At 42.3% G+C, this 72,089-nt stretch overlaps 1 protein-coding gene across 1 annotated transcript; it reads left to right on the top strand.

Moving 5' to 3' along the window:
• Window positions 1–23,024: 23,024 nt before the first annotated feature.
• Window positions 23,025–66,471, top strand: SLC25A24 (solute carrier family 25 member 24). The gene is made up of 10 exons (XM_060774602.2): window positions 23,025–23,313; window positions 39,603–39,729; window positions 40,331–40,418; window positions 43,464–43,575; window positions 46,277–46,435; window positions 53,330–53,479; window positions 54,598–54,705; window positions 57,446–57,613; window positions 57,861–58,011; window positions 60,539–66,471. Exons 1-10 carry the CDS (start codon window positions 23,128–23,130, stop codon window positions 60,715–60,717), a joined length of 1,428 nt encoding a protein of 475 aa, XP_060630585.2. The 5' UTR covers window positions 23,025–23,127; the 3' UTR covers window positions 60,718–66,471.
• Window positions 66,472–72,089: the final 5,618 nt, after the last annotated feature.

Here is a 72,089-nt window from a genome sequence, read left to right as displayed (position 1 = left end):
AAAACGGAAATCATCAGAAATATTGGTGGTCTCAGAGAAAGCAGAGGGAACTAGGAGCAGCGTTGATGTTTAATTAATTGAAAAAAAACACAATTCAATCAAATTCAACATAAAACCAAAATTGCTTTGACATGGGTCATATTCCTATCGGTAATCTAAAAAACATACTTTCCGGCCATTATGCGGCATCATAAAAAAGAAACAACAGACCAGAGTATAAGGAATCATCATTATTTTTATTATCCAATAAAAAACACAAATTAAAAGGAAACCGTCCAGTGACCGCGTCGTCCTGAGCCGGATTCGAACTCCTACCATTGAGGGCTCAATCCAGACGCTCAGCGCATGTCGCCACCTAGGCACTCCTCGAGATTCCGCCTGGAAAACAGCCTCAAGAAGCGGACAGTTAGAATGTGAAAGAGGGAGGGGGGAACTGCTCGTAATGTCATCACGCCACTCACTCGCCTGGGAGAGGAGGCGGGACTAGCTGCAGGAATGGCCGTGGCCAAGATCAATAGGTCAGCAAGCTGGAAGGCAGGACTCGCCCAGGGAGGGAAGGAGGGGGCTTAGGGGCCTAGGGGCTTAGGGACAACAGCACAGGACATCCAAGTGCGAACCTGGGCCGTCCCCCCTTAGCGCCAGCGGCGGTCTCCCATCCAAGTCCGAGCCTGGGCCGGTCCTGCTTAGCGTCCATTCGCATACTCCCATTCGAATCTGAACCTGGGATGGCCCCGCTTAGTGCCCGTGGGCTTACGGCCCTCGTTCGGAACGGATGGGAGACCGCTCAAGACCGATAAGCAGGGACGGCCACGCTTCGAACTTGTACGGGAGAACGCCCGTGGGTCCCAGGCTGTGTTTCCGAGAGCAAAAGCAATCCCAATGAATTGGACCCTCCGGCTCTGTTTCACGTATTGTTATTGCTCTTCATGGACGGGAAGCTCCTGTCCAGATCGATTCCCAAAATATTATTTCTGTATTTAGTTGTTTATTTACCGTATATACTCGAGCATCAGCCCACCCGAATCTAAGCCTAGGCTCCTAATTTTTCACAAAAATCTGGGAAAACTTCTTGACTCGAGTCAAGAAGCCAACGGTGGGAAACGCAGCAGCTACTGTTCAATTTGAAAAATGAAAACAGATACATTCTTATTAAAATTACATTAATAGAGGGATCGATAGGTTAAATGAATATTCATGTGAATAATATTAGTACTGATTATATTAACAACAACAACAACAACAACAACAACAACAACAACAACAATGAGAGTTGGAAGGGAGTTCTAAAGGCTCTCTAGTCCAAGGCTCTTCCTTCTGCCTTCATGCAGGGAAAGCAAAGTGAAGGGCCGCCTGACATATGGCCAACCAGCCTTAAATTTAATAGTAATAATAATAATAATAATAATAATAATAATAATAATATGAAGAAGAAGAAGAAGAAGAAGCAGAAGAAGAAGAAGCAGCAGCAGCAGCAGCAGCTTTGGAAGGGAGCTGTAAAACTCTCTAGTCCAACGCTCTTCATTCTGCCTTCATGCAGGGAAAGCAAAGTGAAAGGCCGGCTGACATATGGCCAACCAGCCTTAAATTTAATAGTAATAATAATAATAATAATAATAATAATAATAATATGAAGAAGAAGAAGAAGAAGAAGAAGAAGAAGCAGCAGCAGCTTTGGAAGGGAGCTGTAAAACTCTCTAGTCCAACTCTCTTCCTTCTGCCTTCATGCAGGGAAAGCACAGTCAAAGCACCCCCGATAGATGGCCATTTAGCCTTGTTATTAATATTATTATTAATAATGATAGATTTGGAAGGCAGCTCATGTAGTCCAACCCCCTGCTCTCTTCATTCAGCACAAGCCGATTCAAAGTACAGCACCTCCCGGTCCCGGAAGTCAGGCGGGCAGGCCGTTGCAAGAAGAGGTCAGCGCAGGCCTCCGTAGCATACCACAATATTCACTGGATGTATCACTGTATTGTACTCTTCCGCTATACCAGAACGTAATATAATATACAACCAATACTCTGATTATTAAATATGTTTCAGAATTGTTCCTTAATTGAAGGGCCAGATTGCTGGCAATATTTTTTAATAAATCAAAAGTACAGCACAACTGCAAGTCTTTGATTCAGGAAAGGTTTCTTGACCATATTTGAGGTGGATCTATCCTCATGTTTAGACGATATTCCCATTTTGGGAAAAATCCAGAAGATGGTCCTTCTGGGGTCATTCTTTCTCAGCCTTGGTTCACCTCCTCCATAGAAAAACCATCCAAAAGGTCTACCCACGTCGGAGAACGGTGCTTTCCATCCATATTTCCAATCCAGTTCTTATTCCTAAAGGACGGGCAGCTCCTGTGAAGATCAACTCCCAAGGCGCCACGATTTTGGAACATGATTCCGAATGTGACACGAATTGGAGCACCTTTGTTCAAGGCGACGGAGAATGAACGTTGTGAGCATTGCAAGCACATGATGAATTGAGAAGGTGGTCAAAAGGGAAATCATCAGAAATATTGGTGGTCTCAGAGAAAGCAGAGGGAACTAGGAGCAGCGTTGATGTTTAATTAATTGAAAAAGAACACAATTCAATCAAATTCAACATAAAACCAAAATTGCTTTGACATGGGTCATATTCCTATCGGTAATCTAAAAAACCTACTTTCCAGCCATTATGCGGCATCATAAAAAAGAAACAACAGACCAGAGTATAAGGAATCATCATTATTTTTATTATCCAATAAAAAACACAAATTAAAAGGAAACCGTCCAGTGACCGCGTCGTCCTGAGCCGGATTCGAACTCCTACCATTGAGGGCTCAATCCAGACGCTCAGCGCATGTCGCCACCTAGGCACTCCTCGAGATTCCGCCTGGAAAACAGCCTCAAGAAGCGGACAGTTAGAATGTGAAAGTGGGAGGGGGGAACTGCTCGTGATGTCATCACGCCACTCACTCGCCTGGGAGAGGAGGCGGGACTAGCTGCAGGAATGGCCGTGGCCAAGATCAATAGGTCAGCAAGCTGGAAGGCAGGACTCGCCCAGGGAGGGAAGGAGGGGGCTTAGGGGCCTAGGGGCTTAGGGACAACAGCACAGGACATCCAAGTGCGAACCTGGGCCGTCCCCCCTTAGCGCCAGCGGCGGTCTCCCATCCAAGTCCGAGCCTGGGCCGGTCCTGCTTAGCGTCCATTCGCATACTCCCATTCGAATCTGAACCTGGGATGGCCCCGCTTAGTGCCCGTGGGCTTACGGCCCTCGTTCGGAACGGATGGGAGACCGCTCAAGACCGATAAGCAGGGACGGCCACGCTTCGAACTTGTACGGGAGAACGCCCGTGGGTCCCAGGCTGTGTTTCCGAGAGCAAAAGCAATCCCAATGAATCGGACCCTCCGGCTCTGTTTCACGTATTGTTATTGCTCTTCATGGACGGGAAGCTCCTGTCCAGATCGATTCCCAAAATATTATTTCTGTATTTAGTTGTTTATTTACCGTATATACTCGAGCATCAGCCCACCCGAATCTAAGCCTAGGCTCCTAATTTTTCACAAAAATCTGGGAAAACTTCTTGACTCGAGTCAAGAAGCCAACGGTGGGAAACGCAGCAGCTACTGTTCAATTTGAAAAATGAAAACAGATACATTCTTATTAAAATTACATTAATAGAGGGATCGATAGGTTAAATGAATATTCATGTGAATAATATTAGTACTGATTATATTAACAACAACAACAACAACAACAATGAGAGTTGGAAGGGAGTTCTAAAGGCTCTCTAGTCCAAGGCTCTTCCTTCTGCCTTCATGCAGGGAAAGCAAAGTGAAGGGCCGCCTGACATATGGCCAACCAGCATTAAATTTAATAATAATAATAATAATAATAATAATAATAAGATGATGATGATGATGATGATGAAGAAGAAGAAGAAGCAGCAGCAGCTTTAGAAGGGAGCTGTAAATGCTCTCTAGTCCAACGCTCTTCATTCTGCCTTCATGCAGGGAAAGCAAAGTGAAAGGCCGGCTGACATATGGCCAACCAGCCTTAAATTTAATAGTAATAATAATAATAATAATAATAATAATATGAAGAAGAAGAAGAAGAAGAAGAAGAAGAAGAAGAAGCAGCAGCAGCAGCTTTGGAAGGGAGCTGTAAAACTCTCTAGTCCAACTCTCTTCCTTCTGCCTTCATGCAGGGAAAGCACAGTCAAAGCACCCCCGATAGATGGCCATTTAGCCTTGTTATTAATATTATTATTAATAATGATAGATTTGGAAGGCAGCTCATGTAGTCCAACCCCCTGCTCTCTTCATTCAGCACAAGCCGATTCAAAGTACAGCACCTCCCGGTCCCGGAAGTCAGGCGGGCAGGCCGTTGCAAGAAGAGGTCAGCGCAGGCCTCCGTAGCATACCACAATATTCACTGGATGTATCACTGTATTGTACTCTTCCGCTATACCAGAACGTAATATAATATACAACCAATACTCTGATTATTAAATATGTTTCAGAATTGTTCCTTAATTGAAGGGCCAGATTGCTGGCAATATTTTTTAATAAATCAAAAGTACAGCACAACTGCAAGTCTTTGATTCAGGAAAGGTTTCTTGACCATATTTGAGGTGGATCTATCCTCATGTTTAGACGATATTCCCATTTTGGGAAAAATCCAGAAGATGGTCCTTCTGGGGTCATTCTTTCTCAGCCTTGGTTCACCTCCTCCATAGAAAAACCATCCAAAAGGTCTACCCACGTCGGAGAACGGTGCTTTCCATCCATATTTCCAATCCAGTTCTTATTCCTAAAGGACGGGCAGCTCCTGTGAAGATCAACTCCCAAGGCGCCACAATTTTGGAACATGATTCCGAATGTGACACGAATTGGAGCACCTTTGTTCAAGGCGACGGAGAATGAACGTTGTGAGCATTGCAAGCACATGATGAATTGAGAAGGTGGTCAAAACGGAAATCATCAGAAATATTGGTGGTCTCAGAGAAAGCAGAGGGAACTAGGAGCAGCGTTGATGTTTAATTAATTGAAAAAGAACACAATTCAATCAAATTCAACATAAAACCAAAATTGCTTTGACATGGGTCATATTCCTATCGGTAATCTAAAAAACATACTTTCCAGCCATTATGCGGCATCATAAAAAAGAAACAACAGACCAGAGTATAAGGAATCATCATTATTTTTATTATCCAATAAAAAACACAAATTAAAAGGAAACCGTCCAGTGACCGCGTCGTCCTGAGCCGGATTCGAACTCCTACCATTGAGGGCTCAATCCAGACGCTCAGCGCATGTCGCCACCTAGGCACTCCTCGAGATTCCGCCTGGAAAACAGCCTCAAGAAGCGGACAGTTAGAATGTGAAAGAGGGAGGGGGGAACTGCTCGTGATGTCATCACGCCACTCACTCGCCTGGGAGAGGAGGCGGGACTAGCGTGGCCAAGATCAATAGGTCAGCAAGCTGGAAGGCAGGACTCGCCCAGGGAGGGAAGGAGGGGGCTTAGGGGCCTAGGGGCTTAGGGACAACAGCACAGGACATCCAAGTGCGAACCTGGGCCGTCCCCCCTTAGCGCCAGCGGCGGTCTCCCATCCAAGTCCGAGCCTGGGCCGGTCCTGCTTAGCGTCCATTCGCATACTCCCATTCGAATCTGAACCTGGGATGGCCCCGCTTAGTGCCCGTGGGCTTACGGCCCTCGTTCGGAACGGATGGGAGACCGCTCAAGACCGATAAGCAGGGACGGCCACGCTTCGAACTTGTACGGGAGAACGCCCGTGGGTCCCAGGCTGTGTTTCCGAGAGCAAAAGCAATCCCAATGAATCGGACCCTCCGGCTCTGTTTCACGTATTGTTATTGCTCTTCATGGACGGGAAGCTCCTGTCCAGATCGATTCCCAAAATATTATTTCTGTATTTAGTTGTTTATTTACCGTATATACTCGAGCATCAGCCCACCCGAATCTAAGCCTAGGCTCCTAATTTTTCACAAAAATCTGGGAAAACTTCTTGACTCGAGTCAAGAAGCCAACGGTGGGAAACGCAGCAGCTACTGTTCAATTTGAAAAATGAAAACAGATACATTCTTATTAAAATTACATTAATAGAGGGATCAATAGGTTAAATGAATATTCATGTGAATAATATTAGTACTGATTATATTAACAACAACAACAACAACAACAACAACAACAACAACAACAACAATGAGAGTTGGAAGGGAGTTCTAAAGGCTCTCTAGTCCAAGGCTCTTCCTTCTGCCTTCATGCAGGGAAAGCAAAGTGAAGGGCCGCCTGACATATGGCCAACCAGCATTAAATTTAATAATAATAATAATAATAATAATAATAAGATGATGATGATGATGAAGAAGAAGAAGAAGAAGAAGCAGCAGCAGCTTTAGAAGGGAGTTCTAAAGGCTCTCTAGTCCAACGCTCTTCATTCTGCCTTCATGCAGGGAAAGCAAAGTGAAAGGCCGGCTGACATATGGCCAACCAGCCTTAAATTTAATAGTAATAATAATAATAATAATAATAATAATATGAAGAAGAAGAAGAAGAAGAAGCAGAAGAAGAAGAAGAAGCAGCAGCAGCAGCAGCTTTGGAAGGGAGCTGTAAAACTCTCTAGTCCAACGCTCTTCATTCTGCCTTCATGCAGGGAAAGCAAAGTGAAAGGCCGGCTGACATATGGCCAACCAGCCTTAAATTTAATAGTAATAATAATAATAATAATAATAATTATAATATGATGAAGAAGAAGAAGAAGAAGAAGAAGAAGAAGAAGAAGAAGAAGCAGCAGCAGCAGCTTTGGAAGGGAGCTGTAAAACTCTCTAGTCCAACTCTCTTCCTTCTGCCTTCATGCAGGGAAAGCACAGTCAAAGCACCCCCGATAGATGGCCATTTAGCCTTGTTATTAATATTATTATTAATAATGATAGATTTGGAAGGCAGCTCATGTAGTCCAACCCCCTGCTCTCTTCATTCAGCACAAGCCGATTCAAAGTACAGCACCTCCCGGTCCCGGAAGTCAGGCGGGCAGGCCGTTGCAAGAAGAGGTCAGCGCAGGCCTCCGTAGCATACCACAATATTCACTGGATGTATCACTGTATTGTACTCTTCCGCTATACCAGAACGTAATATAATATACAACCAATACTCTGATTATTAAATATGTTTCAGAATTGTTCCTTAATTGAAGGGCCAGATTGCTGGCAATATTTTTTAATAAATCAAAAGTACAGCACAACTGCAAGTCTTTGATTCAGGAAAGGTTTCTTGACCATATTTGAGGTGGATCTATCCTCATGTTTAGACGATATTCCCATTTTGGGAAAAATCCAGAAGATGGTCCTTCTGGGGTCATTCTTTCTCAGCCTTGGTTCACCTCCTCCATAGAAAAACCATCCAAAAGGTCTACCCACGTCGGAGAACGGTGCTTTCCATCCATATTTCCAATCCAGTTCTTATTCCTAAAGGACGGGCAGCTCCTGTGAAGATCAACTCCCAAGGCGCCACAATTTTGGAACATGATTCCGAATGTGACACGAATTGGAGCACCTTTGTTCAAGGCGACGGAGAATGAACGTTGTGAGCATTGCAAGCACATGATGAATTGAGAAGGTGGTCAAAACGGAAATCATCAGAAATATTGGTGGTCTCAGAGAAAGCAGAGGGAACTAGGAGCAGCGTTGATGTTTAATTAATTGAAAAAGAACACAATTCAATCAAATTCAACATAAAACCAAAATTGCTTTGACATGGGTCATATTCCTATCGGTAATCTAAAAAACCTACTTTCCAGCCATTATGCGGCATCATAAAAAAGAAACAACAGACCAGAGTATAAGGAATCATCATTATTTTTATTATCCAATAAAAAACACAAATTAAAAGGAAACCGTCCAGTGACCGCGTCGTCCTGAGCCGGATTCGAACTCCTACCATTGAGGGCTCAATCCAGACGCTCAGCGCATGTCGCCACCTAGGCACTCCTCGAGATTCCGCCTGGAAAACAGCCTCAAGAAGCGGACAGTTAGAATGTGAAAGTGGGAGGGGGGAACTGCTCGTGATGTCATCACGCCACTCACTCGCCTGGGAGAGGAGGCGGGACTAGCTGCAGGAATGGCCGTGGCCAAGATCAATAGGTCAGCAAGCTGGAAGGCAGGACTCGCCCAGGGAGGGAAGGAGGGGGCTTAGGGGCCTAGGGGCTTAGGGACAACAGCACAGGACATCCAAGTCCGAACCTGGGCCGTCCCCCCTTAGCGCCAGCGGCGGTCTCCCATCCAAGTCCGAGCCTGGGCCGGTCCTGCTTAGCGTCCATTCGCATACTCCCATTCGAATCTGAACCTGGGATGGCCCCGCTTAGTGCCCGTGGGCTTACGGCCCTCGTTCGGAACGGATGGGAGACCGCTCAAGACCGATAAGCAGGGACGGCCACGCTTCGAACTTGTACGGGAGAACGCCCGTGGGTCCCAGGCTGTGTTTCCGAGAGCAAAAGCAATCCCAATGAATCGGACCCTCCGGCTCTGTTTCACGTATTGTTATTGCTCTTCATGGACGGGAAGCTCCTGTCCAGATCGATTCCCAAAATATTATTTCTGTATTTAGTTGTTTATTTACCGTATATACTCGAGCATCAGCCCACCCGAATCTAAGCCTAGGCTCCTAATTTTTCACAAAAATCTGGGAAAACTTCTTGACTCGAGTCAAGAAGCCAACGGTGGGAAACGCAGCAGCTACTGTTCAATTTGAAAAATGAAAACAGATACATTCTTATTAAAATTACATTAATAGAGGGATCGATAGGTTAAATGAATATTCATGTGAATAATATTAGTACTGATTATATTAACAACAACAACAACAACAACAACAACAACAACAACAATGAGAGTTGGAAGGGAGTTCTAAAGGCTCTCTAGTCCAAGGCTCTTCCTTCTGCCTTCATGCAGGGAAAGCAAAGTGAAGGGCCGCCTGACATATGGCCAACCAGCATTAAATTTAATAATAATAATAATAATAATAATAATAAGATGATGATGATGATGAAGAAGAAGAAGAAGAAGAAGCAGCAGCAGCTTTAGAAGGGAGCTGTAAATGCTCTCTAGTCCAACGCTCTTCATTCTGCCTTCATGCAGGGAAAGCAAAGTGAAAGGCCGGCTGACATATGGCCAACCAGCCTTAAATTTAATAGTAATAATAATAATAATAATAATAATAATAATAATAATATGAAGAAGAAGAAGAAGAAGAAGAAGCAGAAGAAGAAGAAGCAGCAGCAGCTTTGGAAGGGAGCTGTAAAACACTCTAGTCCAACTCTCTTCCTTCTGCCTTCATGCAGGGAAAGCACAGTCAAAGCACCCCTGATAGATGGCCATTTAGCCTTGTTATTAATATTATTATTAATAATGATAGATTTGGAAGGCAGCTCATGTAGTCCAACCCCCTGCTCTCTTCATTCAGCACAAGCCGATTCAAAGTACAGCACCTCCCGGTCCCGGAAGTCAGGCGGGCAGGCCGTTGCAAGAAGAGGTCAGCGCAGGCCTCCGTAGCATACCACAATATTCACTGGATGTATCACTGTATTGTACTCTTCCACTATACCAGAACGTTATTAGTAATTTGACATGAAATATATAATATACAACCAATACTCTGATTATTAAATATGTTTCAGAATTGTTCCTTAATTGAAGGGCCAGATTGCTGGCAATATTTTTTAATAAATCAAAAGTACAGCACAACTGCAAGTCTTTGATTCAGGAAAGGTTTCTTGACCATATTTGAGGTGGATCTATCCTCATGTTTAGACGATATTCCCATTTTGGGGAAAATCCAGAAGATGGTCCTTCTGGGGTCATTCTTTCTCAGCCTTGGTCCACCTCCTCCATAGAAAAACCATCCAAAAGGTCTACCCACGTCGGAGAACGGTGCTTTCCATCCATACTTCCAATCCAGTTCTTATTCCTAAAGGACGGGCAGCTCCTGTGAAGATCAACTCCCAAGGCGACACAATTTTGGAACATGATTCCGAATGTGACACGAATTAGAGCACCTTTGTACAAGGCGACGGAGAATGAACGTTGTGAGTATTGCAAGCACATGATGAATTGAGAAGGTGGTCAAAACGGAAATCATCAGAAATATTGGTGGTCTCAGAGAAAGCAGAGGGAACTAGGAGCAGCATTGATGTTTAATTAATTGAAAAAGAACACAATTCAATCAAATTCAACATAAAACCAAAATTGCTTTGACATGGGTCATATTCCTATCGGTAATCTAAAAAACGTACTTTCCAGCCATTATGCGGCATCCTAAAAAAGAAACAACAGACCAGAGTATAAGGAATCATCATTATTTTTATTATCCAATAAAAAACACAAATTAAAAGGAAACCGTCCAGTGACCGCGTCGTCCTGAGCCGGATTCGAACTCCTACCATTGAGGGCTCAATCCAGACGCTCAGCGCATGTCGCCACCTAGGCACTCCTCGAGATTCCGCCTGGAAAACAGCCTCAAGAAGCGGACAGTTAGAATGTGAAAGAGGGAGGGGGGAACTGCTCGTGATGTCATCATGCCACTCACTCGCCTGGGAGAGGAGGCGGGATTAGCTGCAGGAATGGCCGTGGCCAAGATCAATAGGTCAGCAAGCTGGAAGGCAGGACTCGCCCAGGGAGGGAAGGAGGGGGCTTAGGGGCCTAGGGGCTTAGGGACAACAGCAGAGGACATCCAAGTCCGAACCTGGGCCGTCCCCCCTTAGCGCCAGCGGCGGTCTCCCATCCAAGTCCGAGCCTGGGCCGGTCCTGCTTAGCGGCCATTTGCATACTCCCATTCAAATCTGAACCTGGGATGGCCCCGCTTAGTGCCCGTGGGCTTACGGCCCTCGTTCAGAACGGATGGGAGACCGCTCAAGACCGATAAGCAGGGACGGCCACGCTTCGAACTTGTACGGGAGAACGCCCGTGGGTCCCAGGCTGTGTTTCCGAGAGCAAAAGCAATCCCAATGAATCGGACCCTCCGGCTCTGTTTCACATATTGTTATTGCTCTTCATGGACGGGAAGCTCCTGTCCAGATCGATTCCCAAAATATTATTTCTGTATTTAGTTGTTTATTTACCGTATATACTCGAGCATCAGCCGACCCGAATCTAAGTCTAGGCTCCTAATTTTTCAGAAAAATCTGGGAAAACTTCTTGACTCGAGTCAAGAAGCCAACGGTGGGAAACGCAGCAGCTACTGGTCAATTTGAAAAATGAAAACAGATACATTCTTATTAAAATTACATTAATAGAGGGATCGATAGGTTAAATGAATATTCATATGAATAATATTAGTACTGATTATATTAACAACAACAACAACAACAATGAGAGTTGGAAGGGAGTTCTAAAGGCTCTCTAGTCCAAGGCTCTTCATTCTGCCTTCATGCAGGGAAAGCAAAGTGAAAGGCCGGCTGACATATGGCCAACCAGCCTTAAATTTAATAGTAGTAATAATAATAATAATAATAATAATAATAATAATAATAATATGAAGAAGAAGAAGAAGAAGAAGCAGCAGCAGCTTTGGAAGGGAGCTGTAAATGCTCTCTAGTCCAAGGCTCTTCATTCTGCCTTCATGCAGGGAAAGCAAAGTGAAAGGCCGGCTGACAAATGGCCAACCAGCCTTAAATTTAATAGTAGTAATAATAATAATAATAATAATAATAATAATAATAATAATATGAAGAAGAAGAAGAAGAAGAAGCAGCTTTGGAAGGGAGCTGTAAATGCTCTCTAGTCCAAGGCTCTTCATTCTGCCTTCATGCAGGGAAAGCAAAGTGAAAGGCCGGCTGACAAATGGCCAACCAGCCTTAAATTTAATAGTAGTAATAATAATAATAATAATAATAATAATAATAATAATATGAAGAAGAAGAAGAAGAAGAAGAAGAAGCAGCTTTGGAAGGGAGTTCTAAAGGCTCTGTAGTCCAACTCTCTTCCTTCTGCCTTCATGCAGGGAAAGCACAGTCAAAGCACCCCCGATAGATGGCCATTTAGCCTTGTTATTAATATTATTATTAATAATGATAGATTTGGAAGGCAGCTCATGTAGTCCAACCCCTGCTCTCTTCATTCAGCGCAAGCCAATTCAAAGTACAGCACCTCCCGGTCCCGGAAGTCAGGCGGGCAGGCCGTTGCAAGAAGAGGTCAGCGCAGGCCTCCGTAGCATACCACAGTATTCACATTATGTATCGCCATATTGTACTATGCTACTATACCAGAACGTTATTAGTCATTTGACATGAAATATATAATATATAACTAATACTCTGATTATTAAATATTTTTCAGAATTGTTCCTTAATTAAAGGGCCAGATTGCTGGCAATATATTTTAATAAATCAAAAGTACAGCACAACTGCAAGTCTTTGATTCAGGAAATGTTTCTTGACTATATTTGAGGTGGATCTATCCTCATGTTTAGACGATATTCCCATTTTGGGAAAAATCCAGAAAATGGTCAATCTGGGGTCATTCTTTCTCAGCCTTGGTCCACCTCCATAGAAAAAGCATCCAAAAGGTCTACCCACGTCGGAGAACGGTGCTTTCCATCCATATTTCCAATCCAGTTCTTATTCCTAAACGACGGGCAGCTCTTGTGAAGATCAACTCCCAAGGCGCCACAATTTTGGAGCGTGATTCCGAATGTGACACGAATTGGAGCACCTTTGTTCAAGGCGACGGAGAATGAACGTTGTGAGTATTGCAAGCACATGATGAATTGAGAAGGTGGTCGAAACGGAAATCATCAGAAATATTGGTGGTCTCAGAGAAAGCAGAGGGAACTAGGAGCAGCATTGACGTTTAAGTAATTGAAAAAGAACACAATTCAATCAAATTCAACATAAAACCAAAATTGCTTTGACATGGGTCATATTCCTATCGGTAATCTAAAAAACATACTTTCCAGCCATTATGCGGCATCATAAAAAAGAAACAACAGACCAGAGTATAAGGAATCATCATTATTTTTATTATCCAATAAAAAACACAAATTAAAAGGAAACCGTCCAGTGACCGCGTCGTCCTGAGCCGGATTCGAACTCCTACCGTTGAGGGCTCAATCCAGACGCTCAGCGCATGTCGCCACCTAGGCACTCCTCGAGATTCCACCTGGAAAACAGCCTCAAGAAGCGGACAGTTAGAATGTGAAAGAGGGAGGGGGGAACTGCTCATGATGTCATCACGCCACTCACTCGCCTGGGAGAGGAGGCGGGACTAGCTGCAGGAATGGCCGTGGCCAAGATCAATAGGTCAGCAAGCTGGAAGGCAGGACTCGCCCAGGGAGGGAAGGAGGGGGCTTAGGGGCCTAGGGGCTTGGGGACAACAGCACAGGACATCCAAGTCCGAACCTGGGCCGTCCCCCTTAGCGCCAGCGGCGGTCTCCCATCCAAGTCCGAGCCTGGGCCGGTCCTGCTTAGCGTCCATTTCCATACTCCCATTCAAATCTGAACCTGGGATGGCCCCGCTTAGTGCCCGTGGGCTTACGGACCTTGTTCAGAACGGACGGGAGACCGCTCAAGACCGATAAGCAGGGACGGCCACGCTTCGAACTTGTACGGGAGAACGCCCGTGGGTCCCAGGCTGTGTTTCCGAGAGCAAAAGCAATCCCAATGAATTGGACCCTCCGGCTCTGTTTCACATATTGTTATTGCTCTTCATGGACGGGAAGCTCCTGTCCAGATCGATTCCCAAAATATTATTTCTGTATTTAGTTGTTTATTTACCGTATATACTCGAGCATCAGCCGACCCGAATCTAAGCCTAGGCTCCTAATTTTTCAGAAAAATCTGGGAAAACTTCTTGACTCTTGAGTCAAGAAGCCAACGGTGGGAAACGCAGCAGCTACTGGTCAATTTGAAAAATGAAAATAGATACATTCTTATTAAAATTACATTAATAGAGGGATCGATAGGTTAAATGAATATTCATGTGAATAATATTAGTAATGATTATATTAACAACAACAACAACAACAATGAGAGTTGGAAGGGAGTTCTAAAGGCTCTCTAGTCCAAGGCTCTTCATTCTGCCTTCATGCAGGGAAAGCAAAGTGAAGGGCCGCCTGACATATGGCCAACCAGCCTTAAATTTAAGAATAATAATAATAATAATAATAATAAGAAGAAGAAGAAGAAGAAGAAGCTGCTTTGGAAGGGAGCTGTAAAGGCTCTGCCCTTGCGCTATGCTACTCTGCTGCTGAGTATGCATGCCCAGTGTGGAACACATCTCACCACGCTAAAACAGTTGATGTGGCTCTTAATGAAACATGTCACATCATCATGGGGTGTCTGCACCCTACACCACTGGAGAAATTATACTGTTTTGCCGGTATTGCACCACCTGACATCCGCCGGGAAGTAGCAACCAATAGTGAAAGGACCAAGGCAGAGACATCTCCAGCTCCCTTGTTTGGATATCAGCCAGTACGTCAACGACTTACATCAAGAAATGTAAGTTTTCTTAGAAAGTTTTCTAAGATCTACAGAGACACTCGCTGGAACACCTCAGCAAGCAAGAGTCCAAAAGTGGCAGGTTCAAACCCAGAACCTCAACCAATGGCTGATACCAAATGAGAGACTCCCCCCTGGGCACACAGAAGACTAGGCGACTTGGAAGGCGCTGAACAGACTGCGCTCGGGCACCACGAGATGCAGAGCCAACCTTCAGAAATGGGGTCACAAAGTGGAATCCACGACATGCGATTGTGAAGAGCAAACTACAGATCACCTGCTGCAATGCTACCTGAGCCCTGCTACATGCACAGTGGAGGACCTTCTTGCAGCAACATCAGAGGCACTCCAAGTGGCCAGCTACTGGTCAAAGGACATTTAATACAATACCAAGCTTGCAAACTTTGTGTTTTGTTTGTTTGTTTAAAAATGCAATGCAACTGTTTGGTCTGCCCCTGACACGATAAATAAATACTACCTGCAGTGCAAGTAAATTTCAGGAACTAACTGGAGAATTTAGATTTTGAAAACCTAAATACCTAAAATATATGTCAATATCAAGACATGATTGGGGAGGAAGTTGACATCATGCTAGAAATCAGAGAGTAAGCACTGAAGCAGTTAGAATGATAGATAGATCTATCCATTAGTCCACTGACCATAACATCAATAAAAGACAAAAAAACCCACAGACAAATAGATAGTAATCACTATGGGTCACCGTGAGTTTTTTGGGCTGTATGTTCCAGTAGCATTCTCTCCTGACATTTTGGCTGCATTTGTAGCAAGCATCCTCAGAGGTTTGTTGGAAATGAGGCAACTGTAGAAGGTTCAGGGTGAGAGAAAGAGCCCTTGTGTGTTTGAAGCAAGTATGAATGTTGCAATTAGCAAGTCTGATTAGCATTGAGTAGCCTTGCAGCTGCAGTTGATCAGTGAGGGTATTTGTTGGCTGTTGTTGCCTGGAGACCACCCCTGCATTCTTGATGTTTCCTCCCTCCTGCAGAATTCTGGGAAAGGTAGTTTAGGGCGGAGCCTTTGCCATTGTCAGCTAGAGAGGTCCTTGCTTTCCCATACTCCATTTCCCAGAATATTGCAGGAGGCAGGAGACACTAAGGCCTTTTATACACTGTACTGTAGCACAGCAAGCATCCAAGGATTTGTCAGAAGATGAGGGGGATGTTGGGTTTCAAAATGGGGAGTGTGTGTGATTGGGGAGAATTGCAGGCAGATGAGGCTGAGGCAGATGTTTTGGATTCTGGTGCTGGTTCCCAGGCAACAGAGGAAAGTAAAAGTCTTTGGGCTAATGGGGAGTTTTCCCAGGAAACTAGATTAGGCCTGAGAACGGAGGGAGTAAAAAACAGACAAGCTAGATATTCCCACAGAATCCATGAGAAGACCTTGAAGTCCAGATGTGTTTGACATGATATCATGGGTACCTGGATGGGCTTAAATTAAGTAGTCTAGTTTCAAGCCTCTCAGAGGAGACAGCATTGCTAAATGATGATTTTCCTGTATCTCCTCTCAAGTTCATAATTAAAGTTTTATGTTCTGCTCATGTTTTTGCTCCTTTAAGGGTTTATCTTGGAAGAAGCTCCTGTTTTCTGGTTTATGGATTCATGTTTGAATAAATGCTGTGGATTCTGGTTCTCTTGACTTTATATACTTTGCCATTGTTGGATTACTGCTTCTTTGTATTTCCCATTTTTTGATTACTGTTATTTTGTATTTTCTATTCTACTGACCTTTTGGAAAGGCCCCCTTTTCCTATGTACTTGCTTACCTTAATAAACATTTCTAGATAGTAGTACTGGACTCTGGTGTGGTGCTGAGTGAAAAGGTGTTTCAGTGCTAGAGTACAACACATTGCCCAGTATCCCAGGATTTGATCCCAGATTATCTGGCAGTGGAGACTCGTATAATCCAGTTAAAATCAGATAATCTGGGATCAGATCCTGGAATATAGGGCAGTGTAGATCCAGCCTAGGAAAGCAGGGGTGCCTGCTTTAAAACCCTAGTCTGATAAGGCTCGAAATACTGTGGCCCGACTCTCGGTCAGGACATGATGGCAATAGCTGGACTCTGGACACAGTGAATCGCAACGCTCTCTGGACCATCCTCCAAAAAATCGGGTGCCCTAACAAATTTGTGAACATCCTGCGGCTCCTCCATGATGACATGACGGCAACAGTTTTGGACAGCAATGGCTCTCAAAGTGACCCATTTAAGGTGGAATCCGGTGTCAAACAGGGATGTGTTATTGCCCCAACTTTATTCTCCATCTTCATCGCTATGATACTTCACCTTGTTGATGGGAAGCTTCCCACCGGAGTGGAAATCATCTATCGGACAGATGGCAAGTTATTCAACCTCAGGAGACTGAAAGCCAAAATCAAGATTACAACATCTGTTATAGAACCCCAGTATGCTGATGACAACGTCGTCTGTGAGCATTCAGAAGAAGATCTACAAGCCACTCCAAACACCTTTGTAGAAGCATACGAGAAGCTCGGCCTGTCATTGAACATTGAAAAAACCAAGGTGATGTTCCAGCAGACACCAGCAGACACTCTCCAATGCCAGTGATACAGCTTAATGGTGTAACATTAGAAAATGTTGATCATTTCCGCTACCTTGGCAGCCACCTCTCCACCAAAGTCAACATCGACACCGAAATACAACACCGCCTGAGCTCTGCGAGCCCAGCATATTTTCCGAATGAAGCAGAGAGTGTTTGAGGACTGGGACATCTGTAGGGATACCAAGGTGCTTGTTTATAGAGCTATTGTCCTCCCAACCCTGCTATATGCCTGGAACGATTCCATCAGCGTTGCTTCCAGAAAATCCTGCAAATCTCTTGGGAAGACAGGCGGACAAACGTCAGCGTGCTGGAAGAAGCAAAGACCACCAGCACTGAAGCGATAGTCCTCTGCCACCAACTCCGCTGGACTGGCCACGTTGTCCGGATGCCCGACCACCGTCTCCCAAAGCAGTTGCTCTACTCCGAACTCAAGAACGGAAAACGGAATGTTGGTGGGCAGGAAAAGAGATTTAAAGATGGCCTCAAAGCCAACCTTAAAATCTCTGGCATAGACACTGAGAACTGGGAAGCCCTGGGCCTTGACCACTCCAGCTGGAAGTCAGCTGTGACCAGCAGTGCTGCAGAATTTGAAGAGGCATGAATGGAGGGCAAAAGGGAGAAGCGTGCCAAGAGGAAGGTGCGTCAAGCCAACCCCGACCGAGACCGCCTTCCACCTGGAAACCAATGCCCTCACTGCGGAAGAAGATGCAGAGCAAGAATAGGGCTCCACAAGCACATACGGACCCACAAGAATATTGGAAGACAATCCTCCTCGGAAAACGAGGGATCGCCTAAGTAAGTAAGTAAGCTGGACTCTTGTTGGCTGCTGGCATCAACTGACTTTGTGGCTTCTAAGTGCCTGTAAGGGTCAGGAAGGTTATCTAGGCTAGATAAATTAAAGAGCCAGATAACTGTGTAAACTTTTGCATATATATAGCAGCTGTATAAATGTACGGTTGCAAGAAGAAAGACACTGAAACATGCACGAGTTGGATCGCAGCTGTAAATCATAGCACTATCACCATTCCGTGCCAGCAAGCTTCCCCCCCTTTAACACCCAATACTCCTGAAGACTCCAAGAAGTTAAAAGAAAGTTAAAAGAAAGAAGCAAAGAAACTTTAAGTCTGAATTGTGGAAGGCGGAGAGAAGAAGAGAAACAGAAGGTAAAATAATATGATTTTTTTGTGTGTCAGGAGCAACTTGAGAAACTGCAAGTCACTTCTGGTGTGGGAGGATTGATCGTCTGCAAGGATGTTGCCCAGAGGATGCCTGGATGTTTTGATGTTTTACCATCCTGTGGAAAAATTCCTCTCATGTTCTCATATGGGGAACTGGAGCTGTCAGAGGGAGCTCATGCTGCTCTCCCCAGATTCGAACCGCTGACCTATTGGTCAGCAGTCCTGCCGGCACAAGGATTTAACCCATTGCTCCACCAGACACTCCTAATATGAAACAATATGAAAACAGAAACATAATTAACAGCAAAAAATTGATTGTTTAAAGGATATTTGACTCTGAAATAAACCACTCAAGACATAAAAGCAAAGCAGATATGAAATATTTGAACTGTAAAGAAAAGGAAGATAAAAAGAGGGAGCAAAGAAAGCTCCCCCTGCAGTTTTTGCTAAGAGACTCAAATGATTATGTACGAGGGTTGAATGAAAAGTAATTCCTCCACCTTCGTAACTCCTCAACAGATGGCAGTACTGGTATGCAGCAGGTACTAGCTTGTTCAGTAGACTCTCCTCTACAGTTCCATTTTGGCAGGAAGCCTTAGCATTGAACAATTGTGTTGTTAAAGTGTGAAGTATGGAACGGTCGGTCAATGCGACTTAGGCAACATGCAGTCATTGAACTCTTGACAGCTGACAGTGTCACCCCAAAGGAGATTCATCAGAGACTGCAAGCTGTTTATGGTGATTGTGTTGATGTGAGTACTGTGTGTCATTGGGCGAGTAAGTTTAAAGATTTGAGATGGGAACATCTGACTTGTGAGACAAACAAAGAGTTGGGCGTTCTGTGACAGCAACCACTGAGTTTCACAAGTAAAAGGTTGACAGATTGATTCAGAACGATCGTCGTATCACTCAGAGAGAAATTTCAAGCATAATCGGCATTTCACAAGAACATGTGGGTCAGATTATAGCTTTGCTTGGCTATTGGAAGATCTGTGCACGATGGGTACCCAGGATGCTGATGCCTGAAATGCAAGTGCACAGACTTGAAACTTCAGAAACTGGATCTCACCACCGTACAGCATCCTCCATACAGTCCAGATTTAGCACCGTCTGACTTCCATCTGTTCCTGATAATGAAAGAAGATCTGCGGGGACATCATTATGCTTCTGATAAAGGCATTGAGAGAACTGTGAGACACTGGTTGCGGAAACAGTGTCGACTTCTTCTGTGACGGCTTCGGAAAACTTATTCATTGTTGGCAGAAATGTATCAAATTGTCTAATGATTATGTGGAAAAGTGAATAGTGGTAGTTAAAGAGAACATTCCAAGGATTATTTCTGTGTTTGAGTTATTAAAATATTCCCATCCGAACCCAAGTAGTGAAGATGGAGGCATTACTTTTCATTCAACCCTCATAACATATAAAGTGGCCCTCTTTGCTTTGTCTGCGAAAAAGACCAAAAAGAGAGAGCTGGATAAAATTGCCATCAACTGCTAAGAAGGGCTAATTTGTGCACCCTGAACCTGTGCCTTTTTGTCATGGCCTTGGGCTAGTACAATAAATTCTTTTGATTGAAATAACCTCTAAACAGAATTATAATACCAGTGTGTGGACAAAAAATGTAAGAAGAATCTAACCTAAATTAGGATTTATAATTTGCCACTCTGAAGAGAAGAGTTATGACATCTTGGGAATCTGACCCTGGAAAAGAACGTTTAGACTAATCCAAACTGCCACCCCCCCCCCCCCCCCCCAAAATAAGGAGTTTGACAAATCTGCTTTTCAACAACCAGCAATAGAAAATATGACAAACGTACGACATCTAGTGGTTTAAAGGGCTAGAGACTTTGACAACAGAAGGACAAGATAAAAGATGACTGTGTGTACATAGATTCAAAAGAAAAAGATGGAGATGGAAGAGAAAATTGGATCCAAAAATTTGAATAAAACTTTTCACACAATAAACAGCAAATTGGATAGATTACAAGATATATCGAACATGATACTGGATTGCAAAGTTGAAAGTTGAAATGCAACACAAGAAGTATCAAAACAGGGTGGTGTTCAATTTTTATTCCGTGTCAGGAGCAACTTGAGAAACTACAAGTCACTTCTGGTGTGAGATAATTTGTGGTCTACAAGGACGTTGCCCAGCGGATGCCTGGATGTGTTGATGTTTTACCATCCTTGTGGAAGGCTTCCCTCATGTCCCCGCATGGGGAGCTGGAGCTGACAGAGGGAGCTCATCCACACTCTCCCCGGATTCGAACTTCTGACCTATCGGTCTTCAATCCTGCATATTTGTGTGTATATATGTATGTATGTGGATATGTGTATGTGTGTGCATGTGTATATGTATATATGTATGTGTGCATGTATATGTGCATGTGTATATGTGTGTATATGTGTATATTTGTGTGTGTTTGTGCATATATATACGTGTGTGTGTATGAATGTGTGCATGTGCATATATATGAGTGTATGTGCATGTGCATATATATGAGGCTATACGGTGTATTTTTGGGCTTTTAAGTCTGTTCTGCTGGGATTTTGTGTGTGTGTGTGTGTTTATGGGTGATGGACACTTGTTGGACTGTTAGTTGTCTTGTGTCCACATTTGGTGTCAATTTGTCCAGTGGTTTTTGAGTTCTGTTAATCCCACAAACGAACATTACATTTTTATTTATATAGATACTAGCCGTCCCCTGCCATGCGTTGCTGTGGCCCAGTCTGGTGATCTGGAAAATAATGAGAAAGTATTCATTTCTAATCTATGTAATTTCTTTCTGCTTGTGGGTAAACAGTATTTCTTGTTGTTTCTTTGTCAGTGTTGATGTGGAGATTGTCTGGTTTGCCTACTCTGGAACATAGAACATATTGTCCTTCTTTAGGAGTCCCCTTCAAACCTATGATACTATGGTATATCTCTCTGTGTGAATCATCTATATAAATAAAAATGTCAGGAGGGTTTTGATTAAGTTTTCTTGCCCTGGTGAAGGGACTTGGAATGGATGACCTTAAGTATGGGGGTTCTGTGTGGGAAGTTTGCCCCAATTCTGTCGTTGGTGGGGTTCAGCATGCTCTGTGATTGTAGGTGAGCTATAAATCCCAGCAACTACAACTCCCAAATGTCAAGATTCTATCTTCTCCAAACTCCACCAATGTTCACATTTGGGCATATAGAGTTTTTGTGTAGAGTTTGGTCCAGATTCATCATTGTTTGAGTCCACAGTGATCTCTGGATGTAGGTGAACTACAACTCCAAAACCAAAGGACACTGCCCACCAAACCCTTCCAGTATTTTCTGTTGGTCATGGGAGAACTGTGTGCCAAGTTTGGTTCAATTCCATCATTGGTGAAGTTCAGAATGCTCTTTGATTGTAGGTGAACTATAAATCCCAGTAACTACTACTCCCAAATGTCAAGGTCTATTTCTGCCAAACTCCACCTGTGTTCATATTTGGGCATATGGTACATTCATGCCAAGTTTGGACCAGGTCCATCATTGTTTGAGTCCACAGTACTCTCTGGATGTAGGTGAACTACAACTCCAAAACCAAAGGACACTGCCCACCAAACCCTTCCAGTATTTTCTGTTGCTCATGGGAGTCCTGTGTGTGCCAAGTTTGGTTCAATTCCATCATTGGTGGGGTTCAGAATGTTCCTTGATTGTAGGTGAACTATAAATCCCAGCAACTACAACTCCCAAATGACAAAATCAATTTTTTTGAGTGAAGGACATACATTGGGTTGTTAGGTGTCTTGTGTCCAAACTTGGTGTCAATTCCCCCAGTGGTTTTTGAGTTCTGTTAATCCCACAATCGAACATTACATTTGTATTTATATAGAAGAAAGATAGAAGATGCAAAATATAATGCCCCCTTGAATTAGTGTGTGTGTGTGTGTGTATGCAAAATAGAATGCCCCCTTGAATTAGTGTGTGTGTGTATGTGCAAAATAGAATGCCCCCTTGAATTAGTGTGTGTGTGTGTGTGTGTATGTGCAAAATAGAATGCCCCCTTGAATTAGTGTGTGTATGTGCAAAATAGAATGCCCCCTTGAATTAGTATGTGCAAAATAGAATGCCCCCTTGAATTAGTGTGTGTGTGTGTATGCAAAATAGAATGCCCCCTTGAATTAGTGTGTGTGTGTGTGTACGCAAAATAGAATGCCCCCTTGAATTAGTGTGTGTATGTATGTATGCAAAATAGAATGCCCCCTTGAATTAGTGTGTGTGTGTGTATGCAAAATGGAATGCCCCTTGAATTAGTGTGTGTGTGTGTGTGTATGCAAAATATAATGCCCCCTTGAATTTGTGTGTGTGTGTGTGTGTGTATGCAAAATAGAATGCCTCCTTGAATTAGTGTGTGTGTGTATTTCCAAATATAATGCCTCCTTGAATTAGTGTGTGTGTATGCAAAATGGAATGCCCTCTTGAATTAGTGTGTGTGTGTGTATGCAAAATATAATGCTCCCTAGAATTACTGTGTGTGTGTGTGTCTGCAAAATAGAATGCCCCTTGAATTAGTGTGTGTGTGTGTATGCAAAATATAATGCCCCCTTGAATTAGTGTGTGTGTATGCAAAATAGAATGCCCCCTTGAATTAGTGTGTGTGTATGCAAAATACAGTAGAATGCCCCCTTGAATTAGTTGGAGCAAACCCTGCCTAGAAGGCGCCCCAGGAAGCTGGGGGTTTCCCTCCTGTTACGTCATGGGGAGGGGGATCCCCAAGCCCCGCCCACTCCGTGACGATGGAACCACCCCTGGAGGAGCCCAAGGAGGCGGGCGGGGCGTTTCCCCTTCCTGCTCCCCGCCCTGGCCTGCTGGAGAGGAAAAGGAAAAGGAAGGGTCAGCTAAGGCTCCATTTTGCTCCTTCCTCGCCATGATCCGCTTCCTGCGGGGCTGGGTGCTCCCGGAGGCCGCCTGCCAAGCCCCCGACCCCCCGCCTTCGCGCTATGAGAGCCTCTTCAAGAAGCTGGACCTCAATGAGGACGGCCGGGTGGACATCGCTGAGCTGCAGGAAGGGCTTAAGACGCTGGGCATCCCGTTGGGCGAGGACGCCGAGAAGGTGGGTCTCTCTATAGGGAAGGAAGGAAGGCAGACCCAGGAGATGGCTGGTCTGAAAGCAAGAGCTCAGGCCAGGGAAACATCCCAAGATGTAGAAGCTGCAAGGCTTCCTCTCTCCTTTACAAACCTAAACACTCTTAAGGCTTGATGAGGAACATGAGGAAGAACTTCCTGACTGTGAGAGCTGTTCAGCAGTGGAACTCTCTGCCCCGGAGTGTGGTGGAGGCTCCTTCTTTGGAAGCTTTTAAACAGAGGCTGGATGGCCATCTGTCAGGGGTGATTTGAATGCAATATTCCTGCTTCTTGGCAGAGGGTTGGACTGGATGGCCCATGAGGTCTCTTCCAACTCTTTGATTCTATGATTCTATGATCTACACTGCCATATAGTTATCAAAGGCAGATCTAATTTGAACCGGATTATATGTGTCTACACTGCCATATAATCCGGTTCAGTGTGGAGTTCATACAGCTGTGTGGACTACAATAGAATAACTTTATGGTCACTGTACATCTCTATATAAAAATTCTCTGTGCATAATGAGTACCCTAAAAACAAAAAAACCAATGAACGAAATCATACCAAATTTGGCAAGAAAATGTCTCACAACACAAGGAGTGACCATCACTCAAAAAATTATGATTTTGTCATTTGGGAGTTGTAGTTGCTGGGATTTATAGTTCACCTATAATCAAAGAGCATTCTGGACTCCACCGACGATGAAATTGAACCAAACTTGGCACACAGGGCTCCCATGACCAACAGAAAACACTAGAAGAGTTTGGTGGGCATTAACCTTCAGTTTGGGAGTTGTAGTTCACCTACATCCAGAGAGCACTGTGGACTCAAACAATGATGGATGTGGACCAAACTTGGCATGAATACTCAATATGCCCAAATATAAACACAGATGGAGTTTAAGGGAAATAGACCTTGACGTTTGGGAGTTGTAGTTGCTGGGGTTTATAGTTCATTACAATCAAAGAACATTCTGAACTCCACCAATGATAGAATTGGCTCAAACTTCCCACATGGAATCCCCATGACCATCAGAAAATACTGTGTTTTCTGATGGTCTTTGGCGACCCCTCTGACACCCCCTCGCAACCACCCCAGGGGTCCCGACCCCCAGGTTGAGAAACACTGATCCGGTTCAATGTGGAGTTCATACAGCTGTGTGGAATAGAATAGAATAACTTTATGGTCACTGTACATCGTACAACGAAATTAAATGCTGTCCCCAATGCACATTACATATGTACTATTACAAAACAAAGCACCCATTCACATTCTAATGACTATTGCACAACCCCAAGGCCTCATCTACACGGCCATATAATCCAGATAACACTACGGCCCCTTCCACGATCCAGTTCAATGTGTCTAAAATCACGTGAATCATGTGCCAGGACTACTGGAAAGGCCCAGATTATGATTATGAATTAATGGTTTAACAGTGGTGATATTAGTTTAAAGATATTGGTAAGGACTGCTCAAACTTCCGTACAGTGGCCCTTATTTCTCATGCCAGTAAGGTAATGCTCAAGATCCTGCAAGGAAGACTCCAGCAATACATGGAGCGAGAGTTGCCAGATGTTCAAGCTGGGTTTAGAAAAGGCAGAGGAACGAGAGACCAGATTGCCAATATCTGCTGGATAATGGAGAAAGGCAGGGAGTTTCAGAAAAACATCTATTTTTGCTTCATTGACTATTCTAAAGCCTTTGACTGTGTGGATCATAATAAACTGTGGCAAGTTCTTGGTGGGATGGGCATCCCAAGCCACCTTGTCTCTCTCCTCAGGAATCTGTATAAGGACCAAGTAGCAACAGTCAGAACTGACCACGGAACAACAGACTGGTTCAAGATTGGGAAAGGCGTACGGCAAGGTTGCATACTCTCACCCAACCTTTTTAACTTGTGTGCAGAACACATCACACAATGTGCAGGACTTGACAAATGCAAGGCTGGGGTGAAAACTGCTGGAAGAAACATTGACAACTTTAGATATGCAGATGACACCACTTTGATGGCCAAAAGCGAGGAGGAGCTGAGGAGCCTTCTAATCAAGGTGAAAGAAGAAAGCACAAAAGCTGGGTTGCAGCTAAACATTAAAAAAAATCAAGATTATGGCAACAAGAATGAATGACAACTGGGAAATAGAGGGAGAAAACGTGGAGACAGTGACAGACTTTGTATTTCTAGGTGCAAAGATTACTGCAGATGCAGACTGTGGCCAGGAAAACAGGAGACGCTTACTTGTTGGGAGGAGAGCAATGTCCAATCTTGATAAAATAGTGAAGAGTAGAGACATCAGACTGGCAACAAAGATCCGCCTAGTCAAAGCAATGGTGTTCCCCGTAGTCACCTATGGAGGTGAAAGCTGGACCTTAGGGAAGGTTGAGCGAAGGAAGATAGATGCTTTTGAACTGTGGTGCTGGAGGAAAGTTCGAGGAGTGCCTTGGACTGCGAGAAGATCCAACCAGTCCATACTTCAGGAAATAAAGCCTGACTGCTCATTGGAGGGAAGGATATAAGAAGCAAAGATGAAGTACTTGTGGCCACATCATGAGAAGAAAGAAAAGCTCAGAGAAGACCATTATGCTGGGGAAAATGGAAGGAAAAAGGAAGAGGGGCCGACCAAGGGTAAGATGGATGGATGGGATTGACCTTGAAGTAGCTGGGGTGGTGACGGCCGACAGGGAGCTCTGGTGTGGGCTGGTTCATGAGGTCACGAAGAATCGGAAGCGACTGAATGAAGAACAATCAAAGTGAATGTTAAACCAACCCCTTAGAAGAGATACAGCCACATACATAAAGTGTAATAATGAAATATATGGGACACAACTCTGTCCCACAAAGGAGTTTGCCACTGCCTTTCTCTAAGGCTGAGGGCTCTTCCACACAGCCCTAAATCCCAGAATACCAAAGCAGAAAGTCCCACAATATCTTCTTTGAGCTGGGTTATCAGAGTCCATAGCTGATATTCTGGGATATAGAGTTGTGTGGAAGGGCCCAGAGGGCCACATCTACACTGCCATATAATCCACTTTCTGAATCCAGATGATCTGATTTGAACATAGCAGTGTAGACTTACATAATTCAGTTCAAAGCAGATGATAATGATAATAATAATAACAACAACAATAATAAAGTGATTCATTGGAACTTATACCACAAATACAATTTGCCTGCAACAAAGAACTGGCGGAATCACAAGCCGAAAAAAGTTACAGAAAATGAACATGTCAAACTCCTCTGGGACTTCCAAATTCAGACTGACCGAATTCAGACGGATTGAATTTTGGAGCACAATACTCACAATCATGTTAAAAAACAAAGTATGGATTGTCAGTGTTGCAATCCCAGGTGACAGTAGGATTGAAGAGAAACAGCTGGAAAAGCTGACACGATATGAGGATTTAAAGTTCGAACTGCAAAGACTGGCACAAACCAGTCAAGGTTGTCCCAGTGGGCACACTGGGTGCAGTGCCTAAAGACCTTGGCCTGCACTTAAACACAATAGACGCTGACAAAATTACCATTTGTCAGCTGCAAAATGCAATCTTACTGGGATCTGCACACATTATTCGCCAATACATCACACAGTCCTAGACACTTGGGAAGGTCCAACGTGTGATCCAGTATAACAGCCAGCAGAGTGATCTTGTCTGCTGTGGACTCATCTTGTTGTGTTTCAATTATTATTATTATTATTAATAATAATAATAGTTTTATTTCTTGGTTGCCTCCCCTCAGAGCTCAAAGTAGGTTAATGTGAATTATCTGCTGTGATAATGTGGATTATATGGCAATGTGGAAGGTGCCTTAGAACACATTTTCTATTGTTCAAAGGAGGTTATCTTTGCCTTCTTCTTCTAATCCATCTTTACATATAACATTCAGCGTACAAGTTGAGCAGACAATAAAATGCAGCCTTTCATGTCCGCCTTGCCAATTGTAATCTGTTTCATCTCTACATAGTCTGTTCTTGCCAGCTGTCCTGAGTATACGTTATGCATCTAGACAGTAACATTTTGTGGCACATCCCTTTCCTCAAGAGCAACCATAGTTTTTCCATAATCAACACAATCAAATCCTTAAATCATATGCTGATTTTCTTCTGAGAGTCTTTGGTCTGTTCGTTTACTCTATGGGCCCTTCCACACAGGCCTATATCCCAGGATATCAAGGCAGAAAATCCCACATTATCTGAGTGTGGACTCAGATAACCCAGTTCAAAGCAGATATTGTGGGAGTTTCTGCCTTAATATTCTGGGATATAGGACTGTGTGGAAGGGCCCTAAGTAACACAATTTCAAAAACGCTATGTTTCTGGTTTGTAAGTGTTACTTCCTATTTATTTGTACAGTACTTACTTTGAAAGTAGTTGCTCTACTCCAGAAACAAAATATGTTGAATTGGTTGAGACCTGATGAGATATTTTTTTTAATTTTATTAAAGGATTTTTCACTACATACAAAATATAAACATATTTGGGTAGACATGGGGGTAAAAGGAAGGAAATTGGGAAGGGATAAGGGAATGAAGAGATGAGATATTATTGGAAAGCTATAGCGAAATGTTCTGCAGGCTGTCCTGCAAAAACAAAGTTTTGGCAGTTAATAATAATAATAATAATAATAGTAATACTTTATTTATACCCCACTACCATCTCCCCAATGGACTCGGTGTGGCTTACATGAGGCCGAGCCCACAATACAACACAATACAACAATACAAGCAATACAACAATACAAGCAATACAAGCAGTAACAAATACAATACAAAGCAATTAAAATAAATCTCATACACAACTAGCATAAACATTGAACAAGGTACAGTTTAATAAACTTTTCCTGTGTATTTATGATAGAACCAATTAGGAAATGACATTTATAACCCAGCAACTGAAATCATGCTACATAACGTAATCTACACAATCAAATCCTTAAAATATATGCTAATTTTCTTCTGAGATTCTTTCGTCTGTTCCATTATCTAACACATGTTTGCAGTATGATCTCTAGTGCCTCTTTGTTTTTTGAACCCCATTTATTGTTGTAAAAATGTGAACATTGTTTCCTTCTATGGGAGATTAATGCAATGGTCATGTGGTTCCTTCAAGCCCAGTGATTATTCCTTTCTTGGGAGTTGGGATTTTTTTTTTCTGTGTCAGGAGCAACTTGAGAAACTACAAGTCGCCTCTGGTATGAGAGAATAGGCTGTCTGCAAGGACGTTGCCCGGAGGACGCCTGGATGTTTGATGTTTTATCATTCTTGTGGGAGGCTTCTCTCATGTCCCTGCATGGGGAGCTGGAGCTGACAAAGGGAGCTCATCCATGCTCTCCCCAGATTCAAACTTCTGAGCTGTCAATCTTCAGTCCTGCCGGCACAAGGGTTTAACCCATTGTGCCACCAGAGTTTGGGATGGGCCATCATTTTATTTCTTTTATTTTTTGCCAGAGCCGAATGGGTTTTCTTTGTAGATTGACATTTGCTTTAAGTGTTGTCTGTCCCTTTGTTTTATTATTGAAAAGTGCTTTGTGTTCTGCTTCTGTTGAAGTAAATCCATCTCCTGACAGCTTGCTATATTTTTACCAAAGAGTAACTCTCAGAATCCCCCGCTGGCCTTGCTGTCTTTAGGATTCTGGAGCTGAACCTTAGAAATGCACTAACCCAGTCTAATGATAGGGTGCAGCTAAGTCAATGCATGTTTGTTCAGTTACAGTTATTTTAGTCTCTCTGTGGATAGCAATCTGATTTTCCTGGGGCTTTTGCTACCAATGTTACCAAACTTGTTGCACCACATTCTCTTTAACAAAGAAATACCCAATATGGCCAAATTTGAATACTGGTGGGGTTGAAGGGGATAGATTTTGTCATTTGGGAGTTGTAGTTGTTGGGATTTATAGTTCACCTACAATTAACGAGCATTCTGAACTTCACAAATGATGGAATTGAACCAAACCTGGCACACAGAACTCCAATGACCAACAGAAAATACTGGAAGGATTTGGTAGGTACTGACCTTTAATTTTGGAGTTGTAGTTCACCTACATTCAGAGAGCACTGTGGATTCAATGATGGATGTAGACCAAACTTGGCACGAATATTCAATATGCCCAAGTTTGAACACTGGTGGAAGTTGGGGAAAATAGACCTTGACATTTGGAGGTTGTAGTTGCTGGAATGTATAGTTCACCTACAATTAAAAAGCATTCTGAACCCCACCAACGATATAATTGGGTCAAACTTTTCACACAGAACCCCCATAACCAACAGAAAGTACTGTGTTTTCTGATGGTCTTTGGCGACCCCCCTGGCATCCCCTCACAACCCTCCCAGGGGTCCCGACCCCCAGGTTGAGAAACACTGATCTAGATTTTATATAGCAGTGTAGATGGAGCCTTAGGGTCGTCCTAAGTCTGAAATGACTTGAAGGCACACAACAAAAATAATCCTAATTAACTTGACTATCTCATCAGCCAAAAAGAGGCCCATACTTCCCATTGAAATACTAGTATTTCATTTACAGTGGAGAAAAAAAGTATTTAGTCAGATAGCGATTGTACAAGTTCTCCCACTTAAAAAGATGAGAGAGGCCTGTAATTGACATCATAGGTAGACCTCAACTATGAGAGACAACATGGGAAAACACATTCAGAAAATCACATTGTCTGATTTTTAACAATTTTTTTTGCAAATTATGGTGGAAAATAAGTATTTGGTCACCTAGAAACATGTAAGATTTCTGGGTCTCACAGACCTGTAACTAATTCCTGAAGAGGCTCCTCTGTCCTCCACTCATTACCTGTAGTAATGGCACCTATTTGAACTTGTTATCAGTATAAAAGACACCTGTCCACAACCTCAAGCAGTCACACTCCAAACTGCACTATGGCGAAGATTAAAGAGCTGTCGAAGGACACCAGAAACAAAATTGTCGCCCTGCACCAGACTGGGAAGACTGAATCTGCAATAGGCAAGCAGCTTGGTGTGAAGAAATCAACTGTGGAAGAGATACAAGACCCTCGATCTGGGGCTCCACACAAGATCTCACCCCATGGGGTCGAAATGATCACAAGAACGGTGAACAAAAATCCCAGAACCACACAGGGGAACCCAGTGAATGACCTGCAGAGAGCTGGGACCAACAAAGGCTACCATCAGTAACACACTACACCGCCTGGGACTCAGATCCTGCAGTGCCCGATGTGTCCCCCTGCTTAAGCCAGAACATGTCTGGGGCTGACTGAAGTTTGCCAGAGAGCATTTAGATGATCCAGAAGAGTATTGGGAGAATGTTGTGTGATCAGATGAAACCAAAGTAGAACTGTTTGGCAGAAACACAACTTGTTGTGTTTGGAGGAGGAAGAATGCTGAGTTGCATCCAAAGAACACCATCCCTACTGTGAAGCAGGGGGGTGGCGACATCATGCTTTGGGGCTGTTTCTCTGCAAAGGGACCAGGGCAACTGATCCGTATACATGAAAGAATGAATGGGGCCATGTATCGTGAGATTTTGAGTGCAAACCTCCTTCCATCACTGAAGATGAAACATGGCTGGGTCTTTTGGATTGACAATGATCCCAAGCACACCGCTAAGGCAACAAAGAAGCATTTCAACGTCTGGAGTGGCCTAGCCAGTCTCCAGATCTCAACCCTATAGAAAACCATTTGAGGGAGTTGAACATTTGTGTTGCCCAGCGACAGCCTCAAAACATCACTGCTCTTGAGGAGATCTGCATGGAGGAATGGGCCAACATACCAGCAACAGTGTGTGTCAACCTTGTGAGGACTTACAGAAAATGTTTGACCTCTGTCGTTGTCAATAAAGGATATATAACAAAGTATTGAGATGAACTTTTGTTATGGACCAAATACTTATTTTCCACCATAACTTGCAAATAAATTTGTTAAAAATCAGACAATGTGATTTTCTGGATGTGTTTTCTCATGTTGTCTCTCATAGTTGAGGTCTACCTATGATGCCAATTACAGGCCTCTCTCATCTTTTGAAGTGAGAGAACTTGTACAATTGGTATCTGACTAAATACTCCCCCCCCCCAACTATATGTTGGTTAAAATGAGTCTTCATTTGAAATGTTATGTTCTTGGTTTTGTGCACTACATATAAAATATATGCAGTGTGCTTAGGTGATCCCTCGTTGGCCGAGTAGGATAGTCTTCCAGGATCAGCATTCTAGTGGGCCCGTAGGTGACTGTGGAGCCATATTCTTGATCTGCATGTTCTCCTGCAGTGAGGGCATTGGTTTCCAGGTGGAAGACGGTTTCAGTTGGGGTTGGCTTGATGCACCTTCCTCTTAGCATGTTTCTCTCTTTTGCCCTCCATTCATGCCTCTTCAAATTCCGCAGCACTGTTGGTCACAGCTGAATTCCAGCTGGAGCGCTTCAGGGCCAGGGCTTCCCAGTTCTCCGTGTTTATGCCAGAGTCTTTAAGGTTGGCTTTGAGCCCATCTTTAAATCTCTTTTCCTGTCCACCAACATTCTGTTTTCCGTTCTTGAGTTCGGAGTAGAGCAGCTGCTTTGGGAGACGGTGGTCAGGCATCCGGACAACGTGGCTGGTCCAGCGGAGTTGATGGTGGAGGACCATCGCTTCACTGCTGGTGGTCTTTGCTTCTTCCAGCATGCTGACGTTTGTCCGCTTGTCTTCCCAAGAGATTTGCAGGATTTTCTGGAGGCAGCGCTGATGGAATCGTTTCAAGAGTTGCATGTGATGTCTGTAGACTGTCCACGTTTCACAGGCATATAGCAGGGCTGGGAGGACAATAGCTTTATAAACAAGCACCTTGGAATCCCTACAGATGTTCCGGTCCTCAAACACTCTCTGCTTCATTCAGGAAAATGCTGCACTCGCAGAGCTCAGGCGGTGTTGTATTTTGTGTCGATGTTGACTTTGGTGGAGAGGTGGCTGCCAAGGAAGCAGAAATGATCAACATTTTCTAATGTTACACCATTAAGCTGTATTTCTGGCATTGGAGAGGGATTGTCTGGTGACTGCTGGAACAGCACTTTGGTGTTCTCAATGTTCAGTGACAGGCCGAGTTTCTTGTATGCTTCTGCAAAGGTGTTTAGAGTGGCTTGTAGATCTTCTTCTGAATGCGCACAGACGATGTTGTCATCAGCATACTGGAGTTCTATAACAGATGTTGTTGTAACCTTGGTTTTGGCTTTCAGTCTGCTGAGGTTAAACAGCTTTCCATCTGTCCAGTAGATGATTTCCACTCCAGTGGGAAGCTTCCCTTCAACAAGATGAAGCATCATAGCGATGAAGATGGAAAATAAAGTTGGGGCAGTGTCAGGCCCGTAGCCAGGATTTTGTTTGGGGGGGGGGGGCTAAAAATTTTTCGGGGGGGGGAGGGGTTTGGGGGGGGGCTGAGTTTCGGGGGGGGCTGAGTCTGAGTGAAAGCAGGTCTAGCCTAGCAAACCTTTTGTATCATTACCCCAATACCCCCATGCATATGGGATATATTGAGTATGGTGATCAGATCATGATATGAATAAACATAACAGTTTAAATAATGCACCAGTAAGGCCTTTTCGTGGACCACCATGAGAATTTTGGGGGGGGGGGGGGCTGAAGCCCCTCAACCCCCCCCCCCCCCCCGGCTACATGCCTGGGCAGTGTGCAGTGTGCATAGGAATTCATTCATGTTCTTTTCAAACTATAGTCTGGCTCCTCAACAGTCTGAGTGACCCTGAATTGGCCCTCTACTTAAAAAAAATTTGAGGACCTATTATCCAGACATTTGTTTCCTATTTGGAAATTGATCCTGTTGTAGAGCACATTGTTTCCTATTTGGAAATTGATCCTGTTGTAGAGCACATTGCTACATTGAAAAGAATAATGCAGTTTTAGTATCCTAAACTGAAAACTGAAAAGCAGTTACACATCTTCTGAGATCACTGAACCACAATAGTTACACTTTTGAACAATATACTCCAGCTAGTATATTATTCTGTTTAGAAACTTAGAAATGTCTTCCATTAGTAGGTTTTCTGAATGCGTATCCTTAACATAACATCATTATTTCGTTAGGGTAATTAATAATGGCCTTTGAGCCCATTTCACTGCTGAATGTGATCAGATACATAAAAAGTTGTTGACTTTACCATGATTCATCAGTTCATGTTTTATTTAAGCCAGGGCATTCTTCCAAGCTATTTCTGTGTGCTGCGTAGTAGTTTAGCAATAGTTCCCAGCAGTTGTCTGTTAGCTGGCAGCGTATCCAAGGTAATGGCAATTGCTACATCAGTTATTTTATTGTATATATGGCATGGTATACTTTCTGGTTGACTTGAGTCATGCTGATGGACAAGCACGAGAAGAAAAACCTCTCAATTAGTAATGAAGAAGTGAGTGGGTTTGTGTTCCATAAGACAAGCATTGTAAAAAGTACATTTGTTTGTACCTCCTGATCCAGCCAGCTTTTGAATGCAACCTATTTATTTAATACAATTGTTTTTACTTGTAGTTAAACTTGGTTAAACCGGTTTCCCAGCTTTTTCTTGGCAGAAAGATAGGACAATTTATACAGAGCTTCCTAGGTGCTCTTTTATTCAAATAGTGGTTGTTGTATTGCTCCCTTACACACAGGGGATATGTTCGTGGACTTACAAAACCTGGGGGTTGGGAGCCCTGAGGGGGTCGTGAGAGGGTGTCAAAGGGGTCGCCAAAGACCATCAGAAAACATAGTATTTGCTGTTGGTCATTGGGATTCTGTGTGGGAAGTTTGACCCAATTCTATTGTTGGTCGAGTTCAGAATGCTCTTTGATTGTGGGTGAACTATAAATGGCAACAACTACAACTCCCAAATGTCAAGGTCTATTTTCCCCAGACTCCACCAATGTTCACATTTGGGCATATTGAGTATTCGTGCCAATTTTGGTCCAGATTCATCATTGCATGAATCCACAGCATTCCTCTGGATATAGGTGAACTACAACTCCCAAACTCAAGGTCAATGCCACAAAACCCTTCCAGTGTTGGTCATGGGAGTTCTGTGTGCCAAGTTCAGTTTAAATCCATCGCTGGTGGAGTTTAGATTGCTCTTTGATTATAGGTGAACTATAAATCCCAGCAATTACAACTCCCAAATTACAAAATCAATCCTTCCCCCCAACCCCACTAGCATTCACATTTGGGCATATTGGGTATTTGTGCTCAGTTTAGTTCAGTGAATGAAAATACATCCTGCATATCAGATATTTACATTACGATTTTTAACAGTAGTAAAATGACAGGTATCAAGTAGCAACGAAAACAATATTATGGTTGGGGGTCACCACAACATATGGAACTGCATTAAGGGGTCACGGCATTAGCAAGGTTGAGAACCACTGCCTTAGGTATTAGTGATATGCAAAACTGAAGAGAATGTGAACCCTCTTGAAATAAAATACTTATGCCAGGAATGGTTACAGTTGCTCTGGAGAATCTAGAAAATGCCTAAAGTAAAGGTAAAGGTTTCCCCTTGACATCAAGTCCAGTCGTGTCCGACTCTGGGGGTGGTGCTCATCTCCATTTCTAAACTGAAGAGCCGGCATTGTCTGTAGACACCTCCAGGTCATGCGGCCAGCATGTCTGCATGGATTGCTGTTACCTTCCTGCCGAAGTGGTACGTAGTGATCTACTCACATTTGCATGTTTTCGAACTGCTAGGTTGGCAGAAGCTGGGGCTAACAATGGGAGCTCAGCCTGTCCTGCAGATTCGAGCCACTGATCTTCCAGTCAGCAAGTTCAGCATCTTAGAAGTTTAACTCGCTGCATTACGATGGCCACCAAAAAAATACCTAGTGAGGGCATATTTTGTTGGACATGGAGAAATGAAACTTTGGATACAGATCCTGTATATTTGAGACTCTTATCTATATTATGTTAAAGAGCTTTGCATAATGTCATGCTCCCCAGATGTGTTGGACTCCACCTTTCATCATCCCCCAAATTATATGATCATGGATGATGGAAATTGTAATCTAAAGTATTTTACTCATTGATCCTCCTAGAAAATTGGTCTTTGAACATGCTAGAAAGTTGAATATTCACTTGTTAGTTTCTGAATGTTGCTGTTTCTGCTGCCAGATTTTTGTTGCTTTTTCAGGCAGAGAAACATACAAACTAGACCTGCCATATTTGTGCGTGTATCTTCAAATTGCCTGTTGACTTACAGTGAGTCCATATGTTTTCTTCGGCAGAGGATACTTAGAGGTGATTTTGCAGGTTACCCCCCCCCCCCCCCCGAAAGAGAGCCTAAGTGCTAACCAGGGCTCACTTTGCTTAGCTTCGAAATTAGGCAAGATCTGGTGCCCTTAGGGTATTTAGCTGCTACAGCTGCCATAGGTAGATGTTAAGATGTTATCACAACAAAGCATGTTCTTTCAAGATATAACAGGGTGAATCTTCAAGAAACACCGGAGAATGGGGGTGATAGCAATCTAAGATATGTTTTTGAAGTGAAAAATGTTGGAGGATATTAAATTTCAGTGCAGGTTTATAAAATTAAGGAACAACAAGAACTAAAAATATATTATGAGGGTTGAATGAAAAGTAATGCCTCCACCCTCATAACTCCTCAACAGATGGCAGTACTAGTGTGCAGCAGGTACTGGCTTGTTCAGTAGACTTTCTTCTACAGTTCCATTTGGGTGGGAAGCCTTAGCATTAAATGGTTGTGTTGTTAAAGTGTGAAGTATGGAACCCTGCGCAGATGGTCGGTCAATGCAACTTAAGCAACGTGCAGTCATTGAATTCTTGACAGCAGAAGGTGTCACCCCAAAGGGGATTCATCAGAGAATGCAAGCTGTTTATGGTGATTGTGTTGATGTGAGTACTGTGTGTCATTGGGCGAGTAAGTTTAAAGATGTTGAGGTGGGAATATCTGACTTGCATGACTAACAAAGAGTTGGACGTCCTGTGACAGCAACCACCGAATTTCACAAGCAAAAGGTTGAAAGATTGATGCAGGATGATCGTCGTATCACTCAGAGAGGAATTTCAAGCATAATCGGCATTTCACAAGAACATGTGGGTCACATTATTGCTTTGCTTGGCTATCGGAAAATTTATGCATGATGGGTACCCAGGATGTTGATGCCTGAAATGATAGTGCAGTCATTGAATTCTTGAAAGCAGAAGGTGTCACCCCAAAGGAGATTCATCAGAGAATGCAAGCTGTTTATGGTGATTGTGTTGATGTGAGTACTGTGCATCGTTGGGCGAGTAAGTTTAAAGATGTTGAGGCGGGAACATCTGACTTGTGTGACAAACAAAGAGTTGAACGTCCTGTGACAACAACCACTGAGTTTCACAAGCAAAAGGTTGAAAGATTAATTCAGGATGATCGTCGTATCACTCAGAAATTTCAAGCATAATCGGCATTTCACAAGAACATGTGGGTCACATTGCTTTGCTTGGCTGTCGGAAGATCTGTGCATGATGGGTACCCAGGATGTTGATGCCTGAAATGAAAGTGCACAGACTTGAAACTTCAGAGACTGGATCTCACCACCGTACGACATCATCCATACAGTCCAGATTTAGCATCGTCTGACTTCCATCTGTTCTTGATAATGAAGGAAAATCTGTGGAGACATCATTATGCTTCTGATGAAGATGTTGAGAAAACTGTGAAATACTCATTCAGGGAACAAAGTGTCGACTTCTTCCGTGACGGCTTCAGAAAACTTGTTTATCATTGGCAGAAATGTATCCAATTGTCTTTTTTTGTCGTATCAGGAGCGACTTGAGAAACTGCTAGTCGCTTCTGGTGTGAGAGAATTGGCCGTCTGCAAGGATATTGCCCAGGGGACGCCTGGATGAATTGATGTTTTTATCATCCTTGTGGGAGGCTTCTCTCATGTCCCCGCATGAGGAGCTGGAGCTGATTGAGGGAGCTCATCCGCCTCTCCCCGGATTCTAACCTGCGACCTGTCGGTCTTCAGTCCTACCAGCACAGGGGTTTAACCCACTGTGCCACCGGGGGCTCCTAATTGTCTGGTGATTATGTGGAAAAGTGAAACGTGGTAGTTAAAGAGCACATTCTAAGGATTATTACTGCATTTGATTTATTAAAATATTCCCATCCAAACCCAAGTAACGAAAGTGGAGGCATTACTTTTCATTCAACCCTCGTAATGGGTGAGTGAAATGTTAATAATACTAATGGAATAGCACTGAGTTACTATTTTCAATAAGTAGCAAAACCCAGATTTTTTTCTGAAAAAAAGTTTCTTTTTAAAAGAATGTTCCAAGTTCTGTTTTTGTGTGTGTTTGTTCATGCAGAATTATTGTGACCATTCTTTAGTAAATGAAGTATGGCATCAGAAAGAGGAATTTGATCAATCCTCTAGTAAGTTATCAGTGCTTAATAGCATGACGTAACTAGCTACTTTTGTCAGGCAATATGAATTATGGTTACATCTTCAACGTAGGCTTGTTAGAGGTTTCTACGTCAGGGCTGACCTTCAGCGTACAGTGATGTTAATAGGATATTCCTCTCTGTTGACTGGAATAAGAGGTTGCTGTATTTCAGTGCAGCTTGTCCAAAAAGAGAACACTGCTTAGCTAAATTGCTTATTTTATTAATTCACCCACATTTCTGGGCTTTTTTTTGGTTAATTTTTATTTAATGAATGAATATATGATATAGAAGTAACTATTTTAGAAAATGAGATTTTTTTAAATTTATTTGTTGTGTCAGAACAGCCAGTCCATTATATTACATTTCTAACAGGACAAAGCAAACAGACAGAAAAATACACAACTTGTGAGTTTGGTAGCTGGTTAAATGTCCTTTGACCAGTATCTGGCCACTTGGAGTGCTTCCGGTGTTGCTGCAAGAAGGTCCTCCATTGTGCATGTGGCAGGGCTCAGGTTGCATTGCAGCAGGGGGTCTGTAGTTTGCTCTTCTCCACACTTGCATGTTGTGGATTCCACTTTGTAGCCCCATTTCTTAAGGTTGGCTCTGCATCTTGTGGTGCCAGAGCGCTGTTCAATGCCTTCCAAGTCGCCCAGTCTTCTGTGTGCCCAGGAGGGAGTCTCTCATTTGGTATCAGCCATTGGTTGAGGTGCTGGGTTTGAGCCTGCCACTTTTGGACTCTCGCTTGCTGAGGTGTTCCAGTGAGTGTCTCTGTAGATCTTAGAAAACTATGTCTAGATTTAAGTCGTTGGCGTGCTGGCTGATACCCAAAGAGGGGATGAGCTGGAGATGTCTCTGCCTTGGTCCTTTCACTATTGGCTGCTACTTCCCGGCAGATGTCAGGTGGCGCAATACCGGCTAAGCAGTGTAATTTCTCCAGTGGTGTAGGGCGCAGACACCCTGTGATAGTGTGGCATGTCTCATTAAGAGCCACGTCCACTGTTTTAGTGTGGTGAGATGTGTTCCACACTGGGCATGCATACTCAGCAGCAGAGTAGCACAGCGCAAGGGCAGATGTCTTCACTGTATCTGGTTGTGATCCCCAGGTTGTTCCAGTCAGCTTTCGTATAATATTGTTTCTGGCACCCACTTTTTGCTTGATGTTCAGGCAGTGCTTCTTGTAGGTAAGAGCACGGTCCAGAGTGACTCCCAGGTATTTGGGTGCGCTGCAATGCTCCAGTCGGATTCCTTCCCAGGTGATCTTCAGAGCTCGGGATGCTTCTCTGTTCTTGAGATGAAAGGCACATGTCTGTGTTTTAGATGGGTTAGGGATCAGCTGGTTTTCCCTGTAGTAGGCAGTAAGAGCACCTAGAGCTTCGGAGAGCTTCTGTTCTACAGTCTCAAAGCTCCCTGCTTGAGCAGTAATGGCACGGTCATCAGCATAGATGAAACTCTCTGTCCCTTCTGGCAGTGGCTGGTCATTTGTGTAGATGTTGAACATGGATGGAGCAAGCACGCTCCCCTGAGGCAGGCCGTTCTTCTGTTTCCACCATCTGCTTCTCTGACCCTGGAACTCAACAAAAAAGCTCCTGTTTTGTAGCAGGTTTCCTATGAGGCGGGTGAGGTGGTAGTCCTTTGTGATATTATACATTTTTCTCAGGAGGAGGCGGTGGTTCACAGTATCATAAGCTGCTGACAGGTCTATGAAGACAGCTCCTGTGATCTGCTGCCTTTCAAAGCCATCTTCTATGTGCTGAGTCAGGTTCAGCACTTGCGATGTGCAGCTTTTGCCTTTCCTGAAGCCAGCTTGCTGTGGAATCAGACAGGGGTCTATAAATTAAATTTTTATAAATTAAATTAAATTTTTAAATTAAGTGTTTACTAATGTTTTGTCATTATGCCTTTTTAACAGAAAATTTTCAGAGCTGGTGATACTAACCAGGATGGCCGGCTGGACTTCGAAGAATTCACACAGTATCTTAAAGACCATGAGAAGAAAATGAAGCTAGCCTTTAAAAGTCTGGACAAAAACAACGATGGTAAGGTGAAATTTTCCCTCTTAATTGTTTGTCAGGCAAAAAGGATATGAAATAAATTTCTTTGAGTGTTCCACACTCAGGTTCCATCTACACCACTCTATATCCCAGGTTCTGATCCCACATTATCTACATATCCCATATTATCTACATATCCTCTTTAACTTTTTTATTTCCTTCTCTCCTTCCTTCCTTCTTTATCTTTCTTTCTTTCTTTCTTTCTTTCTTTCTTTCATTCTTTCTTTCCTTCTCTCCTTCTTTCCCTCTTTCTCTCTCTCCTTCTCTCCTTCCTTCCCTTTTTCTGTGTGTGTTTTGTGTGTGCATATACACGTGTATATATTTGTGTATATATGTGTTTGTGTACATATGTGGTTTTGCACATGCGTTGTAATGTATTTTTTTGTTTTTTGTTTTGCTTTTAAAGTCCCTTCCACTGTGTTTTTCAGTGTTTTTATGAGTGGTGGTCATTCATTGGCCTGATAGGTGTACTGTGTCCAAATTTGGTGTCAATTCGTCCATGGTTTTTGAGTTATGGTAATCCCCCAAATGAACATTACATTTTTATTTATATAGATTTCTCCCCATCCTTTTCTCCTTTTTAAAGGAAAGATTGATGCATCTGAGATTGTTCAGTCTCTCAAGATACTGGGTATAGATATTTCAGAAAAACAAGCTACAAGGATTCTGAAAAGGTTAGTAACTATTCCTGTTTCTGGAAAAGGGTGTGATTCTTACAATGTGTGTCTTACTAGGTGCCGATGTGTGCCTTGTAAAATTATGGCACCCAGCCATATTGGCTGCACCTACAACTCCGCCTGTTATGGTACAGGACATTATGCTGTTGGAAATAGCAACCTTCTACAAGCCTCCTATACTAGTTATTTGTTAAGTATCTAATTCAGATAGCTTACTGTATTGTATATGTGTACTGGTATGCAGTTTTCCTGAATTCTATGCTGTGGAAGAAACTATAGACCATGTGATTATATCTGGGACTATTCAGATCTCAGACTCCATTTTTAGACTTCAGACACCATCAGAACACCGAGATGCTTTAACCTTTGGACTATTAAGATCATAAGAAAGATGCCCTGTGTTATCTGCACAGAGAAACTACTTCAAATCCTATCTGTAAGTGGATTGACAAGTTATGCACCTAGGTGCTGAATACATGAAGGTTGTGAGTAAACCAGATATGTTACTTTTAACCAAGTCTACTTTAATTTTGTCTCTTGAAAGCATGATTTAAATCAAGATGTTTTAAGTGAGAGTAGATGGTTTTGACCAACTGAAATAACACTTCTGAAGATCTGCTATATAGTTTGTGCATTGGCATCATCTTTGTTCCTGACAGTTCAAAGAGATTACTAAGTTTATCAGTCTTAACAGCTGAGAAACCTAATTTGCCTTGCATGAATACTAGTGGATATTTACCACTAAAAGGAAGATTTACTCAACAAGTTTTTATCTCTCTCAGGAAGATCATACTTTACAAAAATAAATAAATTCCAAATGGTGTCAATTCCAATTAATCTCCAAAAAGGTCACTCTTCCAAAAGGCTTTGAAGATTCTGGTTTTCCAAAAGGTTATGATCTAAAACAGCAGTTCTCAACCATTCGGCGAGGGCGAGAGGCAGGCGAGGGGATCTCGGTGCGAGGCCTAACTTCGCGCCAAGCCCCCTCGCCCGCCTCCCGCTTTCACCATCGTCGGGACCCCTGATCCGGTCGCAAACCATCTGTAGACCATGGCTCAATTTTATCATTGGTGGGGTTCAGAATGCTCTTTGATTGCAGTTGAACTGTAAATCCCAGTAACTATAGCTCCCAAATGTCAAGGTCTATTTTCACCAAACTCCACCACTGTTCAGATTTGACCATATTGAGCATTCATGCCAAGTTTGGTCCAGATCGATCATTGTTTGAGTACACAGTGCTCTCTGGATGTAGGTGAACTACAACTCCAAAACTCAATGCCCATCAAATCCTTTCAGTATTTTCTATTTGTAATGGAGTTCTGTATGCCAAGTTTAGTTCAATTTCATCATTAGTGGAGTTCTGAATGCTCTTTGATTGTAGGTGAACTGTAAATCCCATCAACTACAACTCCCAAATGACAAAATCTCTCCCCTCCCCCCCCTCACAACCCCAGCAGTTTTCAAATTTGAGCCTTTCAGGCATTTGTGCCAAATTTGGTTCAATGAATGAAAATACAACCTGCATATCAGATATTGACATTACGATTCACAACAGGAACAATTATGAAGTAGCAATGAAAATAATTTTATGGTTAGGGGTCACCACAACATGAGGAACTGTATTTAGGGGTCACGGCATTAGAAAGGTTGAGAACCACTGATCTAAAAAGTCTTGCCTTTCCAAAAGATTATGTGTCCAAAATATATGGGTAACAAGTGAAAATATAAGGATACAGCAGGATTTCTTAAGCCAGCTTGTGCTAAAGTTGACAGGCTCAGTGCAATCCTAGAAACGTCATGATCAACCATAAACAGTATCCTATACTTTGTTGCTGGATGAACAAAGAATGGAATGCCAGAAGTCAATATTTAACAGTCCTGTTTTCCAGGGATCAATGCATTTAAAGTTACCAGTGCCCACATTGTAACCTCATAGACTTTTCAATCCTAATTACCTAAGAAACTGTCCCTCAAAATGATAGATGCATCCCAGTCTTGGGTGTGTGTATATGATTTGTTGTTCAAAATTAAGTTAATTCCGAAATTGCTTCAGGCTTTCTTTTTATATTATTAAATATTTTTATTAAGAATAAAAGTTGCTCCAAAGACAGGGGAGCAGAATAGGAAAGAACAATGGTGATTATTAAGATAAGAGATATCTTAATCATAAAAAAGTGTGTTGAGGAAAGTAGGGGGAAAAGAGACCTTCAAGTAATACTTGCCAATCTGGATGCATCCTTTACTGAAATTAATTTGATCTTAATATACTTTATGCACGGAGCCCCCAGTGGTGCAGCAGGCTTAACCGCTAAACTGCTGAACTAGCTGACCAAAATATTGGCAGTTCAAATCCAGGGAGTGATTGAGCTTCCACTGTTAGCCCCAGCTTCTTCCAACCTAGCAATTCGAAAACATGCAAATGTGAATAGATCAATAGGTACCGCTCCGGTGGGAAGGTAGCGGTGCTCCATGCAATCATGCTGGCCACATGAACTTGGAGATATCTATGGGCAATGCCGACTCTTCAGTTCAGAAATGGAGACGAGCACCCCCCCCCCCCCCCAGAGTTGGACACGACTAGACTTAATGACAAGGGGAAACCTTTACATTACCTATACTTTATGCATTGGTTGTAGAAAGCTTAATACGTATTCGTTCTGGGAGGGTAACCTCAATCATAATACAATAATAAAATAATAATAATAATAATAAAATAATAAAATAAAATAAAATAAATAATATAAAATAATAATAATAATAATAATAATAATAATAATAATAATAATAAAAGGAATAATGACGATCTCACCTTCAGGTTTGTTCTGAAGTAAGATTTTTAAAAGTTAAGGAAAGTTTTCACTAAAATTCATATCTCATATCAGTATGAAAAACTCATTGACACAATGAAAAGAAATGACCTCTGAAGATAATAATGAGAATTCCAGTTGAGAGCACACATAATATTTGTCGTTCCTTGTATAGAACAATAATGTAATGTGAATTAATGTGTGACATGCTGATGCTTTCATTTTGAATTTTAAGCATGGATGCGGATGGGACCATGTCAGTGGACTGGAATGAATGGAGGGACCATTTTTTATTTAATCCAGCTACAGACATTCAGGGCATCATTCGTTACTGGAAGCATTCCACAGTGAGTATGACTTCTATTTTATTGCATTGCTACAAATGGACTATTTCCTTATTAGTTTTTGGGGAAAAAAGCAGGGATGGTTACAGGAACAAGGGCAAAGAGACTTTTAAATATTTGTGAGAAAGATTAACATCTTTGCTGGTAGCTGTGACACTAGGGGCCCTTCTACACTGCCATAGAAAATAATAAACATAAACATAAACATAATAATAATAATAATAATAATAATAATAATAATAATCAGAGCAAAGGCTCTGGCATAAACCAGTAGAGGTGGTTCCTGTGGTCATTGGCACACTGGGTGCTGTGCCAAAAGATCTCAGCCGGCATTTGGAAACAATAAACATTGACAAAATCACCATCTGTCAACTGCAGAGGCCACCTTACTTGGATCTGAACACATTTGAAAATACACTACACAGTCCTAGACACTTGGGAAGTGTTCGACTTGTAATTTTGTGATACAAAATCCAGCATATAGATCTCGTTTTCTGTGATATACTGTGTTTTTGTGTCAGTAAAATAATAATAAACTTTATTTATACACCATCACCATCTCCCCGAAGGGGACTCGGGGTGGCTAACATGAGGCCAAGCCCAAAATTACAACAAAATACAATACAAGTACAGCAAAATAAAATAGAAAAAGCAAAAATACCATCAAAATAAATGTAGAACATAAGAAAATCCAAATTTTCTGCTTTGAACTGGATTTCATGGCAGTATAGGCTCATATAATCCAGTTCAAAGCCTATAATGGGGATTATCTGCTTTGATAATCTAGATTATATGGTAGTGTAGAAGGGGTCAAGATAAGGCATTGTTTCTCTGCTTTAGGAAAAGTGCTTGGAAAGGTATCACTCCCCTCTCCCCCATCTCACAGACAGCATGGATTTAGTTTTAAAGAGTTACATTTTCAGTATATCTCTAGAGATATTTATTATTTCTATGAGTCCAAAATGAATAGTCAGGCATAATTTAGGTCAGCATCACTTCTTCCCACCATATCACTCTGATACAATAATGGCATATTATTTTGGTCCATTCCACTATTTGCTTAAAATTTTGCTTAGAATATCAGGTACAAAAAGGACATATGAAGGAAGGAAAGCTCGATATTTGGATTTCTGGTAACACAAGCTTTGTAGTAGGAGATAAGCAGCAATTGTCAGTATTAATGATGCAGTTGTTACTGTCAGGATACTACAGGCTTAACTACTGTCCATTCTTGGTGCACAGTTTTATGTGTCCCAGTGTACATTTCCCTGTGATAGACACCTGCCAATCTAAATGTCAATATGATACAATATAGTAGAGAATGCCATGGCTCTCATCAATTGTATAGTCCAGGCCATTTCTGTCATTAGATGAACAAGCCCTATGAGGAGTGGCTTAAATAGCTGGGCATGTTTAGCCTGAAGAAGAGAAGGCTGAGCGGAGACATGATAGCTGTGTATAAATATGTGAGAGGAAGTCATAGGGAGGAGGGAGCAAGCTTGTTTTCTGCTGCCCTGGAGACTAGGACAGGGAACATTGGCTTTAAAGTACTAGAAAGGAGATTCCATCTGAACATTAGGAAGAACTTCCTGACTGCGAGAGCTGTTCAGCAGTGGAACTCTCTGCCACAGAGTGTGGTGGAGGCTCCTTCTTTAGATGCTTTTAAACAGAGGCTGGATGGCTATCTGTTGGCAGTGCTTTGAATGCAGTTTTCCTGCTTCTTGGCAGGGGGTTGGACTGGATGGCCCACAAGGTCTCTTCCAACTCTATGATTCTATGAATAATCTTATGTTCTTGAGCTAGGTTTCCTCATTCATATACATTCAGTGTATTTTTGCTAGATTATACCATGTATGGTTTTTTTTTTGTCATGTCAGGAACGACTTGAAAAACTGCAAGTTGCTTCTAGTGTGAGAGAATTGGCCGTCTGCAAGGACGTTGCCCAGGGGACGCCCGGATGATTTGATGTTTTTTATCATCCGGTGGGAGGCTTCTCTCATGTTCCTGCATGTGGAGCTGGAGTTGATAGAGGGAGCTCATCCACCTCTCCCCGGATTCGAACCTGTGACCTGCCGGCACAGGGCTTTAACCCACTGTGCCACCGGGGGCTCCTCGTATGTGTGAAGATGCTAATAAACAATTCTTGAAAGATGCGAGCTGCTAGGAGAGTCGAGATTGGAAATTCATGGATTGACTTGCCAAACCGATTATGTTGCAAAAGTCACACAGTTTGTCTTTTTATTTATTTTTTTGAAAAGTGTAATCTGATAATTCCATTGAGGTACAAATACTTGGATGAATTGCCAAGTCACTGGACTTAATAATCTTTTTAGGAAGCTGTAAAGAGGTTAATCTTGATAATCCTTAAAAGCCGCCTGGAAGAAAGTCTAACTGTGCTTTGCAACCATTTGGATTTCAAAGCTGTCTGGAAAGCACCTTATATCCTGATGCAATGCCTTTATTTCAACCATATTCTAGGCAACAATTTGTTGTCATTTTTAATGATGATGGAGCAGTTTTTGAAATGGTGGGTTTTTAATTTAGAGCATTGTTTCAGATGTAACTAAGTGGGGTGGGGGAAGTATGCTTCCTTCAATCTTTGCATAAAAATGTCCACACTGTGAGTTTTATGTATATTGAAATATGGTACAGTTGAAATGAATAGCTGATTCTTTCTCTCTCTTTTTCCTTCGTATCTTCACAGGTATTGGACATTGGAGATAGTTTAACTATTCCAGATGAGTTCACCGAAGAAGAGAAAAAGACCGGTCAATGGTGGAGGCAGCTTTTGTCCGGAGGTGTTGCCGGCGCCGTCTCTCGGACGGGCACCGCACCACTTGACCGCCTTAAAGTCATGATGCAGGTGGGTGCCCTTAAGCTTATCACTCGGGATTCAAAGAGCGAGGACCTTATCACCTTGGGATATAATCCATTTATAGCAATATGCATCCTATATTTTTTGGACTGGATGCATACTGTATTGAGACGTGATGCATACCCTCCTCATCACACCTGAGTATTGCGATTCTTATGATTTGAAAATACTGTACTTTGACTCATCACACCACAGAAGGCTGACTCTTCCTAATCCATTCAAAACACTCCCTTTATCACACTATAATAGAACCCACGGTGGCGCAGTGGGTTAAACCCCTGTGTCGGCAGGACTGAAGACCGAGAGGTCACAGGTTCAAATCCGGGGAGAGGCAGATGAGCTCCCTCTATCAGCTCCAGCTCCTCATGCGGGGACATGAGAGAAGCCTCCCACAAGAATGATAAAAACATCAAATCATCCGGGCATCCCCTGGGCAACGTCCTTGCAGACGGCCGATTCTCTCACAACAGAAGCGACTTGCAGTTTTTCAGGTTGTTCCTGACATGACCAAAAAAAAAATCACACAATAATAATAATAATAATTTATTTATACCCCCCCACCATCTCCCCAAGGGACTCGGAGCGGAGTCCAAGCCCAACACACATCACAACAGAAAAGCAATAACAACAATACAAAGCATTACAAAATAATATAAATCACATCACATATAACAATAAAACACAGAATTTAAAAACTATGATTTTTGAAAAAGTTACATTGCTGATGGGATACCTACAGATCTTCCTATCACACACAAAAACAGCACTTCAGCAACTGAAGAATCTGACACAATTCGAATTCCAACTGCAAATAATCAATTTCTGGGACGCTTTGCAGATGGATTCCAGCGGAATACTGATGGAATGGTGTAAACGTCATGTCATGGGACGTGTTCAAAATCATTCTCAAACTGTCTCAGAAATTTCCTAATGTAATAAGGTTCCTACACTAGACAGGCCTATCCTGAAAGGACTGGGTTATTAAACCAAGTTGGATTTCGTGAATCTGAAGATGGTAGTGCCATGTTGTATCACAGATCGCTTAGGGAAATGGCCTGCGTTTCAGTGGCAGTTTTCCCATGCAGCTGGTGTGTTTGGGTGAGATTCCAGCTGAGCTCCTTCCTAGAATAATTTAATGGAGGCCCTAAATATGGTATGCCTTAGGCTTGGATCTCTGCAACGTGCTGTGCATTAAACTTCCTCTCTACCGAGTTTAAAAAGTCCAATTAGTCCAAACCAGGGGTTCTCAATTTTTTTCAGCCTTGGAGCCCTTTTTGAAGCAAAAGTTAGTTGTAGAGTCTCAAGAAATGTTTGATTATATTATATTATATTATATTATATTATATTATATTATATTATATTATATTTATTTCTCGTGTCAGGGCAGCCTGTCAAATATATTACATTTCTAACAGAACAAAGCAAACAAACAGGGAAAATACAAAATGTGTGAGTTTGGTAGTTGATTAAATGTCCTTTGACCAGTATCTGGCCACTTGGAGTGCTTCTGGTGTTGCTGCAAGAAGGTCCTCCATTGTGCATGTGGCAGGGCTCAGGTTGCATTGCAGCAGGTGGTCAGTGGTTTGCTCCTCTCCACACTCGCATGTCAAGTATTCCACTTTGTAGCCTCATTTCTGAAGGTTGGCTCTGCATCTCGTGGTGCCAGAGCGCAGTCTGTTCAGTGCCTTCCAAGTCGCCCAGTCCTCTGTGTGCCCAGAGGGGAGTCTCTCATTTGGTATCAGCCATTGGTTGAGGTTCTGGGTTTGAGCCTGCCACTTTTGGACTCTTGCTTGCTGAGGTGTTCCAGCGAGTGTCTCTGTAGATCTTAGAAAACTATGTCTGGATTTATTACATATATTACAAATATATTACATTTCTAACAGAACAAAGCAAACAAACAAGGAAAATACAAAATGTGTGAGTTTGGTAGTTGATTATATTATATATATTATATTATATTACATATATATCAGGCATGGGCAAACTTTTTGACCAACAGAAACTTAACAGTATTTTAGTGGAAGACTCCAGGGACCATCCAGTCCAACCTCCTTCTGCCATGCCGGAAAAGCACAATCAAAGCACCCCCAAGAGATGGCCACCCAGCCTTTGTAGTAGTAGTAGTAGTAGTAATAGTAGTAGTAATAATAATAATGCTGTTGCTGCTGCTGCTGCTGATGATAATGATGATGATAATAATAATAATAATAATAATAATAATAATATTTATTTATATCCTGCCACCATGTCCCCAGTGGGGACTCGGAGCGGCTTACATGGGGCCAAGCCCGGACAACAAGTTACAGCAAAATAACACCAAAATATAAACAACAAACAACATTATCAAAATTACATAGAAAAAAAGTATAAACACAATAACAAAATAACATTCCAATAAACACAATCACGATAACAGTGATGATGATGATGATGATGATGATGATGATGATGATAATAGAAACCCCAGAGGCCATCCAGTTCAAACCCCTTCTGCCATGCAGGAAAAGCACTCTCAAAGTACCCCTTGAGAAGTGGGAAGGAAATAGAAAGCAAGGAAGGAAGGAGAGGAAAAAGGTGTCTGGGTAGCAAGGGAGGTGAAGGGAAAAGGATCTTAATGTCAAGAAAGGTGTGGAAAAAAGGCTATTAATGGCAAAGGAAGCAAGTAAAAAGGCTTTTGAGAGCATGGGAGGCGAGGGAAAAACAGATTTTGGGTTGAAGTAGGCAAAGAAAAACGGTTTTGGGGCAAGGGAGGTGGGGGGGGGGGTGAAGCAGGAAAGGGGAGCCCCTCCCCCACAAATGTACCTTTTCATTGCTATCTCATCCAGTGTTTTATCATTTTATGTCGTGCATTTGGCCCGCCTACTGTGTTTTATTTTCCCTTATGTTATTTTGTACTGTTTATTTCACTTGATTGGTTTATTTATTTTATTGTGATGTTATTTTGTGGTTTATATTTTATGTTGCTGTAATCTATTGTTGGGCTTGGCCTCATGTAAGCCGCTCCGAGTCCCCTTTGGGGAGATGGTGGCGGGGTATAAATAATGATGATGATGATGATTATTATTATTATTATGCTTGGAGTGGGAGGGGGAAGCGGAGGGAGGGGGAGTGACGTGGAGCCCCCCGGTATGCTTCACGGAGATCCAAGGGCTTTATGGAGCACACTGTGAGAATCGCTGGTCCAAACTGTGGCAGCCAGATTGGTTATAGATACACTCAGGTTATATGCATCAATATTAAAATCACTCCACTGGTTGCCAATTAGTTTCAGTCAAAGTACAAAGTGTTGGTTTTGATCTTTAATGCTCTACATGGTTTGGGTCCAGTTTGTCTGCAGGATCACTTTCTCTTATACAATGTGCCTTGGAACACATATGTCCTCTGGGGGACATTTATTGCAACCGACCAGAGCTCGACTGGCAGCTGTTGCCCAGAAGACCTTTTTGATGGCCACCCCAGACTGTGAAATATCCTTCTGGGATTGGTTTGACAACTAAACCTGTCATCTGAATTTTAAAAAGAGTTAAAGGCTTATTTCTTTTTGCAAGTCTATTTAGTCAGTTTTAAACTGTGAATTTTAAATTGACAGTTCATCGGTATGGATGATTTTAATGTGTATTTTAGTATTTTGTTTATGTGAATTTAATCTATATGTTTCAAATGGTTTTAGTTATCTATTGTATTATACCTCTGTTTTGTACTCCACTTCGACTATTTAGAAGCAGATAAGAAATAAAAATTGTTGCAGTTGTAGTAGTAATTATTATTATTATTATTTGAGCAGTGTAAACCCAAAGTCCACTACGAACTTATTTTAAGGGCTTTTCGCAAGTAGTTTTTCTCCTTTTTAATGATGTGTTGAGTTTATTTTAAAAGAAACCTCCATAAACAATGAATGAATTAATGTACAAAGAACCTACTCTTACTTTAAACTGTCTTGTAGTGTTCACGATTATGAAGATGGAGTCATACCAAGGTCGAGGAGTTGTGCATACAGAACCCCACTATCTGAATGAAGGGAATGCATAGTTTGTGACTTGCCACTCAGTCTGATGCTACTCAAGAGTTTGGTTCCTATGAATTCCTTGATGTCCAGGAAACCACGTCTTGGCAGAATGGGGTCTTTTTCCTTCCAATGCCTGCATTACCGTAATCAGATGTTTTCAAAACAGAACCAAAAATTGGTCAATGGACAGATGTAATAAATGTCTATATTTATTTATTTCTTTACTATATTTGTATACCGCTCTTCTCAACCCTGGGGCGACTCAGAGCTGTTAACAATAGCAAAATTCAATGCTCAAAAACATCATAAAACAGTTAAAAACAATTAAAATAGAAGCATAATAAACAGTCAGTACAAATCAATAAAACATCTCATTAACGTCTCATAGTTAAAATCAAGATCCAGTCTCATCATCCAATTATTCCATATTCCTATATTAGTTACACTGCCTATTCAAATGCCTGCTTGAACAACCAGGTCTTCACTTTCCTCCGAAATGTCAACAGGGAGGGGGCTGATCTAATATCTGTAGGAGGGGCGTTCCACAGCCGAAATAAATATATAGAAATAAAAATGTAATGTTTGTTTGTGGGATTAACATAACTCAAAAAACACTAGACGAATTGACACCAAATTTGGACACAATGCATCTATCAAGGCAATGAGTGACCATCAACTCATTAAAACACTGAAAAACACAGCAAAAGAGATTAAAAATCCAAAAAATAAAAAATACATTACAATGCATGTGCAAAACCACATATTTATACACCAACACACACATATACGCACATACACAAATATATACACACACAAAACACATATACACAGATTGGGCCACAGCAATGCGTGGCAGGGGACAGCTAGTTCACAATAAGGGAGAAGGCTACACCCAAGTATTCTCCTTCCCCAGCCTGTGGGTTTTGTAGTTGGAATGAAGTGAGAGCATAACAAGATTGACACTATATTCTGCTTATTATTTGAAACAACAACCAAGATTAGGCAGTGCAGAATGTAGTGGCTTCCTGATAAAATCAGGGTGGTGGGGGATAAAATATATGTGCTCTATTTTTATGCTCACATGTTTGGTTTGGGAGGTTTTTGAATGTGTTTTTTTCCTTCCCTTTTTGCCCCTACTCACTGAATATTTTTAACTACAGTCAAATTAGCAGTATGATTATTCATTAATGCAGATAGCTTCTGTAGAACTGAAGGTCCAACAATAAACTCGTTTGAATAATCAAGCAAAAGAAAGAAAAGTGTGAAATAATGGATTTTTCTGTTGTTCCTGTAGAAGGCAGACTAGAAATGTGTGTGTATGTACATATATATTAGGCTTGGTTGATTAAAAAAATTGTGGTGGTTCAATTCTAAAGTCAATTCTGATTTTCACAGAAAAAAATGTTTTCGAAACTTCTGAGACTTTCAAATCCTTTCGTTAATGGTTTGAAACTGTTATTTCCTGTTTCATTGGGTGGTCTTTACTTTGAAAATAGTTGTTTTACTCCAGAAGCGGGGAAAAGTAAGTGGAGGAAATTCCTTCCTTCTCTGGTTTAAAACTGGTTTCTCTGGCTTGAGCCGAGGCCAGGGACCAGAGACGTGGAAAAGCAAGCGGAGGAAATTCCTTCCTTGTCTAGTTCAAAACTGGCTTTAAAATTGGCTTCTCTGGGTTGAGATGAGGCCAGGAAATTCCTTCCTTCTCTGGTTTAAAACTGGCTTCTCTGGCTAGAGCTGAGGCCAGGGACCAGAAACGTGGAAAAGCAAGCGGAGGAAATTCCTTCCTTCTCTAGTTCAAAACTGGCTTTAAAACTGGCTTTTCTGGCTTGAGATGAGGCCAGGAAATTCCTTCCTTCTCTGGTTTAAAACTGGCTTCTCTGGCTTGAGCCGAGGCCAGGGACCAGAAACATGAAAAAGCAAGCGGAGGAAATTCCTTCCTTCTCTAGTTCAAAACTGGCTTTAAAACTGGTTTCTCTGGCTTGAGATGAGGCCAGGAAATTCCTTCCTTCTCTGGTTTAAAACTGGCTTCTCTGGCTAGAGCCGAGGCCAGGGACCAGAAACATGAAAAAGCAAGCGGAGGAAATTCCTTCCTTCTCTAGTTCAAAACTGGCTTTAAAACTGGTTTCTCTGGCTTGAGATGAGGCCAGGAAATTCCTTCCTTCTCTGGTTTAAAACTGGCTTCTCTGGCTTGAGCTGAGGCCAGGGATCAGAAACATGAAAAAGCAAGCGGAGGAAATTCCTTCCTTCTCTAGTTCAAAACTGGCTTTAAAACTGGCTTCTCTGGGTTGAGATGAGGCCAGGAAATTCCTTCCTTCTCTGGTTTAAAACTGGCTTCTCTGGCTTGAGCCGAGGCCAGGGACCAGAAGGGGGAAAAACTGAATCATTTCCGACTCACAAAAATGAAGGAAAAAGCTTTGGAAGGGCAAAGGGACTTCCGGTTTTTAAAAAAGCTTCGATATTACTTCAAAAAGGTAATTTTAACAAAATTATTACAAGCAACAAGTTATCTGATGCGACTCTATCCATCCCTTGTTTATATATGTACGTATATTCTTTAATATTCAGCCATCAGTGTGTGTGGCATTCTCCATTCAAGAAGGAGCGCTTGTTTACCTCCTTTCCCCATGTCTTTCCCCACTCAGGACTGTTCATCCTTAAGCTATTGAGGAATTCAAAATAAACAATGTAGGAGAATGGAAAATTTTGTTTTTATCTTCCTTTTTAAGATATCAGTGGGGAAAAGTAAAATCTAGTGCAGAGCATGGAATCTCGTAGGGATATCTCACTCTTCTCTCAAAACACAAAGGAACTTTATTGTTGCTAAAGCTTTTCAAACATCTTGAGTAATTCTGATTTCTCTTTTTGTGATAACTGCGTAGGTTCATGGTTCAAAGGGGAAAATGAACATTTCAGGCGGTTTGCAGCAGATGGTGAAAGAAGGAGGAGTCCGTTCGCTTTGGAGAGGAAATGGTGTTAATGTTGTTAAAATTGCACCCGAAACGGCTATCAAGTTCTGGGCATACGAACGGGTAAGATGCTAAATCAAGGCAATTGGCACTCAGTGGAGAAAGCCAGCTGGGAAAAAAGGTTCTATAGAGGATGTGAAGCTACTTTCTTCTTCTTTTATTATTATTATTCCTTTAAAAAGCAGACACACACACTGAGCAATTTATATTTGGTTTCCATTGGATTTTAACACACGAATGTGAGCTTAGTTGTATGCAGTGACTTAACCCCTATTTCCGATTCTGTTATGGCATGCATGTTAAGTCCATCTTCAGTCTCTTGCAAGGTCAGGATCCACTGACTTGTAGTAAGATGGCTTCAGAACTATATTTACCTCTAAATCAGCTTTGTGGACTATGTAAAGGCCTAACCCTCTTCTAGGAGAAAGTGTCCTCCCATTATGGGACTCCAAGCACTTTAACTTGCCTTTGCTTTTACTGATACATATGTTGGAAAATTCCAACAAGGAAAACAATAAAATATTCCTTCAACTCAAGATGGTTATCTGCCTTTCCTCCAAGTTGTTCAGGATGTTATACAAAGGCCTATCCAGACAATTTTAAACAGCTAATTTTAACGTATTGTCGAAGGCTTTCATGGCTGGAATCACTGGGTTGTTGTAGGTTTTTTCGGGCTATATGGCCATGGTCTAGAGGCATTCTCTCCTGACGTTTTGCCCTCATCTATGGCAAGCATCCTCAGAGGTTGTGATGTCAGACCTCACAACCTCTGAGGGTAATTGCCATAGATGTAGGTGAAACGTCAGGAGAGAATGCCTCTAGAACATGGCCATTTAGCTTGAAAAAACCTACAACAACCCAGTGATTCCAGCGATGAAGCCATTGACAATAAAACTTATTTGGAGTTAGATATCATCTATACATCATCTTAAACACAAATTCTCTTTTAAATTGTCAAACAAAGTAAAGTTTATGTCTTTCATCCACATTTTTCCTATGTCCCTATTTGGATATAGTGTCCGAAATTTGGTAGTCACATTATCAGTTTGCCATATGGAGCATCTTTTGCACACCCCTGTGTGGCTTGCATACATCCTACTGCACAATAATATTGTAAGCAGTGTGCAGCCATATGCAGTATTCAATAACCTGTTGAGTGTCTCTGTTTTTTAATCTCTCAGTATAAGAAGATGTTTGTGGATGAAGATGGAAAGATTGGGACCATGCAAAGGTTTATATCTGGTTCCCTGGCTGGGGCAACTGCACAGACTTCAATTTATCCCATGGAGGTAAGTATTAGATTTTTTTTTTGCTCAGTTTGTAAAACCCAATTTTAGTGCATGTCTTTCTGAGAAGCAGCCTTTTGTAGAAAATGCAGTCAGAATTGTGTGCTTTTTCGCCCGTTAACTCATCCTTGAGCAAAGAGAGAAACTGCCATGAAGCTTGCTGCTACACAGACAGTTTAGATTAGCATTTGGAAAAGTGACTTAAAAAACAAACAGAATTCATCAGCCCATCAGGGCCACCCAAACGCCAATACCAAAGTCAGATGAAGCATAACAAACTCTGGAACTTTGTCCTTATGCAACATATTGTCTAGAAATTGACTGTTTAGGGATCTTCCTTATCACTATATAGGTCTCCGTAGCACAAAAACACAGGTAATTATTCCAAGTTTGCTATCACTGTGTAACAAGATTTGAAAACAAGTCTGTTCCTAGTCTGAAAGTGTTACTTACTTACTTACTTATGCGATCCCTTGTTGTCCGAGTAGGATAGTCTTCCAAGATCAGTGTACTGGCGGTGGGTCCTTAGGTGACCGTAGAGCCCTGTTCTTGATCTGCATCAAGGGCATTGGTTTCCAGGCGGAAGGCGGTCTCGGTCGGGGTTGGCTTGACATGCCTTCCTCTTGGCACGTTTCTCTCTTTTGCCTTCCATTTGTGCCTCTTCAAATTCTACAGCACTGCTGGTCACAGCTGACCTCCAGCTGGAGCGCTCAAGAGCCAGGGCTTCCCAGTTCTCAGTGTCTATGCCAGAGTTTTTAAGGTTGGCTTTGAGCGCATCTTTAAATCTCTTTTCCTGCCCACCAACATTCCGTTCTTGAGTTCGGAATAGAGCAACTGCTTTGGGAGACGGTGGTCGGGCATCTGGACAACGTGGCCAGTCCCGCAGAGTTGATGGCGGAGGACCATCGCCTCAATGCTGGTGGTCTTTGCTTCTTCCAGCACACTGACATTTGTCCGCCTGTCTCCCCAAGAGATTTGCAGGATTTTCCGGAGGCAGTGCTGATGGAATCGTTCCAGGAGTTGCATGTGACGCCTGTAGACAGTCCACGTTTTTCAGGCATATAGCAGCGTTGGGAGGACAATAGCTTTCTAAATAAGCACCTTGGTATCCCTATGGATGTCCCAGTCCTCAAACACTCTCTGCTTCATTTTGAAAAAAAGCTGTACTTGCAGAGCTCAGGCGGTGTTGTATTTCATTGTCAATGTTGACTTTTGTGGAGAGATGGCTGCCAAGGTAGCAGAAATGGTCAACAATTTCTTATGTTACACCATTAAGCTGTATTTCTGGCATTGGAGAGGGATTGGCTGTTGACTACTGGAACAGCACCTTGGTTTTCTCGATGTTGAATGACAGGCCGAGCTTCTTCTGCAAAGGTGTTTAGAGTGGCTTGTAGGTCTTCTTCTGAATGCGCACAGACGACGTTGTAATCATCATATTGGAGTTCTTTGAAAGTCATTGTTATACTCCAGAAACTTCATTTTTGTGGCAGCCACAAACTATGTTGAATTGTGTTGTCGAAGGTTCATCAGTGCTTTTCATTTCAAACAAATGCTACATCAAGCAAAGGACAAGAGGGATCCTCTCACTTCTGCAGGAGTCTACCGTATACCATGCAGCTGTGGACAAGTCTACATAGGGACCACCAAACGCAGCCCCAAACACGAATCAAGGAGCACGAAAGGCTCTGCGGACTAATTCAACCAGAGAAGTCAGCCATAGCAGAGCACTTGATGAACCTATGTGGACACAACATATTATTTGAGAACACAGAAATGCTGGACCACTCGAACAACCACCGTGTCAGACTACACAGAGAAGCCATTGAAATCCACAGGCATGTGGACAATTTCAACAGAAGGGAGGAAACCATGAAAATGAACAAAACCTGGCTACCAGTATTAAAAAGCTCTAAAATCAGGACAGTAAATAAAGAACACTCAAGAAAGCAGGAGAATTCCAGACAGGAAACAATCAAGGCAAGCTAATCACCTCCCAACAAAGGATTCCTCCAGGCTTTGAAGCTGCAAGGCCATTCAGTGCTAATCAAGGTGGCCATTTGCAACATTCACACTTGCCTCCAACAGACAAGAGTTCTTTCTCCCACCCTGGACATTCCACAGAGAAACAAACCTCACTTGCCTAGTTTCCAACAGACCTCATAACCTCTGAGGATAACTGCTGTAGATTTGGGCAAAATGTCAGGAGATAATGCTTCTGGAACATGGCCATATGGCTTGGAAAACTCACAGGAACTCTATGTTGAATTGATTGTGATTCGAAGAAATACTCATTGAGAAACTACAGCAAAATGTGCTGCAAGATGTTCCACAAAAACAAAGTTTTTGCAGTTTAATACCTTCCCCATATTTTATGAAAGAACCAATTAGGAAATGACATTTATAACCCAGGAACAAAAATTGTGTTACATAGTGTAATTAAATATGTATAGAAAAATATTTGTTTATAATGCCAATGCACTCCATTGTCTTTCTTTGATAGTTCCACAAGAAAAACAATCAGAATGGCAGAACTGTACCTGTATAGCTTCTCATATGTTCTTTAATGCACAGGGTTGAGTAATTAAAATACAACGAGGACATGGCTGCCATAGCCCTCTGCTAGCCAGATATTAGGGGTGCCTGGCATCATCCCCATCTCTATTATGAATCTAGCCATAGCACCAGTAGAGTTGGATCGTTTGGATGGAGATGTGACTAACCCTGGATGTTTTCTCAACTCTAGGTGATGAAGACCAGATTGGCTGTGGGTAAAACGGGACAATACTCTGGAATGTTTGACTGTGCAAAGAAAATTCTAAGAAGAGAAGGTGTGGTGGCCTTTTACAAAGGTTATATCCCCAATATTTTGGGCATAATTCCTTATGCTGGCATAGACCTGGCTGTTTATGAGGTGAGTTGCACAGCCTGGCATCTACAACAGACTGGCCAACACACATTTTGGGTGCTTCAAATGTTAGTCCTATTTCTGAGTATATTTGACCTGCTGATTGATAATAATAATATATTGTATTGCCTAGGAAGGGAGAGGTTTCACGGTATTTGAAATTACCAAATCGTGCAAACAAATACATGTCTGAGTCCTTGATGGTTTCCAAGTATACCTCTCTGTTCACTTACCGCAATATTCATCTTAACAGGCATTGAAGAAGACATGGCTAGAAAAATATGCAACAGACTCAGCCAATCCTGGAGTGCTTGTTTTACTGGGATGTGGTACTTTATCCAGTACCTGTGGCCAGTTAGCCAGTTATCCTCTTGCCCTTATCCGAACTCGAATGCAGGCTCAAGGTGAGTAAACGTCTCGGGTCCAGGCTATTTGATGAAACACATCTCCCACTGTAGACCAACTGCGGTCGTCGTCGGAGGCACTGCTCTCAGTCCCACTCCCGTCTCAAGCGTGGCTGGTGGGAACGAGAGAAAGGGCCTTCTCGGTGGTCACCCCCCCCCCATCTCTGGAACTCTTTTCCTAAGGGATTAAAGATGGCCCCCTCCCTCCCCGCCTTTAAGAAATAGCTGAATACATGCTTTTGCTCACTGGCTTGTGAGGAGGAGGAATAGATGGCAATACTGCTATTATACCTCTGATTAATATCTGCCATGTGTATCCGATCTCTGTTTCCCCTACTAACTCAGTAGATATCTTGAGCAATGATCTGTCTTATTTGCCCTCAAGGAACTCTGTTGGCTCTGGGAAATTTACACTTTTGTTTGATGTTTCGTTTAATGTAATAGGTTGCGTTTTCAACCTAATTTTAGTTGTTAAGTTACAATTTGCTTTTATATGTTGGGTTGTCAATTTTTGTTATGTGTGTATTGCTTGTTATTTGCATTCAATGTTTGCCTTTTTATGATTGGAATCTGCCCTGAGTCCCTTCGGTTAGATAGGGCGGAATATAAATAATGGGTTGTTGTAGGTTTTTTGGGCTATATGGCCATGTTCTAGAACAGTGGTTCTCAACCTGTGGGTCCTCAGATGTTTTGGCCTCCAACTCCCAGAAATCCCAACAGCTGGGAAACTGGCTGGGATTTCTGGGAGTTGTAGGCCAAAACATCTGGGGACCCACAGGTTGGGAACCACTGTTCTAGAAGCATTCTCTCTTGACGTTTCGCCTGCATCTGTGACCTCACAACCTCTGAGGATGCCTGCCATAGATACAGGCAAAATGTCAGGGGAGAATGCTTCTAGAACATGGCCATACAGCCTGAAAAACCTACAACAACCCAGTTGTGCTACCAGCCTGGCCCATATTTGTATATTTTAAATTAACCAGTTGTGCTACCAGCCCGGCCCATATTTGTATACTTTAAATTCACATATTGGTATACTAAAACTGTTATGCTGATACTTTTATGTTACTCCGCTTTGAGTCCTCTTCAGGGGAGATAAAGTGGGTATACATAATAATAATTCTTTGCAGTTCGATTTTTCAACACGAGGATTTAAAGATCAAACGGGAAAGACTCTGGCAGAAGCCAGTAAAGGTGATCGCAGTGGTGATTGGTACACTGGGTGCTTGCCTAAAGACCTTAGCCAGCACTTAAAAACAATTGACGCTGACAAAATCACCATCTGTCCACTGCAAAAGGCCACCCTACTCGGATCTGCATGCATTATTTACCGATACATCACATAGTCCTAGAGACTTGGGAAGTTTTCAATCTGTGACTCAATACAAAAGTCAGCATAGTGATCTAGTTTGCTGTGTACTAATCTTGATGTGCAGCTAATAATAATAATAATAATAATAATTATTATTATTATTATTATTATTACACTGTTCTACAAATTTTCAGTTTTTCTCAGTTACGGAAACGAAATGTGCCATTTCTTAATCAATTTAACATGCGGAATTCAAATATAATAATTATAATTATATTATAATAAATGTTAATTGGCTCTGGTTTTTATACAACAGCTATTTCAATTTTCTCCACAATAGGTAATTTGCTAATATTATGATAATGCGCCTAACCTTACTGCATGTATATAAACCGTGAATATTTACTAAATTTTAGTCAAATTATATTGCCAATGGTTTATACATGAGAAATATTTATTTAATTAGTCTATTGTTTATGTTTGTGCAGCAAGAAACTATATTAGTAGGCCTAATGCAGTTGAAAAGTCTGAAAGTTTAAATGTCGCTTTAATCGTGACTTTAGTTTATATCCTGTCTGCTTCTCTTGACTTTTCTTTTGTATTCAAGGAAAGGATTGTCTCTTACAATGCTCCAGCAGTAGTCTGACAGCATTGACGGAGTCCATTTACCTTGATATTTTTTCCCCATAGTGCTTTATTTACACACGTGCGAGGCATAACTACAGTAAAAAGAACAATGTAAAACGATGTTTAACGATACTGTCTCAGTCTTCAACTGACTGACCCTCACCGTTCAAAAGTCTGGCCTTATATAGGGCTTTCTGGCTTTTGCACACGGCACTAATACTGCATCATCAAACTTTCTAGAGTATTCTAGAGTCTTCCATAGTGTAAGTTGCAACATGCATTTTTTCAACCATACGTGATCACGTGATTGCTTATATCATAAAAACTAGAGCCAATATACATTTTTAAATGTCATTTTCATTTTCAGCACCCCAAAATCATAAAAGAACAACTATTTTCAGGCCCGAAACCTTTTCTCCGTTGAACAGTGTTATTATTGGGAAGTGTCCGACGTGTGATCCAATACAACAGCCAGCAGAGTGTCTGCTGTGGACTCATCTTGTGGTGTTTCAAATGATGATGATGATGATAATAATAATAATTTAAGTAAATGTTTCTCTTTCCCTCTCTCCCTCTTTTCTTCCCTAGCCATGGTGGATGGTGGCCCTCAGCTCAATATGGTTGCTCTTTTCCAAAGAATAATTGCTCAGGAAGGACCCCTGGGACTTTATAGAGGCATTGCTCCTAACTTCATGAAGGTGCTTCCTGCCGTCAGCATCAGTTATGTCGTCTACGAGAAGATGAAGGAGAACCTGGGAATAGCATGAAAGAAGGGAGCAATGTGAGAGGTCTTTATGGAATATGTACACCAAAAAGCAGCCTTATTCATGTTTACAACTGTCCCCTTGCAAAGATTCTGGGGGGAAATCTACTTTTGCAAATATCCGCACACATGACACAGTCATGAACCTGATACCTTAAGAAAAGACACTCCCTCGGTTCCCTAAACCTTAACCATGAAGAAATGTTTCATCGCACATTCAGCTGCATGCTGGAAGAGCTCCACCTTTAGTCAAGTAAATTTATTTTTCTAATTTCCCTAAAACATGTTTGGGGAGGCTAAAAATCATATAGAAAATGATATCTTCATTTATTGAATTGTGACACCCCTTACATACCAAAGACAAAGGAGAGCTGAGTGAAGCTTTTCATTTATAGTCCTTTAAGGGAAAATGGAGATAATATAAATGACATTACAAGTTTTTCTTTAAAAATGTTTACAATCCCTGTAAAATAACATGATAGGAATAAGAGATGGGAAAACCTGGGGGGAAAAATGGACAGTTTTTCTCCTGTTTTTTTCCAAAGTAATTTTTTCCCCAAAAAACTGAAAAAAGTGAGTAGAAACAAAAAGTCTCAGAAACCCTTCATTATGGTCTTCATGTTATATAGTTTGAATACCATGTCATAGATATAATAATAATAATAATAATAACAACAACTGAGAGGAGAGGGCAAGAAGATTATAAACATCCTCTCATCACCTCCACTACCCACTCCGTTTTTCTCTCTTTCTTTTTCTTCCATCAACTTATACCTATCCATCTTTCTTTTTTCCCCCTTGTTTTTATGTACTATTGTTAAAACTTGCATAAAAATTAATAATAACAACAATAACAATAACAACAACTTTATTTATATTCCGCTCTATCTCCCCAAAGGGACTTAGGGCAGATAACAGAACACATATACGGCAAACATTCAGTGCAGTTAAACAGTTAACAAGGACAGACAATACATAGACATAGGTAAAGGCTTTCCCATATTTTTCCATTTCTGGTATCTGTACGCTGTGCTCGACTCCAGCCGGGGGAGCGGGGGATGCTGTCTCTCCATCTTCCATGCCGAGGAGCATTGTCCGTTAACGTCCTTCTGATTGAGTCACGGGCACCTATTATTACCTCCCTGATTAAAGCCGTGCCTACTTATCTTTTCACACTGCTGTTTTCGATCTGCTAGGTGAGCAGAAGCTGGGACTGATGATGGGAGCTCACCCTGACCCAGGCTTGAACTGCCAACCTTTTGATCGGCAAGATTCTTGCAGCTTAGCGATTTAAGTCATTGTGCTAAGCCTGGCCTTTTATCATGGGAAAAGAACAATTCTACACACCTTTCAGTTTTTTTCGGAAAAAATGGTTTTGGAAAAAAATGGATTTCCTCTCCCCCCCCCCCCCTAATTTTTCAGTTTTTTCCCCAGGCCTTCCCATCTCTCGACAGGAACCAATATATGTTTAGTTATTACATACGGAATTCAGTCCTCCCATTAGTTAAAATATTAAGAGCAAGTGGGCACAGTCTACTTGGTGTGTTGGTGAGGTAAAATTAATGTGAGTTGGATGGCTGTGTTTTTTACTAATTATTAATTATTTCACTGGACTCTAAATGCAGTGTGGTCCTGACCCATCTAAAATTAGGTTTGGATAATATTTTTATTAAATCAGAAGCCCCCGGTGGCGCAGTGGGTTAAACCCCTGTGCCGGCAGGTCTGAAGACTGACAGGTCGCAGGTTCGAATCCGGGGAGAGTACGGATGAGCTCCCTCTATCAGCTCCAGCTCCTCATTCGGGGACATGAGAGAAGCCTCCCACAAGGATGATAAAACATCAAAACATCTGGGCGTCGCCTGGGCAACGTCCTTGCAGACGGCTAATTCTCTCACATCAGAAGCGACTTGCAGTTTCTCAAGTCACTCCTGACATAATAAAATAAAATCAGAATATTCAATCTCAATTAAGTCTGATTTGCCTCCACGGAACTTCGTTGCAGCTGACTGGCAGAACATTTTATTGGGAAGCAGCAGCATTGGTCAGATATTTCAATTCCCCTTGAATACATAGTATTTGGTTCCTTATAGACTAATTTCCATATCACTTGTAAATGCTCAAGCGAAATGGAAAGACTGTCCTTGAGACTGACTGTTTATTTGCTACAGAATCTCGGCCTTTGGGGGAAATTATGCCTTATTGTTCCAGTGCTCCCTTGTAATTTTAAAGCCTGTGATAATATTGCTTTGAGTTAATGATTCATTGCACATTCATTATATTAATGGGAATGCTGATTATGTGGGAGGCTGACAAATACAATTCATAACAAGAGTAGGAGTGACGTACTTTCTACAGAAACAATCAGTTTGAAAATGGCATTGTAGAAAATGATTGTAAAGCTGCCTATCCCTCCTCTTGAACCCAAAAATTACATATAATTTTGGCGGATAGAAGTTCGCAAATTATTTGAACAGTAGCAGGGAACATTCCCGTCAAGGTGTAACATTTAGTAAAATCATTGTAAGCGATGGCTAGCCAAATCATGTTGATCACACACGGATACATGGAAAGCTTATGCTGAAAAAACTGTGTAACCTATCAACAGATTTTTAAATCAATGAATATTTTCTGAATGAACGGTCAGATAGAATCATAGAATCCTAGAGATTGAAGAGACCTCATGGGCCATCCAGTCCAACCCCCTGCCAAGAAGCAGGAAAATTGCATTCAAAGCATTCCTGACAGATGGCCATCCAACCTCTGTTTAAAAGCTTCCAAAGAAGGAGCCTCCACCACACTCCGGGGCAGAGAGTTCCACTGCTGAACAGCTCTCACAGTTTAATGTTCAGGTGGAATTTCCTTCCTTATAGTTTGAAGCCATTGTTCCGCGTCCTATTCTCCAAGGCAGCAGAAAACAAGTTTGCTCCCTCCTCGCTATGACTTCCTCTCTTGTATTTATACATGGCTATCATGTCTCCTCTCAGCCTTCTCTTCTTCAGGCTAAACATGCCCAGCTCTTTAAGTCGTTCCTCATAGGGCTTGTTCTCCAGACGCTTGATCATTTTAGTCATCCTCCAGCTTGTCAATATCTTTCTTCAATTGTGGTGCCCAGAATTGGACACAATATTCCAGGTGTGGTCTAACCAAGGCACACACGGATTTAAAAGATTTGGTGAAATGAAAGACCATGACTGCTGCATGTTGAGTAATATTTACATATATCACTGAAAACTAAATTACAGATGCACCTTGGATGTTAAAATATGGGGCTTTTCTTCAAGATATAAATATTTTTTAGAACACAGTCCATGTGTGAGTATGGTATGGAAATCTGTGTTTTGTGTCTTTTTCGAGCTTCTAAGGCTGATTCTATGATTTTGCTTGCATGTTATACAGAAGCTGTGCTGTTGTCCTTTTGAACAAACCCATCTTCTTATTCCAGAGGAATTAATCAGCCGAGGAACTAATTCTTTCATGCCATCATATATGCAACCTGCATGGTGAGATGCAGTATATGCTGGTGAAACAGTAACTGTTTCTCCATTTGTGGCTGCTCTTTCCAATAATCACAATTATCTAAAATGTCTGTTGGCTCCTCCAGTTCATCCAAGCCTCTTTTTTATTGTGATTGTATGCAGCAGTTTGATTATAGTGCTGTCTGTTTCTATGAACAGCCTAGATCAAAACATACTTGCTATTGCCGTTTTGCTCCCTGCATGTCTTTCGCTCTCCGTCCCAAAGTGAATGGGTTGGTCTTGCATATTTATGTCAACTATCTGCTTCTGCCTGATAAGCACTCCTTTGCCAACTGTGGGAACTAAAAGAAAAGATTAAAAGTGGAGTGCTGTTCACATACTATTTTTTCTGAGTTTTTATAAGACTTTATTTATATTCTGCCCTTCTTACCCCGAATGGAACTCAGGGCGGATCACAGTACATATACTTGGCAAACATTCAATGCCGTTTTGTATAGAATCATAGAATCATAGAATCAAAGAGTTGGAAGAGCCCTCATGGGCCATCCAGTCCAACCCCCTGCCAAGAAGCAGGAATATTGCATTCAAAGCACCCCTAACAGATGGCCATCCAGCCCCTGTTTAAAAGCTTCCAAAGAAGGAGCCTCCACCACACTCCGGGGCAGAGAGTTCCACTGCTGAACGGCTCTCACAGTCAGGAAGTTCTTCCTCATGTTCAGATGGAATCTCCTCTCTTGTAATTTGAAGCCATTGTTCCGCGTCCTAGTCTCCAAGGAAGCCCTGTGGCTTCCTCTCACATATTTATACATGGCTATCATATCTCCTCTCAGCCTTCTCTTCTTCAGGCTAAACATGTCCAGCTCTTTAAGCCACTCCTCATAGGGCTTGTTCTCCAGACCCTTGATCATTTTAGTCGCCCTCCTCTGGACACATTTCAGCTTGTCAATATCTCTCTTGAATTGCGTGCCCAGAATTGGACACAATACTCCAGGTGTGGTCTAACCAAGGTGGAATAGAGGGGTAGCATGATTTCCCTAGATCTAGACACTATGCTCCTATTGATGCAGGCCAAAATCCCATTGGATTTTTTTGCCGCCACATCACATTGTTGGCTTATGTTTAACTTGTTGTCCACGAGGACTCCAAGATCTTTTTCACACGTGTATAGACTGTCTATACACAGACGTTTTCTGTCTGTGTATAGACAATACACAGACAGACAACAGAAGGAGGTGGTTTGTTTCGATTCAGTGTCCAGCTGTTTTTGATGCCATGGAAGGTTGGGCTTGAGTCCCAGGGGTGCTGTTGCTCTATCCTCTATGATGAAGAGCCGTCAGGACTTCTTCTCTCTTTATGGCGTCGTAAAACACCTCCCCCGCTTTTCTAGCAGTACCTAATTTCTCTAATTACAGCTACAGCTGTTTTCGAATTGCTTAGGTAAACAATGAGCTAGGCTGTCATTTGGCAGCTCACGCCAAACCCGGGGTTCGAACTTGCAACCTTTTGGTTGATAGCTGTTACAAATGCTGACGATTTACCAGCTGTGCTAAACCTGGTTGGGTCCATGGGACCCAACCGATCAAAACTACAGATAAATGAAAAATAAAATAAAATCCACAAATGGGTTGGAGCACTGGCATAGGGAGCAAAAGTTATTTCTCCAAACAGTGCACTTTACAAAAGAACCCACTTTTAAGATTGCAAGATATATAGGGGTAAAGCTATGAGCACAATCTATAAAGCAAACTTTTACAAACTTCTTATTCTTTCCAGTGGGGTTTGGATGAGTTGTGCCCAGTGGACTGTGGTCAAGACAACTTTTTTGGATTGTATCCCGTCATGTTATAGAAATCTTCCGTGTTTTTTTGCATTGAATCAAAACCAAAGAATTGTTTCAATAAAGGCTTGGTACAAGGTGCCGTCCCTCCTTTACAATTTTGCTTTTAATGTCTTTGACTTTTGGTGCATTCGCTTTTCTACATTTTTGCTTTGCTTTTTGTTAATATTTGTTTTGAATGCATTTCTAAGTGATGCGCGAACCAGATTCAGCACGTTTTCTTGTATAAGTGACCTTATGAAAACGTTAGGGTTGGTGATGTATTTTGATTCTTGGAAGAATGCGCGAGACAATGCTGTCAGTGTGATTGCTTTACTTGGTGCCTACATTCGGCTGGGTTCTAATTATGTATGCTTTGGTGAGTTATTCAATGAAAGCCAAGCTGATCACCTTTTTGTAAACCTATCTATCATACCTGTTTATAATAAATGAGATTTTGTAATAACACTGGTAAAGTTTTTTTTGAAGTTGTTGGCTATGTTGTCACTGCACTTGCATCTCATGTTATTTATTTGATTTTATTTATGTCCTTCCCAGTGTAATTCATTGTGTATATAATGTCAGGGGTCACCACAAAAAAGGCACTTAGGATTCCTGTGGATTTGCAGATCACTGTCTTTCAGCCAAAAGCCCTTAGTGGTTCACTGTTTCAAACTATTTACAGATAATAATAATAATAATAATAATAATAATAATAATCTTTATTTATACCTCGCCATCATCTTCCCAATGGGACTCGGGGTGGCTTGCATGAGGCAAAGCCCAACAATACAGCTGTTGGAATCACAGACACCTTAAAGGGCCAGACTCAAAAGTGTCTTCAAAACAGAGTTTTTTCTTCGTGGCCTCTGTGAATGCACACATATGGAGAATGTGCGCCTGCACAGGCTCCAACGGAAAACTTCTCAGTTTAAAATTTTTAAGTTTTGGCGGTAACCCCGCCCAGCAGCGCATAAAAGGCGCCCCGCGCGCACACCCCGTAGTTCTTTCTTTTCCACTACTCATCTCACTCGGAAACTTCGTATATTATGTCAACGACTCGATTTAAGCATTGTGTTCAATGCTCTAGGAAATTTCCTGACTCTGACAAACACTCCAAGTGCCTTCGTTGTCTCGGTGACGCGCACAACACCTCGACCTGCAGACATTGCCAGGCGCTTACGGCTCAGTCGAGGAAAAATAGGGCTGCCCGCCTCAGTACTCTACTGTGTGAGCAGTCCCTAGCTCCACAACCTTCGACTTCTTCGGCGATGTCTCAGCTCCCTTCGACCTCTTCAGCCCAGTCGACCAGACCACCGTCGACGATGCGAGAGAAGCATCGTCAACCAAAGTCCAGGGTTGAAGCGTGAGAAATCCGAAACAGCATTGCTCCAGTGTCTGTAGAAGCAGCGTCTTAGCCAAACCGGTCCAGGTCCAGGACGGGAGAAGTCCGCACTCACGAGAAGCCAATCTGGGTCAATAACATGCAAACGATCAGGAGGTCCAAACTGCAGATCCCAAACCAACGCCGAACACAAAACAGGCAGCGACAAGTCTACACAGCACCCAACACACAAATGCTCACCAACACCTTACCTTCTGCAAGGACCCCTCATCCCTGAACCCACTTTTATTTACAAATCATCATCAGAAGATGAACTGACCACCACCCCATCATTATCCCCCGCAGCTGCTCCCAGCTCTTCACGTGAATTTCCTTGTCCTTCCCTCCACTTCCTCCATCCCTGTCAAGACTTAGGTCCCCCCAAGACTCAGTTGGATCCCTTGATTGACAGTCTTCACCCCCAGAGAACCCCATAAATGTATCACTAGTTGTTGGCTCCGCACAAATAGCTTGCACTTCTCTTATCTTAGTCCAATCCAGGGTGTCTCCTTCTTCTCCTTTACTCATTGACCCATCATCCCCAAAGAATCTCTCAAATGACTCCTCATCTGTAGGTGCTGTAAGTATATCCTGGATCCTCTTTCTCTGCCGCTCATCATCAGATTCCTGCTCCCGAGTAACCCTTTTTCTGCTCTTAGTCCCATCCATGGTGTCTCCTTCTTCTCCTTCACTCATTGACCCATCATCCCCAAAGAATCCCTCAAACGACTCCTCATCTGTAGGTGCTGTAAGTATATCCTGGATCCTCTTTCTCTGCCGCTCATCATCAGATTTCTGCTTCTGAGTAACCCCTTTTCCCCTTCTGGCACCCATACTACTGTTTGTAATGTTACTCACAGGCTCTACTACAACACTAGCAATGCAAATAAACAACATACAATGACAGTAAAATGTTAAAATAAAAAGTAAGATACAAAAACAATATAAATAAACATCAACAATATAAAATCACAATAATTTAAACAAAGAAAATAAATGACAGTGGGCAGGGCCGATAGCAAAGATTGAAAGTTTAAAAACACTGGGTGCGAACGCAATGAATTGTATCTGGACAGGGGATCAGGGGTATGAAAGTAAGGTTTAATTGCACTAGTAGGTAGAATATAAAGTGCTTCCGAGGACATTATTTGCAGGGTTTGGTCAGGTCAGAGGTTATAGTTGAGTTAGTCATTCCTTGAAGGCACACTATAACAGCCAAGTTTTCAAGCTCTTCCTAAAGACTAGTGCAAAGGTGGGGGCTTGCCTAATTTATCTGGGGAGCAAATTCCAGAGCTGGGGAACCACCACAGAGAAGGCCCCCTCCCTCGTCCCCACAAGTCGCACTTGTGATGGAGGCGGGAATGCAAGAAGGGCCTCTCCGAAAGATCGACGGGATTGTGTAGGTTCATAAAAGGAAATGCAGTCATGAAAGTAGGTGGGTTTGTAGGTAAGTACCTGCACCTTGAACTGGGACCGGAAAATAAACGGCAGCCAATGGAGGTCCTTAAACAAGGGGTAGACCTTACCCTGTAGTTCGCACCAGTTAGTAATCTGGTCCAACGAGCAGTTGGCTTCTGCTTGTTGGACCAGTTGGAATTCCTGGGCTGTCTTCAAGGGCAGTCCCACGTAGAGCACATTGCAATAGTCCAATCTAGAAGTAACTAAGGCATGGACCACCGTGGCCAAATCTGACTTCACAAGGTATGGTTGCCGTTGGTGCATGAGCTTCAATTGTATGAAGGCCCTCCCAGCCACCGCCAACGCCTGTGCTTCAAGCATTAGCGCTGAGTCTAGGAGGACCCCCAAGCTGCAGACCTGTGACTTCAGGGGGAGTGCAACCCCGTCAAGTACAGGTTGCCACCCTATACCTCGATTCAGCCCGCAAATGACCTGAGTTACTTACACTCAGACGGTCACAGTGGAAGAGAGAGATCAAACACATGATTGGCTCTTATAAATCATAGCTTATCTCTGTGTTGAGACTCCAGACGTTACATGCCATTCTGGTCCAGCTTCTCTAGGACCTGAGTGATTTTGACCCTTCAGTTACCCATGCTACTAGGGAGATGTCTTGGGAATGATTTTCCTGGTATATAGCTCCACCAGTCAATTAATATATAAGGCTGTCAGGCACCAACTTAACTTTAACAAAGGTGCTGGGACTTGTGCTCTACCTTGGTATTTAGAGGAATAAATAGCAACAGTATTGTGTGTTGTATTTGTTTGTTTGCAAAAACAGGCTAAATTTAATAAACGTTATATACTTGTTGGTCTTCATGTTAAGTGAATGACCTTTGTATGATTCAAATAGTTGAGTCACTCATTATTAATAATTATTTAAGCTAATAACACTATTCAACAGAGTTTTTGTTCCTGGTCTATAAATGTCATTTCTTAATTGGTTGTATCATAAAAACATGGAAAAGGTTTATTAAACTGCAAAAACTTTGTTTTTGTGGTCTGCACATTGAAATTGCGTATATTTTCATTAAGGAACATTATTTTCATTAAAGATATTTTCATATTTTCATTAAGGAACATTACAAACCAATTGTAATATTTTCATTAAGGAACATTACAAACCAACTGCTTAGACTGAAGGAAATAACAGCACTATCCTCACCCTCAAAAATGAAACTTCTGGAGTATAACAACTGGCGTATAATACTACTTTTTAACCCAAGGAAATCTTCTCAAAAGTCAGGGTCATCTTATACGCGGGAGTAGTCTTATACACGGGAGTTATCTTATACGCTCGAGGAGCCTTATGCATGGGAGTTGTCTTATATGTGGGAGTCGTCTTATAGAGCGGGTGCTAAAACTTCCAATCCGGATTGGAGAACCTGTGGTTGCTGCATATGGTGGGGAGAGCTCAAAAATGGCAGTAGCCATGTCCTTGCCGTATGCAGCGATTGTATGAAAGCATTAAGGCCGATGCTGTACAAGTATGGTAGAAGAAAATCCGTTTATTAGGATTTGTGGACTTAATGCGATCCTGATGGTGAGGTGAAGGGGCGCCTCACCGGGAAGGTGTAAGTGAAGGGTGGAGCAAGCTGCAGGCGTCCGGGGTGCTTGGGGTATGGAAAAAAGAGATAGAGTGGCCTCTTTTACCTGTCTGGCCCGTCCTTATATCCTATTACTGTACCTCCTCCTCTGCCTCTCAGATCTTGCTCCTGAAGACTGCAGTGAAGTGGTGCAGGTGCGCATGTGTGAGATCTGAGAGGCAGAGAAGGAGGTACAGTAATAGGAAAATTACAATATTGAAATCAAATCTGATGCTTTTAAATTTTTTATTTGGTGTGTGTTGGAAGAGGGGTAGTTTACGGCGAGTATATCCCAAACTCTATATTTTAACTGGAAAAATTGGAGGTCGTCTTATACACCCAGTCGTCTTATATACCGGAGTATACGGTAATTTCAAAGTAAGACTTGGACTGTTTGCATATTGCCTCAAACCATTTGCCAAGTCCTGCTCTTTCCTCCTGGGAGGACCCTCCAAATGGCTCCAGTTTCAAATGGACAAATGACAGTTCTTCATTTTTCCATCTATGAGGGTGACTCCATCCACCTCTGATGTCAGGGATTCCCCAGCCAATGAGAACCCGGATCCAAACTTGACCACTTTTTAGCCAATTTGGAGAGGATGAGATGACTTTGGCTGTCAAAGGGGATCAGATGTCTTGCACTGTATTGCATGGTTATGTCTGATTCCTTTTGAACAGAGACTCTTATCAGACATCCTTTCAGACCTGAAAGTAAATAAACCTCTGTTTGTTGCCTTCAAACCCAGTTTGTGTATCGATCTGGTTTAAAAGTAGCAGGTGTGCTGGGCAGTGGATCCGCAACCTGCCCTTTTGGTGAGTAGATGAATTTCTGCTTCACTCAATCAGTTGTTGGGAGCCCTTGGATCTGCAACAGGGACACCTCAATCAGGCCACCATTCAGCACTTGTCTGGACCCAGCCTGCATTGAAGTTGAACGTTAGGCTGAGATGTAAAGATTCTTATACCTTTCTCAATCCAAGAGGCTATGGTCAGGCCCGTAGCCAGGATTTCGTTTCGGGGGGGGGGGGGGGCTAAATTTTTTCAGGGTTTTTTTTGGGGGGGGCTGAGTTTCGGAGGGGGGGGGAGCTGAGTCTGAGTGAAAGAGGGTCTAGCCTAGCAAACCTTTTGTATCATTACCCCAATACCCCCATGCATATGGGATATATTGATTATGGTGATCAGATCATGATATGAATAAACATAACAGTTTAAATAATGCACCAGTAAGGCCTTTTGGCAAACCACCATGAGAATTTCGGGGGGGGGGGGGGCTGAAGTCCCTCAAGCCCCCCCCCCCCCCCCCCGGCTACATGCCTGGCTATGGTTCTGCCTGGATTCATCACCTGTTTTCCATGAGCTAGCTGGACTAAGGTATCCTCTCCAATTTCGTCCCAATTATTTCTTAACAATGAAAATAAGCATAGAAAAAAACCCAGTTTTTCTCTTAAAGGAGACTTCATTTCTTTAAGAGGCATAGAAAGAAAAAGGGGCAAGGGGCATAGAAAAATGAGACGCCTCCTGGCTTGCCTCAAGATAACAATATTCTTCCGAAAGGCTTCCCCTCCACTGGCAGAGGAGTTGAACATAATTGCTCTGGCAAAAGTGGTATAGATTTCTGAAGGGTTTCTTGAAGTGTGCTCTAGGAAATTGATTTAC

Source organism: Anolis sagrei, chromosome 4 (genome assembly GCF_037176765.1).
Source record: "Anolis sagrei isolate rAnoSag1 chromosome 4, rAnoSag1.mat, whole genome shotgun sequence".
In the NCBI taxonomy this organism is placed as follows: Eukaryota; Metazoa; Chordata; class Lepidosauria; order Squamata; family Dactyloidae; genus Anolis; species Anolis sagrei.
The sequence above is the reverse complement of the archived record's forward strand: the minus strand, read 5'-3'. Positions and strand labels throughout refer to the sequence as shown.

Excerpts from the sequence above, each read along its gene's own strand:
- SLC25A24 (XM_060774602.2), top strand. The coding sequence starts at position 23,128 with ATGATCCGCTTCCTGCGGGGCTGGGTGCTCCCGGAGGCCGCCTGCCAA. Across the intron at positions 40,419-43,463 it reads GCTACAAGGATTCTGAAAAG|CATGGATGCGGATGGGACCA; the intron begins GTTAGTAACTAT and ends TTGAATTTTAAG. Across the intron at positions 46,436-53,329 it reads GCCTTAAAGTCATGATGCAG|GTTCATGGTTCAAAGGGGAA; the intron begins GTGGGTGCCCTT and ends ATAACTGCGTAG.